Below are 59,344 nucleotides of genomic sequence, written 5' to 3'. Positions count from 1 at the left end.
TTGGGCGCGCTCCAGCGCTTAGCATCTGCTATCTGGCGTATATTGCATTTTTCTCCTCTTTCGAGTCTGAATTTGGTTCCGGTGTCTTCATGAAAGTTGTAGCTATGGATCCTAGCTTTCATTTGCATTTGGTTTGACTCCAATTGGACATCTACAACACCAGATATGGCTGAAATACTCTACATGTGTCATGTTGATTTCTCACCAAAATTCAGCACTGCACCAAAACGCAACGCAATGTAAAATTACGAAAAATTCCTACTTAATCACTAAAATAAAACATAAAACATTTAATTTAACTCAAAGAACAAAAATCAACAAAATATATCAAATAAATCCTTAATTTAACTAATAATTGAGGATAAATAAGACTAAAATAGTGGGAAAATATGCATATGATGAAGAGTCATCAATCGTATTGACTGTCTTGTCAACATATGATCTCCTGAAAGTTGCTTCTTGAGATTGGATCGACCTTCTGTCTTGTTGCATCTTTTCATAGTTTGTAATCCATTCAAGAGGAATCAGCTGTGCTAATTCTTCTCTCGATATTTTTCTAGGGATTTGGACAATAGAGGGTGTTTCTTCTTCTTTATTGGTGACTACCAATAACGAATCTGAATAACATCCTGTGAGCGGTAAATCTATGGAGTGACTTTGGAGGCGGTAGATTATTTGGTGATGAAGAGTTGCAGACAAGGCTTCTGGAACTTGATCAGATCCAGTGATTTGGACTTGAACTTTCAGTATTGTAGAAAGAGTACTTTCATTGAGACTTACATTATAAGTTGGGAAGATGGTGAGGACTACGCTTCCTGCATGCAATGAAGTTAGGACAGTCCCGATCACTACATTTTCATATTGAAAATAGCTAGAGTCTAACAACGTTATCTTACAGAAAACAGGGAGATTTTTCCTTCCACAGAGAGAAAGGATTAATCTAACAGCTCCAAAGTGCAAGACTGTGCATCCTTCATTTTTCTAATGATTTATAAGATTATGTGGAATCTTTAAATCAACATACTGCTCTTGATTTGTCGCTCTGAGGTTGCACTGATCAAGTCGTGAAGATTGTACATATTCTTTCATGTGAGGACGGCTAGTTGTGATCAGGTTTCTGATAGATCTGGTGAAAGATCTTTGTCTTTTAAAGATGTTATAAGGACTTAAAAGAGATGGTATGGTTTCAGCAATTTGTACATCATCAGGAACATAAGTATATTCGATAAGGTTTTCTATTTTATGGGATCGGTCTTTTTACAGGTTTTTGGAAGAGATATTGAAGACGTGATGGTAACAGGTTGCTTAGAATCAGTTGTTTCCATGATTTGGTGGTTTCTTCCTTACCCACTCTCTCTATTATATTCATACCATATGCACTCCCCTCTTCTAGAACAAGGCTCTGATACCACGCTAGCCGAGAGCCTTCCATATCATAAGATTGTAGTTTTAATTGATAATTTGTGCCTTGAGATTTGTAAGCCAATGGATGGCGTTTTGTTATCTCGGTTTGATGATTCAATTAAGACTATATCTCATGATATGGAAGGCTCCCGGCCAGCGGAGTGTTTAGACAAATTTTATAGGTACACGTTATTTATTTTAAATTTTTTAGTGACAATTCTTAATAAATATCCAATATCTTCGATCCAAATCTATCAAAAATTACGAGATCATTTATTTATTTTAGTATAATTTAGTATATATCCAAAATTTATATTCCACAATTGAAGTCCCTATTTAATTTGATGTTAAATAGATAAAGTATTTGTTGTTGTGGACGACGTGAGATTCTAAATTTATTTTAAAAATTCTCTTTAAATTTAAGTCTCATTTTAAATGATTATATATATTTATTAATTTTTAAAAATATATCTGTTATTGATCTTTTGGATTAGTTCTTTAATTTTAGGCAAAAGTATATATATATATATATATATATATATATATATTTTATTAGTTCTTTAAGTTATATTATGTTTGCACTATTTGTAATATGTCATTATATTAATCCTTTAAAAAACACTCAGCAAACCTTATAAACAATCTATATTTTTTTACTATATCTACAGTGATTTAGACACATGTACACCTCTTAAAATTTGGTATTAAAGATATATCTACAAAATCAATGTAATTAACTTTCTTCACTTGCAAAATAGTTTGGACAATGAACTCACTACAATGTTTAAAATAGATTTTAACATTTTATGATGGTAATTCGAGAAAATGATCAAACTTAATGGATCATATGCGTAATTTAATATTGCATTTGTCCCTTTTTATAATTTGGTTTAGTTTGGATTGTTCCTTTAAAAAATGATTTGATCCAATCTAATTAAATGCACATGATCATTGAATACAGTAACATTGAATGGAAATAATGTCGGAAGAGACTCAATAATGCAAAACCACTCAAATACGCTTGGAGAAAGATTGTCAAGAAGTTTGCAAGAATGAAAAAAGACAAGTGTTGGTTCACAAAGTGTAAAGGTTGGCAAAGTTACCAAACCCAAAGTATTTACAAATCTTCATGATATTCAAAGAAGATTAAGGGGCCAAAGTTAATCACTCAATCCAAAAAAAATGAGATTATCTCGAAAAATATAAAATATAGGACACTTGAATCGTTTTACAGGGTATTGGATAACCTACGTTAATAGGGCCCATGTGGCAGACATAAAAGGGAAATGCATTGTTTCAAAGTCACATCATAAACACATGACAGTCCTAAAAGATAATCATGTTAGCGAAATCTTTCAAAATTATTGCATATTGAACTACAACTCTTTGAACACCAACCATTTCAAATAAGGCTCAACATAAACAAACCTTTCGCCCAATTTCAACAAGTATCACGACGACAGAAGCCAAATACTTGGGGGGCAAGGGTTCTAGAGTAGACTTCGACCCAAATCAACTAGACTCAAGCGTTAAATGAACCCCAATCCAATACCTCATAGATCCACTTACTATATAACATGATATACTCGTGAAATTGCATCATAACTGACCATATCCACACGATGAAATCATCGTCGCTGATCATCATCACATGGCTACCTGGGAATCTTGCAAAACCTAACAGACTCGGAGGATAGCTCATCAAAAGGTTATCCATATAAAAGGTCACATACTTTAGGTGATAAGTACACAATTCATTTTTACCTAAAATACCTCACACTTTTCAACTCTCACTAACTTGAGTGTCAAAGTGTTTGCATGTACACCCCATTGAGAGCTACTCTGCATTATTACACCAATGTTAACTATTTATGACTGTCATCGGAGTTCCACTATAGATCATAGGCTTGGGGTTAATTGAGTAGGTTAAGTTAAAATGGTAAATTGTGTGACTACTTGACTAGTAATAAGGAATTATATATTAAGATATAGATTAACAATTAAGGATTAAGTCGATGATTTGAATTGTTAATAAATATTATTGATGATAAATATTAATTTGTTGTAGCAGGCTTAAACGCATATATAGGTTGAATGTTGTTAAACAATGATTGCTAATGATGAATGTTATGACATGTATGTTATGTGTTATATTCATATAGTATGATATGTTTAAAGGTTAAATCGTGATATAATTAAAGCTCGACGATCAAAGTGACCTTGAGGGGGTTAAAAGTATGAAGGTCTTGCGTAAAGGCGAAGCACCACTTGGCCTTGTCATGGATTTGTTAATATTGCTAAGTTTTTTTTACTTAAAAAAATATGATATTTATTCATTCAAATTGGTAGAGTACATCGATACAATAAAAATTCAAAGTCATTAAAATAAAAATGGATAAATATGTGAATAAACTCACAATATTAATGTTAATAGCATAGAACGCCAACGTAACACAAAACGCAAACATGTCTATAAATATGACAAAGATCGCGTGTTCGGAATACATATATCTCCAAATTTGCAACATTGACGATACCAAAGTAATTGATTGAAACTTGTAATGGATCAAAACTACTATGTCGAACCGATGAACATCAAACAAAATGAGAAAGTAAAAGCGCCGCACCAAGACGACGAATAAAAATGTTACACTCAAGTGACGAAAACACAAACAAAATAAAGTAAAAGCTAAAATTGTATGAAAACCACTTATTTAGATAAAACAATGAAGGGAAAATGCTTTGAAGTGGTGATTACAAATCAAAAAAATGATTTTAAACCACTCTTTTGTAATCGATGAAGGAGAATAGACAAGCTACAAATATTTGGAGTGGTGGCTACTAGGTCTGAATAGGTTTTCTGTGTTATGTTAAAATACAATTTATTGCTAAGTGTTATATGCTATGAAAGTTGATGCCTATTTAAACTTCTTACTCCACTTGATTATATCTCTAAGAATGCTGAGAGATATAGAATGGATCAAATTACCTATATATTTTTTTTATTATGTTTATGCTTTAAAATATGAGAAACCAACAAATGTTTTGCATCATTTTTAAATTTTGTATCGGTTAAATATGGTGGCTAGGAAGAGATGGAAAAAAAGAAAGAATTGAATGACAAATGATCATCAAATCAAAGTCCAACAACTTTTTCATGTCTACTCATACTAAGCAAGAGAGGTAGGTATTATCAATGCACATAGAAACAAATGTCATCACAAGACTAGATTTGCAGTTTCCTATATATGAAACTGTCCAATAGTTCTTAAAGTCAATTTTCTAGTCGATCAAATATAAAAAACCACATTTTTTGAAATGGAAAAGTGCATACTAAGATGAAGAAGAGGAAAAAGAAAGAGAAATATATTTTCACTATAGATCCCTTAACTTATTTTTTTTTAGTTTTAATTTGTTTTTACGTTATCACACTAAATGACTTATAAGTTAAAGTTATGGACCGAAAACAAATGAAAATAACTAACATAAGTAAAATTAAGAGACTAAAAAAAAATAGAATAAAAAAAAATTAAGATATCAAATTAAAAATACAATAAATTAAATTAAATTGAATGATGTAACTTAATTACATATACTTTTTTATCAATTGGATCAAATTTCAAATGATTTGCAAGGATTATTCTTTTCTTAATACAATTACAAATTGGCTCCAAATAAATATTCAAAAATACCAATGTAGCACTTTGACTCGCACGGCCACTCATCATCACCCCAAACTCCCAAAGCAAGTGACCAGTGAATGAATGGTCAGAGGCTATCATTTTGAAATTGCCCAAACTTTCCCGCCTTTTGTTACTTCAAACTCTCTCTTCTTCTCAAATTCTCTCTTTTCCATTTGCATCAGTAAAAACTCAACGTTCCAAAAATCACACCAACAAAACGCTACCGTTTAGGGTTTCGACCTCCAAAACCCTTAACACTCTCTCTTCCACATCCATTTCCATAACACCAATTTCACCCACACCATGTACATCAAGGAAATATGCTTGGAAGGTTTCAAATCCTACGCAACACGAACTGTAGTTCCAGGCTTCGATCGTTTCTTCAACGCCATCACTGGCTTAAACGGTTCCGGCAAATCGAACATTCTCGATTCGATTTGCTTCGTTCTCGGGATCACTAACTTGCAGCAGGTTCGTGCTTCGAATCTTCAGGAACTCGTTTACAAGCAAGGACAAGCGGGAATCACTAAGGCTACTGTTTCAATTGTGTTTGATAATTCTGAAAGGAGTCGTAGTCCTCTTGGTTATGAAGACCATTCTGAGATTACTGTCACAAGACAGGTTCCTTTTTTTCCTTCTTATATTAAATTATTTGCTTTTATCTTTTAATTTATAGTTTAATTGTGTTTCTGATGGTTTTGAATTTTACATCATTTTCACTAAGTGTATGGTTCCACTTTTGGAGAAGATAAAATCAATTTTGGTGGTGTAATATTGGTTCTGACTTGTTTGGGTGCTATCGAGTAGAATTAATTTTGCCTCCAAAACTTGACTGCAACATGAAGCTAAGATCTGTAGCTTTTGAGTCCAAGCGTGATTGTTACACTCAAATTTAATATTCAACTCATTTTTACAAGAATACATTCAAAGATAAATTACTTTACATTCAACTCAATTTTATATAGACAATTTAAAATAAGGGTTGGAGTCTCGTGTGGATGAAAATATTGTGGTTGGGAGGGGAGACCCACCAAATGTGGCTAGTTAGGTTCCGTGGCAGAATTTAGTTATCAGCGAAGTTGGTGGATACTTCACACAAATAACATGGTTAATAAAACAGAGATAGCTGAAAATTTTAAAAAATTATGCGAAATGGGTTCTAGGCTTAGCTGGTGCTTGGATTGGTTTACTGTCTCTCTATCTTTTAATTAACTATTGCAATTAAATTCAAAATTGAATTATTTACTACACAGCTATGCAAACTCTCATTCTGTATGTGATTTGATGGGGTGCAATGCAGATTGTGGTTGGAGGGAGGAATAAATATTTGATAAATGGGAAACTTGCACAGCCAAGTCAAGTCCAAAACCTTTTCCATTCCGTGCAACTAAATGTTAACAATCCACATTTTCTTATCATGCAAGGGCGCATCACTAAGGTTTTAAATATGAAACCGCCAGAGATATTGTCTATGCTTGAGGAAGCTGCGGGGACAAGAATGTACGAGACAAAGAAAGAGGCAGCTCTAAAAACTCTTGAAAAGAAGCAGAGTAAGGTTGATGAGATCAACAAGCTTCTTGATCAGGAGATACTTCCGGCTTTGGAGAAATTGAGGAAAGAAAGGACGCAGTACATGCAATGGGCTAATTGTAATGCTGAGTTAGATAGGCTGAGAAGATTTTGTATTGCTTATGAGTATGTTCAAGCAGAGAGTATTAAAGACAAGGCTATGTATGAGGTGGAACAAGTAAAAGCCAAGATAGCTGAGATTGATGACATTTCTAAGACAACTATGGTGGAAGTAAAGGAAATGGAGACAAAAATAGCTCAGTTGACTGCTGAGAAGGAAGCAAGCATGGGTGGGGAAATGGAATCTCTGTCAAAGAAGGTAGATGAACTTTCGCAGGAGCTTGTGAAGGAAACGTCTGTACTAAATAATAAAGAGGACACTCTGAGGAGTGAAGAAGTCAACAAAGGAAAAGTACGTTAGTGGTGTTAGGGATTCATTCTTTGCTCAATTTCAATAATATTACTGTCTTTTTTTTAAACAATTATGCTACTTATGTTTTTAATCTTTTCCATTTTTGTGAACCTGATATTTGGATTTTGAACCTCGATATTTTAAAGATTGTTAAAAATATTGAAGAATTGAAGCAATCTGTAGAAGAGAAGGCCTCTGCCATTAAAAAGGCTGAAGAGGGGGCAGCTGATTTGAAAAATAGAGTTGAGGAGCTCTCAAAGAGCCTGGAGGAGCATGAAAAGGAATACCAGGTAAAAGAAGCATGTGCTGGCTTAATGTTGTCAGGATCTATGATGTCTATGTGTGGGTCTCTGTTATATTGAGGTGTTTTATTTATCCTATTGCTCAAAACTATTGATAGGGTGTTTTAGCTGGAAAGAGCAGTGGTAATGAGGATAAATGCTTAGAGGATCAACTAGGCGATGCAAAGATAGCAGTTGGGAGTGCTGAAACAGAATTGAAACAGCTGAAAACCAAAATTAGCCATTGTGAAAAGGAACTAAAAGAGAAAAAAAATCAATTAAGGTCAAAGCAGGATGAAGCTACTTCGGTGGAAAATGAGTTGAAAGCTAGAAAAAAGGATGTTGAAAATATCAAAACAGGATTGGAGTCTCTTCCTTATAAAGAGGGTGAGATGGAAGCTTTGCAAAAGGTTTGATTGGTTTCTCTTCTGTTAGTTTTTTTCAATTGAATTCTGCTTCTTTTTCTTTTCAATCTAAAGAGGTTCACAAGTCTCATTTAAGTAATTTTTTCTTTAAATGACTTCCAGGAGCGTGAATCTGAGAGGGATTGTGTGCAAAAGTTGAAGGATGAAATACGTGATATTTCAGTATACCTGGCTAATGTTGACTTTACATACCGTGATCCTGTCAAGAACTTTGATAGGTCAAAGGTGAAGGGAGTTGTTGCAAAACTCATCAAAGTGAGAGATAGGTCCACAGTGACTGCCCTAGAGGTAGATAGCGTGATAACATATATATGAATTTATCAATGAATGTTCTAATATTAATGGCTTGAATATGACCATTTTCAGGTTACAGCTGGTGGAAAGTTGTTTAATGTTGTAGTTGACACAGAAAGTACTGGAAAGCAATTATTACAGAATGGCAATCTTAGAAGAAGAGTGACAATTATACCTCTGAACAAAATACAATCCTATATTGTTCCTTCAAGAGTTCAACAAGCTGCTGTTAGATTGGTAGGTGACTGCAATTTTATATCTGTATTTTTTATTTTATTTAATGTTACCTAGTGTCTTGATTACTTAATTAGCTTTACTGAAGACCTTGGTTAATTTCATTGCAGGTGGGCAAGGAGAATGCAGAAATTGCGCTTTCTTTGGTTGGTTATGAAGAAGAATTGAAGGTTTGCTTCTTTGAATTTCAACTTATAAATTATAAATAAATTATATAGTAACATTTACAGCACATATTTCAAAAGTATTAATTTTAAATTTTATTTTATATCTGATGCTTACATGGGCACTGAAAGCATTTTCCTATGCCGTTTAACTTGATTTGATAATCTTGTTCTCCCGTTTTGTTGTGTTTATCTTGTTGGATGTATTGATCAGCTGTCTGGAAAATTTGATTCATTTTGATGTTCGGATTTATTTTTATTTAGTTTAATTTAATTTTCAACTAAAGTTTTTCTAACTAAATATCCTGTTTGTTCTAGAATGCAATGGAGTATGTCTTTGGCTCCACTTTTGTATGCAAAACTATCGATGCTGCAAAGCAGGTAACAAGCTACAACTCTTTTTCATCCTGAGTTATATGTAGGCTTAATAATTTAACATTGAGGTCCATAAAAAAAAATTAACATGGAGGCGTAAACTGTTCATTAAGGGTATCTACATGTTGTACTATAAATGCATTTCTTCACATCATGTATTCATTTATCACTTAATAGCTTGACGGTCATGTTATTGGTCCAACAATAACTGAATAACTTAATTGCAAGATAAGGCCGCCTTATAGACCTATAATGGGTTCACTTTGACTAGCACTTGGTTGCCCTTTTATGTAGAAATGTTTGCTGACTGTTAGGATGTAAGAGTTAAATAAAGTAGTGAGGGATAAGGATTAGTTAGGATAGTTAGTTGAGGAGACTCAAATGCATAATTGAATATATAATAATTGAATATATAAGAAGAAATTGTAGAATGGCATTCAGATTTGTTAGTTTGTAAAAACAGAGTAGCGGCTTTAGTTATAGAAGGAGAAGGAAACTGCTAGGTCCTAGAATAAAGGCGAGTTTGTTAGGATTGAAGCTAAGAAGTTAGTTAGGAGCTAGTTTTGTTGTTAAGTTTGCTAGACTTTATGTTTTATTTGTTCTCAGGAATTAGGGAAATATATTTTATTAAATTAAATATTTTTTTCTTTGTTGGGAGTTATTAAATTAAATATGCTGACAATACAATATACACACACACACACACACACAAGGATTGCAAGATAATTAAGGAAACATAATTAGGACTCTATACAATCAAATCCCTACAATTGAGATATTTTTCAATAATAAAACTAATAATAATAATAATAACAATTTTGGCACTCCCTTCAAGTTGGTGAATAGGTGTTCTCCATTCCCAACTTGGCAACAATCCTTTCAAAGTTGTTGCTATTCATCCCCTTAGTTAAAAGATTTGCAATGTTGCTTTTGGAGGAGACATAAGGAACACAAATTAGGTCATTATTGAGTTTTTTCTTTGATGAATTGTCTATCAAATTCAATATGCTTGGTTCAATCGTGTTGTACTGGATTGTGGTCACTGCTAATAGCAAATTTGTTATCACAACAAAGTCTCATTGGTTCATCCCATTTTATCCTCAAGTCTTCCAAAATGATCTTCAACCATAATAGTTCACATATCCCTTGTGCCATTGCCCTGAATTCTGCTTCAGTGTTGGATTTGAATACCACTTTTTTTTTTACTCTTTCAAGTCACAAGGTTCCCACTTAAGAAAGTGCAATATCTTGTAGTCGATCTCCTATCCACAATAAATCCTGCATCGTCAACACCAGTAGAGGCTTCAAGACCCTCATTTCCATTTCTTCTGATCAAAATTCCTCTTTCTGGTGTTCCTTTCAAATATTGCACGATTCTGAGTGTAGCTTGCAAGTGGATTTCCTTTGGTTTGTGCATGAATTGACTGGCTAGGCTTACAGCGAAGACAACATCATGTCTAGTATGTGAGAGGTATATAAGTCTTCCAACTAATCTTTAACACATTTCCTTGTCAACTGCAATATCTTCTTTTGTATTCCTCAACTTTAAATTTGGATCTATTGGTGTGCTTGCAGGCTTGCACGCTGTTTTACTTGTTTCTTTTAGAAGGTCAGTGATTTATTTTTGTTGGCATATGAAAATCCCTTTATTGGAGTGGGCCACTTCAATTCCCATGAAATATTTCAATTTCCCCAAGGTCTTAATTTCTAATTCCTTGGCTAGATGTCGTCCTAACAGTTGTTGTTCCTTTTCATCGTCACCAGTCACTATAATGTCATCCACATATACCAATATCACTGTTGCTCCCCTGACTTGGAGTGTTTAATAAAGAGGGTGTGGTCTCATAGGCTCTGTTTGAAGCCCAAACCCACCATGACTCTAGTAAATCTTCCAAACCATGTTTGTGACGATTGTTTGAGCCCATATAAAAGGTTTTATATGGGCTCAAACAATCGTCACAAACATATCCAAGGGGGCAAGTCCATATAGATCTCTTCTTCATGATCTCCATGGAGAAAAACATTTTTTACATCAAATTGATGTAAGTTCCAACTATAATTTGCTGCTAGAGATAATATTACCTCGTCTGCTTTCATTTTTGCAACCAGAGCAAATGTCTCCGAGTAATCCACCCCATATGTTTGAGTGTATCCTTTAGCTACCAACCTTGCCTTGTATCTCTCAATAAATCCATCAACCTTGTACTTTACAGTATCCACCCACTTGTACACCTACATGTTTATTTTCATTTGGCAGAGGAACTAAATCCCAAGTATTGTTCTTCTCCAACGCTTCCATTTCAAAGTCCATGGCCCGTTTCCATTTCTTGTCAGACAATACTTCAGATAGAGAGGTAGATATAGTGGTAGTGTTTAGGTTTGTAAGGAAGGTTTTATGGATCGGTGAAAATTGTTCAAAACAAAGGTAGTTGGAAAAGGGTATGTGTCTTGTTGGTACATGTCCTAGTCTCTTTCTTTAGGGCAATTGGAATATGGAGATCATCATAAAGTGATGGTGTGCTGGACTCTGGTTCGTGTGCATGGGAAGGTTTAGAAATTGAATCACTAGAGTTTGAAGAGTTAAGGGAAGTTATCTCATGTAAAGTTGGATTGGACTCTCATGGGAAGTTATCTCATGTAAAGTTGGATTGGACTCTCATGGAAAGTTATCTCGTTTTGTGTTTTCATCATGTCATGTGTTGTATTTTCTTACTGTATATCTACCTAATCTAAAATATAATTGCTTTTAAAATTGTCACATAATGCTCCACTTAAATAGGTGATTGCAAATTCTTTCCACTTTGATACTTCATATTTTTTTTCTCTAATCTGATATATGATCAATTCTCACCGACCAGTATAGATGCTCAATTTCACTTGCATTTTGTTGGATGTCTAATAGGTGGCATTTAGTCGGGAGATTCACACCACTAGTGTCACTCTTGAAGGAGATATATTTCAGCCAAGTGGTCTTTTGACTGGGGGAAGCAGGAAGTATGATTCTATCTTGTTTAAATTGTTAAGTTCTCACTGCAGGATACATATCTTGACTGTGACCAGAGATGAAAGAATATTTTGACAACTTTTAATTGACTTTACAGGAACTATTCTCTACTAAGTGATGCAGTCACTTAGTTATTGAATGCTTGTATCTGATGATATTATGTTGTATATACTTTTTGGTATGTTATGATGGGTTTGATGTAACAGGGGAAGCGGTGATCTACTGAGGCAACTTCATGCTGTGGCTGAAGCTGAGTCAAAACTTTCAGTGCATCAAAGTAGGTTATCAGAGATTGAGGCAAAGGTAGCCCTTGAACACCTGTTTTTTCTAAATGACATGGAAACTTACATTTAGAAAAGCCTGTAAGATATGGAATTTACATTGTTAAACCAAATTGCATATTTCTTTAGTAACTGCTATTGTGAAACAAAGCTGACGTTGTTTTATTTGTCTGGGTTTGCTTTTGCAACTTAACATAAAGGAATGATAAGCCAGTGAGCCTAATTAACATAGGTTAGAGTCAATAGCTTGAAGTCTATTTGTCAAGAGTACGTGTGTCAAATGTTGTGTTGAAAATCACCTCTGTAATATAATTAATGGTGGATGGTTTCCAATATATATTGGTTAGATACATTACTATATAACTTTTTTATGGGAACAATTCAGTAGAGTAGAGAAAGACAAAAGTGTAAGGCAACCATATCCTCCTTGATAAAGAAAATAAGAAAAAACAAGAAATACAGCAATGAAACAAATTGCACTAATTTCTCTGTCATTGGAAACTCCTTCTAAAATTGCTAGTAGTAGTAGGCAAGGACTGCAAAGAAACTACAAAAAGAAAAGTGAATGTTAAGAACGAACCCCTCCACCCCCACCCACCCATATTCTTGCATTCCTCATGCCATGGATATGTTACACTGCCAAAGCGCCCTGCACCATTTTCACCTCTTAAACACTAGAAGAAAGGGTTTTTTTGTATTGAATCATTGGTGTAGTATCTATTAAACCTTGTCTGTAGATTCATTAGTTCAACATATATGCTCTTGAGAGAAGCTAGAGTTGTTTACAGACATTTGTCGTCATAATACATATAAAAAATTACAAAATAAGTAGTGCTTTTTTGTATGAAATTGAACTCGAATTATGATTCAATTCTGCATTAGGAGTTTTTTATTTTTGTTTAGATTTGCTATTTTTACTTTACATAATTTTGTGGAGCCTAGTCATTTTTCTATGTCAATTTCTTCTGTATAAAGCTCATGGTTAAAACTTTTAGCATAATCTCAATTTCTACTGTTTTGTCTCTGTATCTTGGCTAACAGATCAAAGAGCTACTTCCTCTTCAGAAAAAATTTAAAGACCTCAAAGCACAATTAGAACTCAAGTCATATGATCTTTCATTGTTTCAGAGCAGAGCTGAGCAAAACGAGCATCATAAGGTATTAATTCATTTCTTTCACCTTGATTTTGTGTAGTTACAGTATTATTTTTCTCCATGTTATTGCTATTTATCTCTCTTTGCCCTCTCCCTTTTACCCCTATCTCGTTTCTCTTTGTAGCTTGGAGAATTAGTCAAGAAGATTGAGCAAGAACTTGAAGAAGCAAAATCTGCAGTCAAAGAAAAGCAACTTTTATATGAGAAATGTGTTAAGACTGTTTCATCACTTGAGAAATCAATCAAAGAACATGACAATAATCGAGAAAGTAGGCTAAAAGGTTTGGAGAAAAAGATAAAGTCGATTAAATCCCAAATGCAGTCATCTTCGAAAGACCTTAAGGTATACTTGAAATCTTAGTTATAATTTATTTGTTATTATTTTTTGACATACTACAACTCATTTGAACTTATTTATAACATTTGAATAATTGCCAAGGATGTTCAGCAGTTTGGGTAATCCCGACCCAACCCTTAACCTGACATATACCTAAGTATTTGGTCTGAGAATTTTATGTCATATGGTCCAACCCGTCCCCTCGAAACTCTATGTGTACTTTGATTTGGGAAGCGGATTTTGAACCCCAACCCGGTGAACCCGTAACCTGACCTTAACCATTTAACTTTTAACTTTTTTTAAATTTTCTTTCTTCACATATACTTACGACTAAGTTGAGTGAATATAATTATATTTGAGAATTATTCAGCTTATTGTATTATTTAACTTTTTTTCAAAATTTTGGTTGTATAAAATATTTCCATGTTTAGGTTTAATGTGGCAATTTATGTTTTTTTACATGACCCAAATGACCAACCCGTTTCTTTAATGGTTGGTTTGGATTGGATTTAACCCCAAAAAATTATGTAAACCCGATTCAAATCAATCCAGAGACATTATATTGGTTTGGGTAATGGGTTTGGTCAAATCCTACCTTCTGTGACAGTCAAGTGGTTGCACTCATGGCTGTCAAATTCATGAGTTAACTTGTAAGCTTGTCCGAATTTCTGTGTAAACTAGCATATTAAAGATTGCTGATCTTGATTGTGGATTCAATTATCAAGTATTAATATTAAGCAAAAAAGTTCATGGTGTCCTGATCTTAAGTAAAAAAAGTGGGAGATATGGTTTTGAAGTTTTCTTTGAAGAAAAAATGTTGGGATGGAATTTCAAGATTTGAGTGCTTGTAATTAAATAATAATCTAATTTAAAGGAATTAAGGTAAAGAATAAGCAAATAGTCATTGCATTGTGATAATTAATTGGTTACTTGCTGGTTTTAGGGACATGATAATGAAAAGGAGAGGCTTGTAATGGAAATGGAAGCTGTTATCCAGGAGCAAGCATCCCTGGAGAATCAATTAGCAGTAATGGGAACACAGATTAGTAATCTTTCCTCAGAACTAGAAGAACAAAAATCCAAAGTAAGCATAGATAACTCTTTTGATTGATCTCTTTCTCTAAAGCAAGAATTGTGTCCTCAAACCTCCAAGGTGTAGGTTGTTGCTGCAAGGTATACTCTTGATGAAGCTCGGTCAGAGCTGAATGCAGTTCGTCAGAAAATGAAGCAATGTGACAAGGAAATCAGTGGAATTGTTAAAGAACAGAAAAAGCTTGAACATAAATTTAGTGAGAGTAATCTTGAAAGGAAGAGGATGGAAAATGAGGTAATATTTGAACTGTAATTGTCCATACCCGTAGAACTTGTGTGCTAAAGAACAATCTCCTAATTCTATTTTGTTCTAGGTAAAACGAATGGAAATGGAACAGAAAGACTGTTCCGCGAGGGTGGATAAATTGATAGAGAAGCATGCATGGATTGCTTCTGAAAAACAGTTGTTTGGTAAAAGTGGGACTGATTATGATTTTTCTTCTCGTAATCCTGGTAAAGCAAGGGAAGAACTCGAGAAGCTTCAGGCTGAACAATCTGGGTGTGTTGCTTTAAAAATATGATTTCTTTATTCTTATCATTTTGTGTGCAACTATATTTACACATCCTCCTCATTTACTATGGTGACACTTTTGTTTTTATTGTTTTGCACAATCAAGGCTTGAGAAAAGGGTGAACAAAAAAGTAATGGCAATGTTTGAGAAGGCAGAAGACGAGTACAATGACTTGATGTCAAAGAAAAATATAATTGAGGTGATTTTTAATCTGTTTCAACATTTTCTACCTTTCATCCTTAAATGCTCAATCTATTCTTGTTTTGCCTAGAATGACAAGTCTAAAATCAAGAAGGTGATTGAAGAGCTAGATGAGAAAAAGAAAGAGACACTAAATGTTACCTGGATCAAAGTGAATAAGTAAGTTTCTTTTCTCATGTAATTTGGTTTCTTAATATATTTTCTAAGGTATTAAAATCATTCATAAGGTTTCACCTAAAAGTTTAATTTTTTTATAGTTGGATTGGTTGTTAGGGTAGGTTGAGAGCCTTTGTGACTAATTGATCAAGAGGTCGATTATCGAATCCAACCTACCCTTTTTAATAAAAAAAAATGGAATTTCTGTATAAGGTATGGCAAACCGTGTGAAATGTCTGCGCTTTCAGCCTAAAGGATTCTTGCATTAAGGGACACGTCCTATTATGTTAGATATAAAACCATACATTCACCAGCCACCATCTCACAATTTAAGCTTTTGGTGAATTGGTTCTTAACAATGCCATCCATTGATTATTCTATTTTTCTTTTTAACTAAACAATGATTGTGTATCATGATTTTGTTCTGTTAATTTAGTGACTTCGGATCCATATTTTCTACACTATTACCGGGCACAATGGCTAAGTTAGAACCTCCAGAAGGATGCAGCTTTCTTGATGGTCTTGAGGTTCGCGTTGCATTTGGAAGTGTATGGAAACAGTCATTGTCTGAACTGAGTGGAGGTCAACGATCGTTGCTCGCACTTTCTCTGATTCTGGCACTGCTTCTTTTTAAACCTGCTCCACTATACATCTTGGACGAGGTAAGTTTTACGTGATTTTACTTGTAAATTTTTTATACAATCTTAATTGTACTGGAAAATGGTATTATGATTCATTTGTCCTTTCTGGTAAGAATTATATATTGCAGAAAATTTGGCTGGCATTGTTTTCGTTGTTTTGTTTTAAAATATTCATAAGTTCAGTAAACTATTTATTACTTTATATACATGACAGATACATAACTAATTGAAAATTTATTCGAGTAACTTTTGATAGGCTGGAGTGGGGTTATAGATAAAATTTTGGAGATGAAGAATAATACTCGCTCTAGTTCCCATATACAAGAAAAGTTTGTATTTTTTGTCCTAATTATAGAAAAAAAAGTCACAAAGATGTGTTTTGTAGGGATCAACCATTGGTTCTCCATCCACAAATGAGTCACTCCTTTTGGATTTGTGTATACAATTAATAGTGTGCATGAACAATTTTTGTCAATATAGTTAATTTCTTATTGTTGGCTCACATGACATTATAATTATAATTTCATGTCATTTGATTTATGTAGCTGATCCCATTTAGAGGTAAATGATTATTTTTACATGTATTTTATACTTTGGAAGCAACAATTATCGGTTCAGCCAAATGTTAACTGTTATTTGTTGCAGGTTGATGCAGCTCTTGATTTGAGTCACACACAAAACATAGGGAAGATGATAAAAAATCACTTTCCACACTCCCAGGTAGGATAGTTTATGGTACTGTGGCGTGATTTTCTTTATTTCATGCAATCTTATTATTTTTCAATTCCAAAAAATAATAACCATCAGATTGTAGTTGTATGATATCAACAAGATACATAAAGTTGCCTTGTTTAACACATTTCGAGCATGTAGATTCAGTAATGACTTTCTTTTTGTTTTACAACTTATTAAATCAATTTTCTTTTACAATTCAAATTTCGTGCATGTCACCCACACACCCAACAAGTTGAATAACCTCATTTCTTTTGATTTGCAGTTTATTGTGGTGTCACTGAAGGAAGGCATGTTCAATAATGCAAATGTTCTTTTCCGGACAAAATTTGTAGATGGTGTTTCAACTGTTCAGCGAACTGTAGCCAAGCAAAACAAGTGATATATTGGAATTATTCCTGCATCTGCTATACGTCTTAGAAACATGTTCATCTTGGACAATAGATATGAAGATGGTGCCTGCAATTGAATGCTTATGTAGTTTGAACATCAGTGTGGGTCGATATGTCATTGTATTTTGTTTATTTATAGCAGTATAAGTCATTCCTACCAATGTAACTAAATAGGCTAGAACCCGGAAATGCACATGAAAATAACTCTTGCATGTAAGTCTTGTGTTCGTATTTACTGTTGTGAAAGGGTGGTATATATTTGCACGGATTATATGTATGTTCTTTTAAAATAAGAATTTTTAAAATTTTAGTAGTTTTTTAATAAAAAATTTATAATTAAGGGTCAAAGGCACTTTTTTGACAATTGGTTGATTTTCATTTTTCATCATAATTTTTAAACATTAAGGAAAATAGTTTTCACCTCCCTTGAGTTTTCTTTAAATATACTCACACCTCCATCTAATTTTTAAGTATACAGTCACCTCTCCTATTTATGTTTGCAAATGACAGAAACCCTTTGATGTATTGCTTGGTAGGAATAGGCACAAAAAAAAAAAACTAGACTGAAGTGGTTTAGAGAACCTAACCAAACCAAACTATTTTAAAACTAAATCAGTTCAAAAAAATTAAAAATCAAACTTTATTTTAAAATTAATTTTTTTAATTGAACTGGTTTTAAAAAATACAGTAAACTGGATTGGTTTTAAATTTTAATTCTAACAAAATTCCAAAACCCTAAAATCAAAATCAATTTTCATATGTTTCAGAATTCTAAAATTAAAATAAACTGAAATGAAGTCATGGTCCATGGCCGTCACCACAAATAGAAAAGCCATCTCTTCTCTCTTCGTGTACCTGAACCCTCTCGTTTTCTGCCGTTTCCTCTTAGGCATTCATCCACCTCCGTTTTCTCTATTTCACCTTTGTCACCCTCCGCCTTCTGCCGTATCCTCTCAGATATTCATTCACCTCCGTTTTCACCATTTCACTATTTCACCATTTTAGTTCATCTTCATTATTTTGCTTGTCTGATATCCTTTTGAGTCGAGTTCATGCTTTTACCATCCCAAACTTTTGAAATGAAAACTAGTTATGTGTTGAAAATTCGAGTTCATGCATTTTATTCCAATCATAATTGGTACTCTTTGATTGTTTTGTTGTATTTTTTTGAAATTGTTTAATTTGGCCTTGTTTATCTTTGTATTTTTAAAGTTATAAATTAATAATTGCTTAAACTTTGTATTCATTGTTGAGTTTTTTTTCTCTGTATTTGTATTCATGCTTACTGTTTTTTAATTTAGAAAACATATCATGCCTTGTGTGCTCTGACTTCTGATTGATGTTTAAATAATTTGGGGTTATTTAGAAAATTATTTTATTTAATTCTAGAGATGTTTGGAGAACATTGCAATTTTATTTGTTCTATGAAGTTTTCTTTTTTATTATTATGGTCTTGCTTTTCTGACTCATGTATTTCTTTAAGACAACCAATATTTTGAAATTGTAATTTTGTCATATAATAAAAGTGATAAAAAAAATTGTAATTTTGTCCTCATGTGTTGAATAAGGAGGTCTTTAATAATTTGGAAAAGGTCATAAAGGGACATATTCTCTATCATTCAGCTTTATGAGAATTGACAACAAACTATTCTTCATGACATTCTAAAATGAAAGTTTCTTTATACCATTGACTTTATTACTGAATCATAACTAATATGAATAATCTTTGTTAACATTATGTTTGATTTGACCTTAAATATTCTTCTCTAACTCTACAAACAGTAACTTGGATAACAACATGTTAAAAATACACATTATGCAGAAAAATCATTTCTGTACACAACCACAAACAACAATCAGTCAATCACGAACTTGCTTATCCAACTTCAGATCAACAGTTTTTTGTTCCAAGATCACAAATGATCCTCCTAGCTCAATTACCTTGGTGGTAGCATATATATATTGCGTTTCTAACATGATCACATTGTTATTCTTGTTTTCAATTCTCATTCATTTGTAATAGAGCTAACAATTCTAATATTAATTTGGAAAGCATCTTAAATAGATTTTTCAAAAATATATTACTATAACAAACTAGCTCTTTTAGTAACAAACTACGCATTTGAATTGTGTATTTAACTTGACCTGTCTTGCTTAATTAGTTTAGATATTATACATTATTCTTTTAGAAGAAATTAGGATAATTAGGTAAAATTTGACTTATTGGAAAAGAAAAAAAAGTTAAAACTGTAAGATTTATGGGTCACATATGTAATTAATTAGTAAAGTGTGTTAGGGTCATTATATAATTAGCCAATAAACTAGGGGTCAAATAAAATATAATAGTTTATGGCTAAAGAGCATAATGGTTATGAAAATTAATAGTGTAGATACCAGACAGTTTCTAATTTAATGAGGGGCTGAATTGGAAATACTGCAATTTGGGATATAACTAATAATAGTTATATATAGGGGTAATGGTCCCCAAGGCAAACACAATAAGACTATTCAGTTTCAAAACCCTAAAGGAGAAAACTCTCTGGTTCTCTCTATCCCCATCAAGAGAGCAAGGTCTTCATGGTGTTTTGCTTAGGAAGATCACTCAACCCATTGGCTCTATCATCATTATCCCAGGATTTCATTAATGGCAATTCCCACAGGTACGCTTCCGCCTTTGGCTATTCATCATGTAATTGACATGGATAATTAACAAGTGGTATCAGAGCCTACCATGTTTAATTCATGATGAAATTCGGTTATTGTCTTTGTTTTAAGATGGAATTTGGGAATTTTGATATATATATTATGGAATCCATATTTTTAACGTGTTTGAAAAATTAGGGTTTGTAATTTGGGAATTTGGGAATTTTGATATATACATTATGGAATCCATAATTTTAACGTGTTTGAAAAATTAGGGTTTGTAATTTGGGAATTTTGATATATATATTTGAGTACTAACATTGCAAAATGTTTTGAAAAATTAGGGTTTGTAATTTGGGAATTTGGGAATTTTGATATATATATTATGGAATCCATATTTTTAACGTGTTTGAAAAATTAGGGTTTGTAATTTGGGAATTTGGGAATTTTGATATATATATTATGGAATCCATATTTTTAACGTGTTTGAAAAATTAGGGTTTGTAATTTGGGAATTTGGGAATTTTGATATATATATTATGGAATCCATATTTTTAACGTGTTTGAAAAATTAGGGTTTGTAATTTGGGAATTTGGGAATTTTGATATATATATTATGGAATCCATATTTTTAACGTGTTTGAAAAATTAGGGTTTGTAATTTGGGAATTTGGGAATTTTGATATATATATTATGGAATCCATATTTTTAACGTGTTTGAAAAATTAGGGTTTGTAATTTGGGAATTTGGGAATTTTGATATATATATTATGGAATCCATATTTTTAACGTGTTTGAAAAATTAGGGTTTGTAATTTGGGAATTTGGGAATTTTGATATATATATTATGGAATCCATATTTTTAACGTGTTTGAAAAATTAGGGTTTGTAATTTGGGAATTTGGGAATTTTGATATATATATTATGGAATCCATATTTTTAACGTGTTTGAAAAATTAGGGTTTGTAATTTGGGAATTTGGGAATTTTGATATATATATTATGGAATCCATATTTTTAACGTGTTTGAAAAATTAGGGTTTGTAATTTGGGAATTTGGGAATTTTGATATATATATTATGGAATCCATATTTTTAACGTGTTTGAAAAATTAGGGTTTGTAATTTGGGAATTTGGGAATTTTGATATATATATTATGGAATCCATATTTTTAACGTGTTTGAAAAATTAGGGTTTGTAATTTGGGAATTTGGGAATTTTGATATATATATTATGGAATCCATATTTTTAACGTGTTTGAAAAATTAGGGTTTGTAATTTGGGAATTTGGGAATTTTGATATATATATTATGGAATCCATATTTTTAACGTGTTTGAAAAATTAGGGTTTGTAATTTGGGAATTTGGGAATTTTGATATATATATTATGGAATCCATATTTTTAACGTGTTTGAAAAATTAGGGTTTGTAATTTGGGAATTTGGGAATTTTGATATATATATTATGGAATCCATATTTTTAACGTGTTTGAAAAATTAGGGTTTGTAATTTGGGAATTTGGGAATTTTGATATATATATTATGGAATCCATATTTTTAACGTGTTTGAAAAATTAGGGTTTGTAATTTGGGAATTTGGGAATTTTGATATATATATTATGGAATCCATATTTTTAACGTGTTTGAAAAATTAGGGTTTGTAATTTGGGAATTTGGGAATTTTGATATATATATTATGGAATCCATATTTTTAACGTGTTTGAAAAATTAGGGTTTGTAATTTGGGAATTTGGGAATTTTGATATATATATTATGGAATCCATATTTTTAACGTGTTTGAAAAATTAGGGTTTGTAATTTGGGAATTTGGGAATTTTGATATATATATTATGGAATCCATATTTTTAACGTGTTTGAAAAATTAGGGTTTGTAATTTGGGAATTTGGGAATTTTGATATATATATTATGGAATCCATATTTTTAACGTGTTTGAAAAATTAGGGTTTGTAATTTGGGAATTTGGGAATTTTGATATATATATTATGGAATCCATATTTTTAACGTGTTTGAAAAATTAGGGTTTGTAATTTGGGAATTTGGGAATTTTGATATATATATTATGGAATCCATATTTTTAACGTGTTTGAAAAATTAGGGTTTGTAATTTGGGAATTTGGGAATTTTGATATATATATTATGGAATCCATATTTTTAACGTGTTTGAAAAATTAGGGTTTGTAATTTGGGAATTTGGGAATTTTGATATATATATTATGGAATCCATATTTTTAACGTGTTTGAAAAATTAGGGTTTGTAATTTGGGAATTTGGGAATTTTGATATATATATTATGGAATCCATATTTTTAACGTGTTTGAAAAATTAGGGTTTGTAATTTGGGAATTTGGGAATTTTGATATATATATTATGGAATCCATATTTTTAACGTGTTTGAAAAATTAGGGTTTGTAATTTGGGAATTTGGGAATTTTGATATATATATTATGGAATCCATATTTTTAACGTGTTTGAAAAATTAGGGTTTGTAATTTGGGAATTTGGGAATTTTGATATATATATTATGGAATCCATATTTTTAACGTGTTTGAAAAATTAGGGTTTGTAATTTGGGAATTTGGGAATTTTGATATATATATTATGGAATCCATATTTTTAACGTGTTTGAAAAATTAGGGTTTGTAATTTGGGAATTTGGGAATTTTGATATATATATTATGGAATCCATATTTTTAACGTGTTTGAAAAATTAGGGTTTGTAATTTGGGAATTTGGGAATTTTGATATATATATTATGGAATCCATATTTTTAACGTGTTTGAAAAATTAGGGTTTGTAATTTGGGAATTTGGGAATTTTGATATATATATTATGGAATCCATATTTTTAACGTGTTTGAAAAATTAGGGTTTGTAATTTGGGAATTTGGGAATTTTGATATATATATTATGGAATCCATATTTTTAACGTGTTTGAAAAATTAGGGTTTGTAATTTGGGAATTTGGGAATTTTGATATATATATTATGGAATCCATATTTTTAACGTGTTTGAAAAATTAGGGTTTGTAATTTGGGAATTTGGGAATTTTGATATATATATTATGGAATCCATATTTTTAACGTGTTTGAAAAATTAGGGTTTGTAATTTGGGAATTTGGGAATTTTGATATATATATTATGGAATCCATATTTTTAACGTGTTTGAAAAATTAGGGTTTGTAATTTGGGAATTTGGGAATTTTGATATATATATTATGGAATCCATATTTTTAACGTGTTTGAAAAATTAGGGTTTGTAATTTGGGAATTTGGGAATTTTGATATATATATTATGGAATCCATATTTTTAACGTGTTTGAAAAATTAGGGTTTGTAATTTGGGAATTTGGGAATTTTGATATATATATTATGGAATCCATATTTTTAACGTGTTTGAAAAATTAGGGTTTGTAATTTGGGAATTTGGGAATTTTGATATATATATTATGGAATCCATATTTTTAACGTGTTTGAAAAATTAGGGTTTGTAATTTGGGAATTTGGGAATTTTGATATATATATTATGGAATCCATATTTTTAACGTGTTTGAAAAATTAGGGTTTGTAATTTGGGAATTTGGGAATTTTGATATATATATTATGGAATCCATATTTTTAACGTGTTTGAAAAATTAGGGTTTGTAATTTGGGAATTTGGGAATTTTGATATATATATTATGGAATCCATATTTTTAACGTGTTTGAAAAATTAGGGTTTGTAATTTGGGAATTTGGGAATTTTGATATATATATTATGGAATCCATATTTTTAACGTGTTTGAAAAATTAGGGTTTGTAATTTGGGAATTTGGGAATTTTGATATATATATTATGGAATCCATATTTTTAACGTGTTTGAAAAATTAGGGTTTGTAATTTGGGAATTTGGGAATTTTGATATATATATTATGGAATCCATATTTTTAACGTGTTTGAAAAATTAGGGTTTGTAATTTGGGAATTTGGGAATTTTGATATATATATTATGGAATCCATATTTTTAACGTGTTTGAAAAATTAGGGTTTGTAATTTGGGAATTTGGGAATTTTGATATATATATTATGGAATCCATATTTTTAACGTGTTTGAAAAATTAGGGTTTGTAATTTGGGAATTTGGGAATTTTGATATATATATTATGGAATCCATATTTTTAACGTGTTTGAAAAATTAGGGTTTGTAATTTGGGAATTTGGGAATTTTGATATATATATTATGGAATCCATATTTTTAACGTGTTTGAAAAATTAGGGTTTGTAATTTGGGAATTTGGGAATTTTGATATATATATTATGGAATCCATATTTTTAACGTGTTTGAAAAATTAGGGTTTGTAATTTGGGAATTTGGGAATTTTGATATATATATTATGGAATCCATATTTTTAACGTGTTTGAAAAATTAGGGTTTGTAATTTGGGAATTTGGGAATTTTGATATATATATTATGGAATCCATATTTTTAACGTGTTTGAAAAATTAGGGTTTGTAATTTGGGAATTTGGGAATTTTGATATATATATTATGGAATCCATATTTTTAACGTGTTTGAAAAATTAGGGTTTGTAATTTGGGAATTTGGGAATTTTGATATATATATTATGGAATCCATATTTTTAACGTGTTTGAAAAATTAGGGTTTGTAATTTGGGAATTTGGGAATTTTGATATATATATTATGGAATCCATATTTTTAACGTGTTTGAAAAATTAGGGTTTGTAATTTGGGAATTTGGGAATTTTGATATATATATTATGGAATCCATATTTTTAACGTGTTTGAAAAATTAGGGTTTGTAATTTGGGAATTTGGGAATTTTGATATATATATTATGGAATCCATATTTTTAACGTGTTTGAAAAATTAGGGTTTGTAATTTGGGAATTTGGGAATTTTGATATATATATTATGGAATCCATATTTTTAACGTGTTTGAAAAATTAGGGTTTGTAATTTGGGAATTTGGGAATTTTGATATATATATTATGGAATCCATATTTTTAACGTGTTTGAAAAATTAGGGTTTGTAATTTGGGAATTTGGGAATTTTGATATATATATTATGGAATCCATATTTTTAACGTGTTTGAAAAATTAGGGTTTGTAATTTGGGAATTTGGGAATTTTGATATATATATTATGGAATCCATATTTTTAACGTGTTTGAAAAATTAGGGTTTGTAATTTGGGAATTTGGGAATTTTGATATATATATTATGGAATCCATATTTTTAACGTGTTTGAAAAATTAGGGTTTGTAATTTGGGAATTTGGGAATTTTGATATATATATTATGGAATCCATATTTTTAACGTGTTTGAAAAATTAGGGTTTGTAATTTGGGAATTTGGGAATTTTGATATATATATTATGGAATCCATATTTTTAACGTGTAGTACGGGTGATCATTGATGGGTTTAGTTATGCTTATTATGACGAAAGCCTCTTTGGTTCCATGTGCTGATATGATTAATGGACGGGACAATTTGGATTATACTCAAGGTAATTATAATGACATTTTTGACGTCATAAAGTCTAACACACTCCTAAGGATACATGTGTGACCAGTGGGAGATTGTAAGATTTATGGGTCACATATGTAATTAATTAGTAAAGTGTGTTAGGGTCATTATATAATTAGCCAATAAACTAGGGGTCAAATAAAATATAATAGTTTATGGCTAAAGAGCATAATGGTTATGAAAATTAATAGTGTAGATACCAGGCAGTTTCTAATTTAATGAGGGGCTGAATTGGAAATACTGCAATTTGGGATATAACTAATAATAGTTATATATAGGGGTAATGGTCCCCAAGGCAAACACAATAAGACTATTCAGTTTCAAAACCCTAAAGGAGAAAACTCTCTGGTTCTCTCTATCCCCATCAAGAGAGCAAGGTCTTCAGGGTGTTTTGCTTAGGAAGATCACTCAACCCATTGGCTCTATCATCATTATCCTAAGATTTCATTAATGGCAATTCCCACAGGTACGCTTCCGCCTTTGGCTATTCATCATGTAATTGACATGGATAATTAACAAAAACTAGTTCGGTTCGATTCAGAAAATAAATCGGTGCACCAATTTATAAAACTGGTTCAATTCGAATTTTTGAACTAAAAACCAATTCAATTCGATTTTTTTTTGAACTGAAAATTGGTTCGTTTCAGTTTTCAAATAGTTTTAGTTCAGAACTAAACTTTGCCACCCCTCTTAGATAGTGAATCGTCTCATGTCGTTTCCTTCATCTTCTACCTTAATTGTTAAACTTTTCATTTAACATTTATATTTTTAAATTTTTTTCTTCTGTAATTTAAACTATTCTGTAACTATTTGCAATTTTAAATTTGATGAGATTTGATAAGGATGTGATTATAGTATGAAATTCAAGTCTCTTGGTAAAGAATGACAACATCATCATAGCTTAAAGAAATTTGAATCTGCTATTTAAAAAAGTTAAAACTATTGTAGGAAAAGGTCAAATGGCACGAAAACAATCTACTAGATGCCTTTTTTTTTTGGATTGAGCAGGGATCATGTTACTAAGAAAGAGTTGATTATCATCATTTTGTTTGATCTGATTATTTAGTTTTTTTTTCTTCTTTTTCTAGAGATACTAGTTTAAAAATATATTTGTAATGTTCTATTGTGGAGAATTTTGATGGTCTTTATTCTATTATAGAGAAAGATTGAAGAAGCTAATCAAAGTTTAGAGAATGGATTCTAGAGGTACCAGTAAAGGAAGCTGGAAAGCATGTTGATAGTAACTAACAGAGTGAGGAGCATGAGCGGAGTTGAGTGTTTTTTTTCAAATTAGAGAGGTGTAAGTGTCTTTTAATAAAAGTTTAGGGGAGGTAAATGCAAATTATTAAAACCTAGAAAAAATGCATTTTACTCCCTAATTTAATATTTTTTATTGCAAATTCTATATTTATTATGACCTAATTTGGTAGAATATGAATAAGTTATTTACCAGAAAAGAAGGTTTAAGTAGAATGCAAGTGTAACAGTGGCAGAGGGGTGTACCACGACACTTTGAAAGATGTTTCTCCAAAATTTAAATTTTTTGAAATTTTCAAGTTAGAGGAAAATGAAGTCAAACAAATTAAAATTTATAGTTTATATACATCTTTATAAGATCACATAGTAAATTTTTATTTTCAATGAGTTATATAATGTTTGATATGAAAGAAAATACTCAAAGTAACTCTTAATTGGAGGAGGGGAAAAGAAAGAGCCAAAGAGGTACACAGGAATTTTAGAAAACTAATAAGAAATATGAAAATGAATTTCAAAAGTTGACTTCCCGTAAAAGTAGTTTGGGTAAAAAGCTGAAGGGTGTGTATTTGAAAAAAGAGGGTGCCAATAGCAACCCTCTGAACAAAAGTCAATCAGACAACCATACTACCAAGGCCTATAAACTTCACAAAAGTACATCTCCTAGTATCATTTTATTTTTCGAGAAAAAAAAAGTGCCATTTCCTTTTAAGTTTTAGTTTAATTAGTATTTTAAGTGTAAATTAATTTTACATTAAATATAAATTATTTATATTTACATTATAATTAACTGATAAAATATTAATATTATTATATTAAATATCTCTTAATTTAAAATAAAAAATTTACACTTATATATAAATTTTTGTGGTGTATTCATTATCTCATCTTTAATAAAAAAAGTATAAATTATTTATTTATTTATGTTATATCCATAAATATAATTAAAATGATAATTATATAGACATTTAATATGTTAAAAATCTAAATTTAAGTATGAGATACTTTGCCTGAATTTCATCACTGATTTTTCAATATAAAAAAAATTAAAATGAAGTGAAGTTATAAAAAAAAAAAAAAGTGGAATGAAGTCAGGTGAAGTAACAAGATACATGAATCTAATCTGAGATCCCCTTTTCTATTTTGTTTTTCTGTTCCTTTTTAATTAGTTAATTAATCAACAAAATAAAGAAAGAAAGTAAAAATCAAAAGTTCGCAATTTCCTTTTTTTGTAAATATTATAATATTATTTTTTCCCCAATTTCTGCACCGATCACCGTTGGGTAAATATAAGTTCGAGCTCTCTTTCATTTATGCCACTCATACCTTCACGAATCAACCGTCGCCAAGTTCGCCGGAGATTCGGCCCGGCCACCGCTCTCCGATGAACGCATCATAAAACAACACCATGGCGGAGCACGGGACCGCCACCATAAACGACGGCGAACCAGAGCCGCAACAGAACGAACACCAAAACAACAACAACGACAAGAAGAAAGATAAGAATTCAGATCCAGAGCTATTCTGCTGTCTGCTTCAGCCTCTCACCGCCGACGCTGATCCTCAGTACATCGGCATTCGCCGCCTCCTTCTTCATCGGAAAGCCGAGGCTGGAGTCCTCCGCCGTAGGGTAAGCTCCGTAACAAACATTCGCAGTTATCACTATCTTCAGGAACTTTGTCATTCGAATCTGAAAATTGAGATCGTTGTCATGCTCCTTGCTCTATTCTCTTTTGTGATCTCGTTCTTCTCTGTCTTATTAGCATTTTTTTCGTATATTTTTTTTCGAGATCAATTGTGCTAGCTTTTAATTATTTTTCCCTATTGATATCGTGATTCGTGTCCTTTAGCTATGTTATTACATTTCGAATTTTGGATCATAAGCTTATTGATTCTATGGTGTCTTTTTCAGATCAATCAATCATATTAAACAATATCTATTATTATCTTATTTAATTTAATTACGTCGAGTGATGGAATTTTTAAATTTTTAAAATATATATTATTTTATAGTAATTTAGTTACCTTAGGTTTTGTGTACTGTGTGTTGTTGCTTTTTGACTTATGGAGTGAGGTTTTAAGTTTTTTTGACGTTCCCATGATTGTGTTGAAGGATTGGAGATGCAATGGGAAAACTTACGTGGCATACCGGAATTACATATGCAGGCCTAGGAACTGGGAAAGTTTACGAGCACCAAGCCTTCAAAGTACTCCAGGAAACAGGTTGCTGAATTTTTTACTTGAAGTGATGACCAAATATATATTAAATTTTGCATCAATTGATTTCAGAATGCTCACTCACTCTTATCATAAGGTTTAGAATGAAGAATTAAAGGAATCTCTGGTTGGACTTGGAAATTTGTAGTGACTTGGATGTGTTGTTAGACTTTAAACTAAATTTTCATCTGCAGGAAACTTTTGGTAGACAGATGTTCACATATGAATTTAAATGCACTTTGTTTTTTTTAATTTATGTAACATCATAATGACTTTTCTGTCTCAAGCAAACTTACAAGTTGATTATTATTATTATTATTATTTATTGGTGCAAAGATGATTGTTATTTAACTTTGAATGTAAGTTCTTTTACTGTTTTGCTCAGACATCAGGAAGTTCTTTTGAGCAGATGTTTTAGGTTAAGGGGGATATTGTATTCTCCAACATTTCTACTGTGTTACCTTCCAATAAAAATTTATTGTAATCGAAATGACTTTAGTTTCTACATATTTTTACCACTTAAAAAAATATATATATCTGAATTTCATGTACTTCATTGGGGTTAGGTCTTTGATTTCAGCAATTGTTTGTAACTATAACCACATTTTATGCTGATGCAGCTTTCTCATTTTTGGTCCTAGTTTAAATTTATGTTTCCATACAATTCTGACATCAGGATAATTTACTGGTTGATGCATCAGTGGCCGATGGATTCTATCTTCAAGTCCACTCTCCCGTTGGTCAGAGGTGGACAGTTGGAGTTCTGGGAGGGTAAGTAATTCCTTGTAGATAGTGTTGTAATATTTTCCTAATTTTAATTCGTCTTTGCAGTTAATCTTAAATGAGTTGTAATTGTGGTATAAGAAGATGTTGTATTCATTAAACATATTGACAGATTCTATTAGTGGGATTTATACCTTTTAAATCGAAGAATTTGGAAATATGCTGCTGTTTCTTTCCTAATAATTGACTGTCAGCTAAACCTGTATTTGCTATGTAGATTTTGATATAACAAAGTTTCATTCAGTGCTCATTTTTCTGAAATTGCAATTGCAAAAGTTTAAGTTTTAGTTAGAATAATACACCCTAACATACTTCGGGTGTTTTACTGCTAAGGAATCTGGTTATGCCATGATAGTTTGAAGTTTTGTCCAATTACTTTTTCAAATTGGGGAGGTTTGTTAACACATTTATGTGGGAATACTTTTTCTATGTTCCGTTAGTATTAGCTAGTTCAGTTATAGATGGCTCATGCTTACAAGTTCCCTAAGGGCACTTCTTAAGGAATTAAAAAAGGAAATAAAAGTGATGTTTCGTGTGGAAAAGATCAAATTTTAAAATTTCAACGAGTTGAGCGCACCCATTATATAATTTAATTTCTTGGTCATTTACTTTTTTTTGTATCATATGTCAAAATTATGTTTTTATTTTCATGATAGGATGTCCAAATTGCAAACTCAGTATCCAATCATAGAACAAGTTTTAGCTCAAATGCAAGTGATTCTGATCGTCCACGGCATCGCGTGGTTGAGCCTGCCTATTCCTTTGTAGGAATGCATTGCATCTTTGACCAGTGCAAAGCCTCTGGTAGTATCTAGACTCCAACTAGATTTGTCTTACCATTATCTTGGTAACTAATCTCTGGTATGCTTGGTTTTCTTAGTCAACTAATTCCGAAAAGCTTGATGTGTAGTTACGGTGTTAAAGTTCGGGCACATGAGTTCTGACCTACTTGCTTATGGGGCATCAGATGGAACCTTGACTGTGTGCAGTGTTTCGGAGAAACCTTCAGTCCTCAAACAATTAAATGGCCATTCCAAAGATGTCACAGGTTGGATATACTGGCATTATTGCCTTGGTCTTTATCTGATCTTGCACAACATTCATGGTGACATATGCTGATTTATTTTCAGATTTTGATTTTACAACAAACAATCAGTACATTGCATCCTCTTCTTTGGATAAAACTGTGAGAGTATGGGAGATAACAAAAGGCGTTTGCATACGGGTGATATATGGAGTTTCTTCACAACTGTGTATCCGTTTCCATCCTGTGAGTACAAGATACGATACTTGTGTGTGTATAACCTTCTGACCTCTATTTGGAGGATAGCATTATCTTCATTAGTAGTTGGAAAATACTCTCTTCTTAGATTTGAATACTTTTTTTTGTATTCTGGTAAAAAAATTTATAGATTTCATTTTATTTTTTATTGTTACTATTAGAACAAAAACAACATTCTCTGAGTTGTGTTTCAGTTTACCAGATTCCCACTCTCATTTGTCTACCTTCTTAAATGCAAAAAGTCATCATTCTCTACACTAGATTGAGTTTCCTAAATTCAAGATGGCTAGATTATATAAGGGGAGAGAAATTCATCGGGGTCTACTTGAAGTATTTTCTTTTCTTCTTCTTTTTCTTCTTTCACTTTTGCAGTTGGAATGAATAAACTTGTTTTTCAAAAGGAGACATTGATACATGTTGGGTTTAATTTGGATTCCATGTGATTGAAGCTTTAATAATTGATGATATGCTTGTGCAAAATATGATCTAGTGAGGGGGAAGGGGGATGGGAATCTAGTGTGTGGTTTGTGTCCTTCTCCATCACATCTGGTGAAACTTGACTATTCTTCTCTATAAGAGAGAGGCAGGAGCATGAGAGAGGGAAACTTGTCAATTTCAAATGATAGGAAACCGAGAGCAATTTGCAGAATATTTCTTCTCCATCACACTTGGTGATATTCCTCTTTTACTTTTTTTATTTTTCCCAGTGTATGTAATATTCTTATTGGGTTTCGTACTTTATATACAATTTACTCTCTTTTGCATTTGCCTTTGGTTGCTACTGAAGCATGTATTTTATGTATTTGGTGCAGGTAAATAACAACTTCCTTTCTGTTGGCAATGCAAACAAAGAAATAAATGTAAATGTTACCTGTTTCTATCTTTTCATTGAGAATGGCTCCCTCGGTGAAACTTTTTTTTTTAATGTTTTATTTTTGGGCATGCGCATCGTTAATCAGTAAGAGCTGAAATATTGACATGGCATCTATAAAACCTGAAATGTCATTGTGTATTTTCTTTCTTATGTATAGAAAACAATTTATTGTTTGTGGTTTGCCACTAAGGTTATGTTTCCAAGTTTGGAGAGAATGAGATGGAATTGAAAGGGGTGGAAAAAAATGGATGGAATGGAAAACACCACCTCCCATGTTTGGATTATTAATGAGGGAAGAAACGGGAAGGTAATGTGGGCCCTAAGTGTTGTACTTTCAAATTTCAATAGTACCCTTTTTAACACAATTTATGTGTTTAAAATAGCAAATGACTAGTTTTTTATAAAAGTAACCCTCGCTATCCCGAAGTTACAGGGAACAAAAAATTCTAGTTTGAGGGAGATACTTTTCTCACCCCTTCTCTCCACAAATTTCAAATTCCTAAATACGGACAATAATTCCCTTCCCATCCTTTTCCTTCCTTCCATCTGCCTCATCCAGACATACTCTTATAGCAACTTTCTGGGCTGATAATTAGGTAAACCTACAAATACTTGACATGGGGTCGTGTTTGTTTTTTGGACATTGGAGAAAGAGCAAGACAGTGCCACTCAGCTGAATTCATTATATATGATATGCAAAATCTCCCTAGCTTTAACTATTAGTAGCTCAGTGTCTGTGCTACTACCTCTATTCTTTTCCCCTATAAAACCCTATGTTCTTATGTTTTACCATCTCTTGTCGTGATAACATCTTATTTGAATTTATTTTTCTTCTTTTTTCACAACGTACTAGGTGTTCAATTTCAGCACTGGAAGGATAATTAACAAGACAGTATTTGACGCGGAAGTTACCTCTATGGACCATGATCATACAGGTCATCTCATCTTTTGTGGAGATGCACAGGTGTGCTGCTTTATACATGCTCATGTATATCCGAATCATTAGGTTTATCTCACTCTCTTTACTTACTAGATTGAATTTGCAGGGATGTATATACTCTGTAAATATAAACTCCCACACAGGTATGTTATCCCGCTCTCATCGTCATCGAAGTAGCAGCAAGCACAAATCTCCGGTCACAACAGTGCAGTATAGGAGCTTCTCTCTGCTGGCTCGAGGACCTGTGTTGTTGACCTGTACTCAGGATGGAAGTCTGTCTTTCTTCAGGTTCAAAAACAATTTGCCATTACACCCATGTGCATTATGTTGTGCTAATTGACCTCTTCTGATTTTTCTTTGGAGCACTAAAGTTAGCATGTTACAGTGTGGCTTTGGAGATAAAAGGTTATTTAACTCTTCGTTGCTCGCTCAAATTAATTCCTCGGATACACAAAATTCAAGCTTCATTCTGCCCCCTTCTTTCACTTGAAAAAGGAGAATTCATTGGTATGTTGGTATCATTGGTGTTCATTACATTTATTTTTTCCTTCTCTACTCTGTCTCTTGAAGGACTTATAAATTTTAATAATGATGATATAAATTAGACTAAAACTCTTGCTCTGTCAAACCAGAAAATAATCTTTTGGTGTAAGAATTCTATGTTATCTGCTTTTGTCAATTAGAAGTGCTTGTTTGTCGATGTAGAATTCTTATATTGAAACTTGAAAGCCATGGAGACAGATTTGCTGCTAACTTTTCGGAATTTTTTTACTACATGGACATTACAGTTGTTGTCTTTCTAACTTTTTTCTGTTATATGCAGTTGCTGGAAGTGAGGACTCAAATGTCTATTTCTATGATCTAACAAAGCCAAAGCATACATGTGTAAACAAGCTACAGGTTTGTCTTGCATCCATTGAAGGTACTGATGTTACAATCAAAACACAAAATAACAAGAATTTTTATGATGCAGGGTCATCGGTTTCCTGTGATGGGGATTGCTTGGAACCATGGAGAAAACTTTTTGGCTTCATCCGATTTTTACGGCATAGTAATTGTTTGGAAAAGAGAAAGAACAAATCAGAACCAGAATACATAGCAATAGAAGTTTAAAAGCATATATAGTTGAGATGAGGGTCTGTGAAGATAGCTTCGTTTACATTGCTTCTCTCTTTTTTTCGCTGGCACTGTTGTCCTTTTATATCTTTTGTGCTATCATTTCTTATTTTTTTATTTTTGCTACCAACGGTCCCCTTTTGTACCCTGTATGTATTTTGAGGAAGAAAGTTTATTCTTAGTGAGTCATGGTTAGGGATTCTGTATATGAATTCTGCGGGATATATTTTGTTTTTACAATTGCTCACATTGTAATTTTATATCATCAAAGAATAAGGCTTGTGTCTGAATTAACACTCTATTGGTTGATTTAATGTACAAAATATTCATGTAAGTCCCTTATAGTCTGATATATTCATTTTAGTGCAAGCTGAATTTCGGAATTTGTTTCTCAGAAACAGGAAGTCGTCACCATCGTACATGGCTAGTTTTATAATGCAAGTTCATTTTGATTTTTTAAATTTGGCAATGTTTATTTTAGGAGAAAACTACTCAAAATTGCAGCTTTATTGTCTTGGATTTCTTCCTCTACCATATCGATCTATAACTCTTAAAACGATGCACGAGAATCTGGTAGGAAAAATTTTCATGTCATATAATGTAATCCTTCTGATGTGTTGGGTGGTTTTACAGGAAACGGGATGGGAAAGTCTAAGCAAAACGACATCTACAAGTAGTGTCTCACCAAACATGCAACATTACTAACCGTTCCTTTCATTTAGCCACCAACATGGGGCAGGAACGATAGAAGGAGATGGGATCTATTTACATCCCATGAATAGTTTTAAAGAAGCGGGGGCTAAGACTCGGTTGGTATTTTGACTAGCCAATGTCTGCAAAGTGCTGAGGGAGGGTTGTTGGACACTGGAAGAAAGGGTTTTGAGAGAAAACAAGATGAGAGTAGAGGATGAACTTTGATCCAGTCCAAGAGACTTTCTGGTGGGGAGGCATCGATTCTGGGTTGTCTGGAGGACGTGGCTCACCAACCTCATGGGTTGTATAGTATTCATGGTGGTAGATGGATCTTCCTGTATTGTCAAGTATACTAGGTCTAGTTTCAGTGTCAAGAGAAAACTAGAACGGAGATAATATGTGGAGGAACGAAGTACGTGGAAGGACATAATACAGTGATTTGTTGGTTGACCATGAAACAAATGATTCAGTTAAATTTTGATTTATTTTTTATAAACTTTAACTCAATCAAAATAATCCAACACAAATGGTTCCAATATTTGGCACAATTGCATTGGTATCCGTGCCAAACTCAGGCATAACATGCTACGACAAAAATGTTAAATATTTTACATTATAAATAAAATACAGACCAAAAAATTTAGAACTAGTCAAAGGTTCAAGAGAAGTTGGGTAAAGAACCATGTGTCAAAACTCATTTTCAGAACAAATAGATAAACTATGATTGGAACCATTTTCTAAGCTGTTTAGATTTCCTCTCACCTTCATTTCCTTGGGAACCTTTGTTGTTTGAGAACTTGGATCTATATTGTTCTATAAGCATGTCAAGCTTATCTACTGTTTCCTTTCCTACTGAATCTTTATTCTTCTTAGTTCTTTTCCTAGAAACCTTTTCCCCTGCTTGTTCCTGGTTTTGCATCTTCCTCTTTCCATTTACCACATCATCTTTCTTCCCTGATTTTTTCCTATTATTACTGTCAATGACGGTATTTCTACCTTCATGTAATTTAGCACTGTGATTCTGGCCATCTTGGTTATTCTTTACCTTCCTGACCAAAGCTTTTGGACTTTCTTTCAAGGATAACACTCCAGTATTTGGTTTCTGTCTTTTGGATTTGCCTCCTTGAGGAGATTTTCCGTTTGACACCTTACCACCTTGTTCACTATAAGAATTTTGCGTCGAATCCTTTGCCGGTTTGTCATGTTCTTGAGATTTTCGCTTTCTATCCTTTACATGTGTGTGAACTTCTGCATTGTCAGGTTTGTCATTTTCGTTGCCATTGTTGTCATCATAAGGAGCCTGCTGCTGAGACTGTAGCCTTGCATTCCGAAGTTTCAATGTTTGAACATTATCCAGAGCAAACTCCACTATCGGCCGATGTTCAGGACCAAAAGTTTCTGTGATCAATGATAGACAATATTATATTACAAGAAAATCTCAGCATACCACAGCCAGTCTCATCTTGTAAGGTGGGACTTGGGACACCTCGCAATAAAAAAAGAAATGCTACCAATACACTGTTTTGAAAACATTTCTCAATACACACTACATGATTGATTCATTTTTAAAAAAAATGATCAATTTACGAGGCGAGTTGACTACTTTAAGAATAAACTAATTACAAGGCTAGTATGTCCCTATTGAGAATTGAATGTTATTTTTACCAGGATTATTGTTAAGAACTCTCAAAGCAACAAGGGCATGCTGATGTTCTGAAAATTCAAGAAAGGCGACTCCACGGGAATATTGTTCTTGAGTAACCTTTCCTTTCCTTCCATCTTTCAAAAGCTTTAACTGCAAAGTACAGATTTGTAGCATTAAAAACAGATTGGCATTCCTAAATCCATACAAAAGCAATAATTGACAACTCCAGTAACCTATTTAACCAACCTGTCGAATTATAGGTTTTTGCTTGGTAGCTCTAGAGATGACTGCATTAATGCAAAGCTTCTTTAGTTCTTTTTCAGTCATTGACTTCGGTAAATTGTAGATAACAAGTCTAGTTCTTGAAACATGAAAATTTGGAGATTGAAGCTTTGTCTTCTTTTTCCTTTCCAAACTACGAATTTTCCACAAATAATGTCAGATCGAGAAATCAGTAACAGGAATTACATTCAAAGCAGGAAAATAACAATCTTTACCACCCAAATATGAAGATCAAATGCAACATATAATAATAAGATCAGAAAAGTGAACTGAAGGTAGCAATGATACATACACAAAAAGTATATTGCAGGTCAAAATACAGTCACTCAAGAGCATCCACAATAATTAAAATCAATGTGACAGCTGTGAGTTAAAATTATAAATGGCATTAACCCTCAAAACCATATAATACTCACTCTTTGCGTTTTAACATATCACTGGCTGAAACCCCTTCAGCAGCTGGAGTCCCGTCAAGAATAAGCCCCTCCTATTACGATTTAATAGAACACAAATGTTACTCTTGTTGCATATAAGCTACCACAGCCTGCCACATAAGAGGTACATATGAAAAGACAAACCTTTGCCAAGTAAAGATTGCGGTGGTCATGAACCTCACTTTTTGCATTCTCCAGTTCTTTGTCATGAGCTGATTTCCTGTCCAGAGCCTTTAAAACTTTAAGTGGTCTACCTTTTACTAAAATACCCATCCCAGAAGCAGTACCGGCAGTCGAGACTGCAGTATCAGCTGCTTCTGCAGTTTTAAACTTAAGAAAACCAGTTCCTCGTGGTCGCCTGCATTGAGTAAAAGGGGAGTATGAATAAAAATCAGTGAAACACGGACACACAGAAAACTATGTTCCAGGACATACTTGGTCACTTGGTGGAGAACGGGAACAAAATATTCTACTTCTCCAAATCCAGAAAACCGTTGCTTCACTTCTTCAGCATCACACTCAAAGGGAAGATTACTTATAAAAACCGTTCTTTGCAAATCCTCTTCTGTTTCCTTAGGATTTGATAAATTGGTTCTGCTGGAAGTTTCAGGCTTAGAAACACCTGAAACCTTGTCAGACTCCTTAGATGCTTTACTATTTGCATCCTTAACAGTTTCTTTGGATTTTGGCTCCTTGTTCGCATCAGAACACGTAGAATCATTATTTACAGATGTGTCTTTGGCAGAGGATGTAATCAAGTTGTTCAGAACCTTTCTTGCAATGTCTGCTTCCTTGTCAAAATCATCTTCAGAAGGAACATCTTCCACCACAACACCATCAGTATCACTATCATCTCCATGATCAGATTGTTTGTCAACATGCTCGACATCATCCTCAGTAGTACTACCATCTTCATCTGTTATTTTTGGTTCTCCTATAGAAATCACAAAGGATGTCTTATATTTAGATCGTTTGAAATAGAGTTAAGAGTATTTGGCATTAAATAGGTCAAAGACGGAGAAAGAGTTATGTAAATCCACAACAGTGAAATTGCAGTGTTGAAAATAATGAAAATCCTATCAACAAATAACATGTTTAGTATGTTTTAACAAACTCTACTAGTTAAAAAATCGATAAATAAACCTTTCTAACAAATAGTCTATTTCCAGATAATAATACTAATCATTCATGAAACGAATAATAAGAAATAATTGGTCGTAAACGATAGCTTTAGCAGTGAGTTTGTTTCTTTCTACTTTCAAAAGGCAAAAGCAGTTTAAAGCACTTCATTCCTTTCAATTGATTATGCAGACTACCTCAATACATTAAGAAATGTAGGGCAAGCACTCGACTTTTAAACTGTTTGATTTTATTTTACCAACTCAATTTTTTTTATTAAAATGAATCTAGACTAAAAACATCCAAACCTACATAACTTTTCCCAAATCCCATGTCACATACAGATAAGAACAGCTGGTGGCAGTATCACTTCCACTTAAGATACAAATTACCTTTCTCTGAAGCAAGATCATCATTGGTATCATTATTAAATATCTTTTTTGGAACAGCCCAGTCAACAGCTATGAGACGAGTCCCAAACTTTGATCCATTGAGTTTCCGAATAGCCTGAAACAAAAACAGGAAACTTAGATACAAGTGATTTTAGAATACAAAGAGAATGTAAAGTAAAACCTTCAAAATAGTACATACACTTTCAGCATCTTGCTTGCTGGTGAATTTTACAAATGCAAAACCCTTTGAAAGACTGCACATAGGAAATGAGGAGAAAAAACAGCTTAAGAAGTCATAATGTATAATACTGCATCGAAATACTATGTCAGGAAAAGAAAAAGAATATACCCTGTGTCGGACTTGTGTGGAATGAATGCATCCCATACGGGCCCCACAGATGAAAACACATCTCTTATTTCATTTTCTTTGGCCTGTATCCATATTTAGTCAATTAATTAGGAATCAAGGCCTCCAAAAAAATAATTATTATTTAATGTTTTGTAATTCTACAGATCAAACCTTGAAAGGAAGGTTTCTGACAATAAGCTTCCATTTCTGAGTCTTGGCGCCCTGGCCCACATACAATAACAAAAATGTTAACAAACTAAGATTTCACACATTATCATAGCATATTGTTAGGATCTCAAACGAGAATTGAGACCCAAATAGACAATTGGCTAAGCAGTTGCACAAGCCCATAAAGTGTAGGGTGATGCTATCAAAATATACAAAAAGAGAGGAAATAATATGATGTGGCACGGAGTGAGGGTGCGCAAATTGTGTGACCAATTATGTTATAAGAGGAAGAACGTGAGAAAGGGAGGGGCATTGACTATTCTTGCGGTTAGTAACCACTTGGGCTTGGGCAGAGAGAGTTTTATCTCTTCTCTTAGGAGCATTAGCTCTGGGATTCTAGGGGTTTATCTCCTGTTATATTTATTATTTACTTTTTTAATCAATGGTACAATTTCATTTTCTCTCTTAATTTGGGTTCCTGACACATATTCATTATATGGGAGAAGTTAACTTCACCTATGACAATTAAAAATCAATACAAAAAAGAAGGCAACAAAGCATGAACAAATGAAGTCAATTGTTACGTGTTAGAAACTGTTAAAGAAATTCAAATTATAGGAAAAACATAGTTGGACATGGCAGATAAAGTGATAAACACTTACACAACTTCTAGTTAAAAGAACTGATTGTCACATGTCAGAATCAGACAAAAGGAAATGAAACAAAAACATTATAAATAATACCTTTCTCTACAAACATGAGAAATTGGGACTGCACTGAAAAGAAAAATCTTTGAAGGCTCTAGAGACATCACATATTACAAAGTCACACGATGTCACTTCCAAGTTTTTAAGACAATGCATGCATTGATGCCATATTTTCATGATCGTTAGCAGAAAGAAACCTATAGCTATTAATTGATTTATTAAGAGAGGAAGATGAAGAAAATAGGTCTTTTAAATTTGGATTTTAGGCGAAAACTAACACATTTGATATAATAGCATGAATTCAAATTAAAACTAAAATATTTTGTTATCATACGAAGCAAAAATATACATTTAACTAATACAGATCAATAAAGCCTCTCCTAATAGGCTAGTAGTTATCCCTCTATATAAAAAGACATTATCTGGTGCATGATGATATCATCCTCTTATGGGTTCTATGATGAGCACTTTACCTCTCCACCAAGTTGGCGTGCCCAAACAGTCCCCCCACCTATCTCTTTTTTATGCAATGTTGCAACAGAAGCACGAGCGGATTTTACACTCGTATAAAGTACGGCTGAAGCATCCAATGTACAGCCATCTTGCAGCAGACCTGAGAAAAATTTCATAATGACCTCAACTATCCTAAGCAGTAAAGAATCTTTATAAACATAATTCATGATTCAATCTTGTTGATCTACATCCCCACTGGAAAACCGTCACTTTAGAAATTTGAACAAAATAACGAACTCCAATGTCCTTAACTCCTTATCTAATACACCAATCTTATCACTGTACTCAATATGATCATATGGGTACAATTTATCTAAATGTATAATTATAAAAAAGAGAATAATTTTGGTGCACTATTAGTGTAAACTTTTCACACTGTCAACCAATCACAGATCATCATTTATGAGTTTTAAGTTAGATATAATGAAAGTCAAACTTTTTAAATGATCAAACGGTTATGATTGACAAACAGTTTAAAAAATCTTTACACTATCAGTGTATATAAATTAAATCCTTATAAAATTAAAGGGTTTAGCATTAAAAATTTAAAACAATAAAATTGACAACTTTGAAAGCACTTAGAAGAACAACACAAGACAGGAGCAAATTTACATTAGAACCTGCTTTGTACATTATTTTGAAGATGGCTTAACACCAAGTGCAAAACAATGGGAAAATATGAACTGAAAAAAACAGGCTATTATAATTATTATACAAATAAAAATAATACATTTTATATATTTTCTAATATAACATTGTCATATCACACACTAAATAAACATAAAACCTAATTGTCTGTAATTTGAAAAGATAAAATCAGCAGTTACCATGTTGCTGAAGATCATTCCTTGAAAGGGGATACTTTACAGAACACACAGTGCCAATATCTCTGGCTTGGCGGTGTACATCATCAGCCATATCAGAATTGATCAGACCACCAAATATAACAGTTCTAGCAACCCTGCCAACAGAAAGAAAGAAAAAAAAAGGAACAACATTTTAGAAATGAGATATACATTCACGATCAAGAAAAGAAACATCCAGTGTCAAGATAAGATCATCTCATTTCCTTTTAATCTCAACCATAAATAAAAATCAGTTTTCATGGCTGAAGTACAATTAAAAATAGGGAGAAGAATAAATACTTCTGCTTTTCTGAGCCACCCCCCTCATCTGCTACATCATTACAAAGAGCTGCTTTTTTTATTTCCGTAGGCTTCCTTGAAATTTTTTGTATATTCAAAACTTTCACTTCTAAAAGAGATGAAATACAATATCAAGAAATTAATATTCATCTATGAGCAACTAATAAAGATAATCAAATGCACATGAAGTGAGGAGCACAATCACAACCTTCTTCTTTTGAATCTGAAACAGGCTTCTCGGCTCCAGATAATTCGCTGTCTTTATCTTCATTCTTTGACTCTGTGAGATCATCTGCCTTGCCCTCTATTGCATCATAAAAGAAAGTAAAACATAAGGTATATATAACATCAAAATATCACAGCATGCTCTATCTGAAACAGAATTAGAGGGTAACATGAATAAACCTTGATCTGGTTTTGACCTTCGGTCTTCACGAGGAGGACGAGGCATTGCATGCTTCACTGTAACTTTTCGGCCACCAACCGATGAGTTGTTCTTCAGCTCAATGGCACGGTTAGCATCAGCCTCAACAGCACTGAAATAACAGCAGTTAATACCGTACCAGAAAAAGTCACATTACAAGTGCTACAAAGAGTCAATTGACAAATTGTGATTACAGATTAGTTTACCATCAATTACCACAAAAAACATAGTTAAACAGTAGAGACAACAACAGAAAAAAACTAGTCTCATATTATTGAGGGACTATAAAGCAGTATTGTGAACCAGGGGGATTTTAGAAAATAGAGGTTTGTTCAAATTCACTAGTGATATGCAACTGCTATAACTGCTATTTGACAACACTATGTACTAAATCGAGTATTGCAAAACAATTGCAACTTTGAAAATTCCTCTACTTGACAACACTGCTATAAATCTGATAAACTAATAACAAAGTTAGAAACTGTCTCCATCCTCATCAATATTCTCTTTTGTTAGAGTAGTTGGTTCAACGGGAGCGGAGCGGAGGGGAGAGGAGAGAATTTAAAATCTTGGGTTTGGTTCAACGATAAGAGAGGGAAAGTGTAAATTTACAATTGTCACCATTGTAATATTTAAGATCACAATAAATAAAAGAGTACTTGAGTCCAAATATGAAGTAAAAATTCTCTCACCCCTAAATCCCCCCACTTTTGGAGGGGAATTGAAATTGGCTTAGGAGGGATTTTGCTCCGCTCCCCTCCAAATAATTGAACTCAAATTCAAAATAGTGCCCTCTCCACCCCCTTCCCTTCTAACCAAACACACCCTTAAGTAACTTTTGTGAAGCGACAGTAGAATGTTGGGAGATATTATTGCTATTTATCAAAATCCAGAAAATACAATGAGATTGCATTTTCCAAAAAGGGCTAACTTTTTCTTGGTTACTGAGATGGTATTCTTTTGAACATTATACTACTAATTCATATAAACATACTTAGCTTCCCTTCATTAATCCATAGCCATAGGCAAAGCATAAGGAACAAACAATACTAAATAATAACAAGACAACATAAACTAAAGATGGAAATTGAATGAGTGCAATCAAGTAACAATAATAAAGTAATAACACTGTAAGAAAATATAAACTTACAATTGAACATAACCGAAACCACGATGTTGAGCAGACCCTGAGGATCATTAAACATAGATGTTATCAAAAAAATCTTTTTAATTTATTTATTTAGCTTAAATGATTAATACTAAGTTAGTTAGCTACCCTTCTGTGTGACCATGAAGCAACGCCTAACAGGTCCAACTTCACTGAAAGTTTCTTCAAGCTGAAAAATTTAACAAAGGAATTAGAATAAAGGAAAACACAATCATCATAGTAATTAAAATAAAATAAAAAGAGTAGTACCTGAGAGTTGGAAAAGGAATAGGGCAAATTGGAGACAAAAAGAGTTAAAGAACTCTGTTTTACAGTTCCGCCGTCGCCGCCATTTTCCTTCGCCGTTTTGTTTTTCTTCCCCATCTCTTCGACGGAAGCAGTAGCTACCTGAGAAAGTGAGAGAGTGAGGAATTATGCAGAAAAAAACGGTGGTTGATTATTTTTGTCGTGATGGTGTTATGCTACGGTTTAGGGTTGTAGTGGAATTGAATTGAATTAAATTTTTAGGAGCGAGAGACAAGATGCAATGGGGTTCGTATGTGGGGTTGTTGGGCTTGCTTACAATTGCTACCTACACCCACCCTTATTTCCTCAAAACCTAATTTTTTTTTTCACACTCACAAAACCTAATCTTATAGCCCCAATAATTTTGATTCTCACTCTACTTATCTCATTATCTCAATTTTACTTTATAAGATCTTGGAGATTTTGATTCTAGGAGTTTAGGTTCGAATGCAAACAAAATTTACTTCTCCACGTTTAATTTAGGTGAGTTTAACTATTATATTATAATTATTGGGTGGGTGTAGGTAGCAATTGGAAGCAAGCCCAACAACCCCACATACGAACCCCATTGCATCTTGTTTTTATGGTAGATATCGTAATTTTAAATTTGGGATTCACTTTTTTTAATCGTCAACAAACAAATACATGGGTATTTGTTTCGGTTTGGTTTGGTTTTGCGACAAATATTTCACGTAATAAAAAATTAAAATATTTAAATTGTGCTTCAAAAAATTACTTATAATGCTAATATGTTTTGCTTTTTTTTCTTTTGAACCATTTTGAATCTATATCATGTACTAAGATTTTCTCTATGAATGAAAATCATTATTGTTTTGGTTCAAAAACACCTTTTATATATATAAATGCTCAATTTAAATTAATCAATGATGAAATTTAAGGGGAGTTCAATGTTAACCTTATTAAAGTCCTTTATATGATTATATCAAAATCTTAAATCCTAAATCGAAAAATTTATTATCATCAAAATTGAGGAGATTGTTGAGACAACATCTCTTATTATTGTTTTAAAGATAATAAACTTTTATAATTGACGATAAAAAAGAACTTTATTAACATTATTATCTAATTTGTATTTTTGAGTGATTCACAAACTAGATTATAATGAGTAAAGCAAGTGCTAATCAAGAAGAAAAACTATTATTCCTCTCTCTTTGAGATCAAATTCATCATCAATACATTCACAACAAATGAAATCTTACATTTAAAGTATCACCAAATATTTTCTCAATCAAATGATAAAAAATAATGGTTTTAAATGTAAAAGGAATAAAATCCCATGAAAGGGTCAAACTAAGTTATTAAGAAAAAAAAATGTATCTCAATCATTTCCTACTATTTAACAACTAAAGGTAAACTTTAAAAGACCAAACAATTTCATTCATGAAGTTATAAAGGATTTTAGAAGATTAGAATGTTCACACTAAAAGACAAAACTGACAAATATTTTTACAAAGTACCAAGTGAAGTGATTGCTACGATTAAAAAACACTTTCAGCTGCCAAATCCATCTCAAGAAACGTGCACAACACTTTGACTAAATTGTGTTGAACTATGAGCAGTCAATTAGAACGTTTTGATGTCAGTGAGTTGTAACTAAAACTTTTTGCTTAGGAAGAATAACAATTGTCATACACAAAACAAAGTGTCCAACGAACATATTACCTATGATATCAACAACTTTGAAGATATTCCTGCTGTTATATATAGAGGAGACGTCAGAACCTAAATGATCAAGAGTTTTTCATTGGATAGTATTCCACTTAATTAAGTGTTAATCAATTTAAAAACTCTTCAAACAACAAACACTTTCAAGCTCATTATTAGATTTGATGACAAATCTTTCTACGTGTGTTTTCAAACAAATCTTATTCATTCAAAGGTTTGAAACCATGTCCCAAAAATCTTCCTAAACTTGTAAACATTCTCATTTCAACCTACAAATGTAGAAGTAGCATGTGAATGAAATTGTTGTATAGTCAGTTGTGACTTAGACATAGAGAAATCATGTTGAGGTAAGGAGATAATAGCTTGTAAAAAGTCCAAAGAGACATAAGTGTAAGGTGCAAAAGTTGAGATATTCTCTGAAGCATTCTTAGTTAAAAATCTCACAAAGTGTGAGGACTGACGTAGTCCAAGTTGGATGAACCAAGATTCGTGAATGTGATTTTCTCCCTTAATTTTTTACCTTATATGCTTTAAATTTATATTACACATAGATATTGCATTAATTTTATGCATTAACACTTCAGAATATTATGAACTCAATTTGCTCTAAGTTTTCAACTTGAGAATTATTTATGTTTAGTGCAGATTAAATTTTTAAAAATGTCAGAACTCACAAACACTTCAGAACATTTTGAACTCAATCTGCTCCAAATTTTATACTTGATAATTATCTATCGTGAGTACATATTAAATTAAAAAAAATCAGAATTCAAACTTATTTCTTATGAATATTATTTCCACTTCAAAACTTAGTTCTACAAGTAGAGATGGTCCAAGAGTTATGTTGGATCTTTTGTTGGAGGTATATTTCAAATCTTGAACAAGAAGAAAATGAAACTAATGATGATAAAGGTTGCACAAACAAATTTCAAAATGTGTATAACGCACTAAGTTGTAGGTTTAATTCGTCCCCGCTTATCTATATATATTAGATGCAAACAAGTTAACCGACGAATCCCCTTCAAGATACTTTGGAATCCTTGAAGTAAATTGCACTTTCACATCAACTATATCGATCAATGATAGTTTACAGAATAAAGTTCCTTCATTTACTCTCGTGCACTAGAGAAAAGAAGAAATAACTCATAAATATTTTTGACATAAATTTTACTCATGTAGCATAGATGTTGTATTTTTTTATGCTTATAAAATATATCTATTTATAGAGAAACTCATACCAATTGGTGAAAGAAAACAACTCTTAAAAAGATTATAACATTTGACAACTTAACAGATGCATTAAACTCAAACATTGCAACCACTTGACCAAGTGATACATTAAATTATTTAATTTTGCTACATATATATAGCTATTAGAGAATTCTAAATATATTTTGGAAATTCTCCTCACAATCCTCCACAATTTACAAAATATATTTAAATATGTTATTCCGAAAATCTTATAGTTTTAGATAAAGGTATCTTATGATTTGAACCATTACTTAGTAAATTATGTTTTCACTCATCTCCGAATAGATTGGTAGACAAGCGTTGAACCAACCATTCATTAGAACAAGTATGCATAACTCACACATGAAATTTTGATACCATTGATCGAATTATAAAGATGACACATTTGATAAGGCATTGTGTCTTATATTATTTTCATGAGAATTTAAGAGTCAAGCCCTTAAACTCTATGAAGCGGTCCACTTCATTCTCATATAGGTGGACTATATAAAAAATGCATCTACAATTATACATTCAAGCAAATATATGTTATATGTCCATTAAAAGGAGACATCATCCTGCAACTTTTATTTTATGGTCTAAGTACTTTTACCATTTGGGATGTATCTATTGTCAAGTATTTATTGTTGGTTGGTACGACCTCGTAATAATCGGAATATATCAGAATGTATCAGTTCTTTATGAAATTAAATCAATTTCATACACACAGCGGAAATTAAATTGTGGCATACAAGATTAGCAAGGTCTGTTAGATTGATATGAGATTAACCAAGATGCATACAAGTCAAATTATCAGATTAAACAATATTACTTATCACAGAATATGTTTAACATGCATCTAATATTAATCACATATACAAATATATCAAGATAGAAAATTAAAGGAGTTAAGGGTTAGAGAAGATTGCACCAAGAATTTATACTGGTTCAGTTGTCAACTTGACAACCTACATCCAGTCCTGAAAATCCAAACGGATTTCAGATTTTCTTCTCCAATAGAAAGAATCAATTACAGATTGTCCAGTTTCCTCCCCGAAACCTATCTATCTTAATGATCTCTTTCCTATTGATCACCCTCTGATCCTTGTAGATACTCAGCAATCTAACACAGAATCAAAGTCCGACTCTTTCTTGTTGAGCACTCTCACCCAAGAAAGTAGCCACCAGTTTCTAGCTGACTTTTCTCGCTTTCGTTTTTGTTTCAAAGAATTATTACAAACAGAATTAAGGAAGAACAAAAAAAATAGTCTTCAATCTTGGTCAATGTGCTTCTCACAATTATGGATATTCAAAGATTGTTTATGAGAACCCTTGTCTTTCAAGATCACTTTTCCAGCTATCTTTTTGATTGTTGATAATCTTCTTTTTCTTTGATCTGAAAAAGTAATCTCAGTGTATTAACCAAGTGTTATTGTATATCAAGAATATTCAAAGTATATTTCAGATTGTTATCATTATTATTATCATTATCATTATTGAAAGAAAGATTGAAGACAGTTTATATAGTTTCTGAAAAACATATTAATCAATCGATTTACCAATCGATTTCGTAAAGTGATAAACCAGTCTAATCGATTTGCCAATCGATTATCGTGTGTCTTGTTTTTCTTGAATCTTGAAACTATATAAGCCAATCGATTTACCAATCGATTCTTTAAACAACATTTCTCAGTGATTATGTTAAGACTGATATGAATCGATTTCGTAATCGATTGCAGATGTTATGTTCAAACTGAAACACATATCAATCGATTCCATAATCGATTTATCAAATCTTCATAATCGATTAACAAATACTTAAAATCGATTTGATCACACGCTCAGAGTTCACTGGGTTTTCAAAAGGTTCTGTCAATCGATTTGCCAATCGATTGTGTTTAAGTCAGTGACTCAGCTATTTTGATACTAATCGACGTGCCAATCGATTTGTATGTATTTGTCTGAAAACGTTCTTACCTGGGATTTAGTTCAATCGATTTCCCAATCAATTGCAACCAAATTTAACTTGATTGAAATTTTACAACATAGATTGTCCAATCGATTTGTATGTCACAGGAAAAGTTATTTTGCAAGTGATATTTAAGCAATCGATTTGCCAATCGATTACCATTAAAACTGGGGTACCACTGTGACTTGTCCAATCGATTTCCCAATCGATGTATTTCAATCAGGTTTACTTTGTGAGATGTATAATCGATTTGTCAATCGATTACCCTCAAAACTGGGGTGCTACTGACTTGTGCAATTTTCATTTCTAATTCAGTCAGTCGATTGCCCAATCGATTATACCAACACAAACAGTTGTGTTTCCTTACACCCTTGTTATGAAATCGATTTCCCAATCGATTTGCTTCAGTCAAAAGTCAACTTTTGTTGATTTCTTGTGTTCCAAGCAACCTGTTCCAAGTGTGTAGGATTTGATTGTTGTTCCTGAAATCTTGCTCAATTCAAATATTAGATTTATCATGTATTGTATGAACATTGTTGAATTGTTAATTATGTCAAAATTAGGAATCAAAGGATCAAAATCCAACATTTATATCACTCTAATAGTGTATTTTCATCATTGAACTCGAGACTTGATGTTACTCGAGCGTGATTTGATCGTTTCCGCCATTGGCGATTATTTAGATATGAGCTAGATTAAACTATAGTTAATTGTTCCTTTCAAATATTTTAATAATTTATTAATAGCATACCAATGTTCTTTACTTGGGATTGCTTGTATACCGACTTAATCTTCCAATAGCATATGTTACATCAGGTCTGGTACAAGTCATGATTTACATCAAGCATTCGATTATCTTTTATATTCTTGGTTGTGTTGACCAACTATCACCAAACCATGACACTTTTTCTATTTAATCTCTTTATATTGTAACACATACAATTAATAAACATTTCAATTATCACATACACAAACTTTTATGTCATTCTATCTTTTTTTTTATATTTAATAAGCATCTCAATTTAAAATTCTAATTTTCTTTTCAATATATCCAAGTCTAAGATATAATATATTAAGTGCATTAAATATATATTGTCACAAGCTAACAAAGCATAATCAAAAAAATTTCTCATAATCAAAAATCATAAGGTGGGTCCAAACATGTAAATCATATACTCCTTAAGAAATAAGAATTCATTTCATTTATATATAAGAAACAATTTTTTCATAATCATATTATAACTAATACATGCATCATGAATTCTATTTGTTAATTCAAGTTTCATATTTAAATATGTTTTATGGTAAATTCAAATAAGTATCACAATAGAAAATATACAATGAATAAAATTATTAAGATTTTCTATTAGTTTATTCCATGAACATTTGTTAGAATTTTTAAAAACTTATATATTTATATTCGTTAAAAGTAATATGTTACAATTAAATTTTGAATGATCTATTACTTTGGCATCTGAACTATTACTCTTTCTCCAGATTGGTTCTTAAACTACTAAAATATATTAAAGGTTCATAAATTATTACTAAACCCAGCTATTTAGTTCTTTTGTCGATTTTTCATATTTAGATGTTTGTCAATTTGGCCACTTTTTATAATTTAGTGATTAAACTATAAAAATACATGAATACAGCCTCTAAAGTATCATAAAAAAACAATAATTCAACTCTTTAACCAAACAAATAAATAGATTAGTACATGCAAATTAGGAAATCATTTAAACCAGTACACTGTCAACTATTCTTTCATATTCATGATTAACTCTACAGTAGGAGCATAAACATAATTAAACAAATAAACCGATTAAAACTTGCTAAAACTAGTAAACCAATATGGAAAATAAAAAACCAATAATCAGCGTGTGTTATGTAAACAAATAGAAAGGTGAGATATGAAGATGAATGTTGACTCAACAAAAATACCACAAAAAATAGTTGATGTACTGGTTTAATTGGTATGATTTATGAGTTTTATTGATGAACTAAATTATTTATTATGAGTTTACTATGATACTAAATTGTTTATTATAATACGTTATGAGTTTTATTGATTTATTTTTATACACGCCTACAATAAGAGTGCTTTCATTCGTGACTTACAACCGCAATTTAAAACCATAATTTAAACACTAAAAAAAAAATATCCATAAGAGAATATTGATGGAGGGACTAACAATTGAATTTAAGAATAATTTAGAAATCTATAGTAGAATTTTAATAGTTGATAGACTAATTTAAAGAGAGTGGTAGTTTAAAGGCCAAAACGATGGTTTATTCATTAAATTTTATAGCTATTTGTGGTTAGAATTGATGAGATAAAATTTCGATCTGTATAAAATCTAAAATAAACAAAATTATGACTTATTCATTTAAAATATTTTAGCATTTGCATAATTTAATTTTAAAAAACAGAAAAGAAAAGTTAACTTAATCTATAGGATTATCAACTATATAAAGCAACCGTTGAGGTAGACGCGTCACGGCTTTAAGCAATGATGTTAGGGACATAAAATTTTATACATTATTTTTAACTTTCTAGTAGTAGATAAATCAATAAAGGCGAAAGACCGTCATTTCTTGTTTTGGAAGTTTTTTTTTTAATAAAAACTGAATTCTGTGTTTATAAGAATTGACTTTTGATGTCGAAGGAGTTTTTTATTTCCAGCTTCCAACATTTTGAACCATTTAATCATAAGTTATTCCATTTGGATTTCATGTTGTTATATATTTCCGAATAAAGCAACCATTGTAATAACAACTAACATCTAAACCAAACAACCAGAATGGATCACATGTATATGTGAATGGTAAAGAAAATTTCATGAGTTATACATCTCTATCCCACCACAAAGGAAGATGAATCACATGTATCTATGTGAATTGCAAAGACAACTAATTCAATTCGTCAACTCTCTACATTTGTCTGAATATTAATACAATGCTAAAACTGTTCTTGATAAAAGAGCAAAAAGTTTATACCCACCCATGTATCTACCTGAAAAATGCGAATAAATCAAGAATTAGGACAAAATAAATGGCTTATTTCGTATGATATGTAAAGAGGTAAGAGTGGTCTCACCTTTTATACAGAGCTTTTACATCTTCGCCTAACAATGGACTTTCAAGAAATAGATCACCGCATTCTTTAACATCGAGTGTCTCAACTTCGAAAGCACTTTCGCCACAATATTCATTCCATTCAAACCACATTTTTGAAATTAATTCCTTCTTGAAACAAGTATTGTGATCTTCCTCTTCCGGAGAATCAGCAGCTATCAATCGATACACAAACACTTTCTTTGTCTGTCCTGGCCGAAAAGCACGGCCAATAGCTTGACGAGTAACTGAGGGGTTCAGATGAACATCCAAGATGATGACGCGAGATGCGCCAACCAAGGATATACCCTCACCACATGCTTTGATTGACCCAAAAAATATTCTTGCATCAGGTGAATTGTTAAACTTTTCCATGGACAACTCTCTGTCTTCAGATGATGTTTCTCCTGAAATTACAAAGATTTCTTTTCCGAGACTCCAACCCTTCCATTTCATAGTTATCCTTTCCATATATTTTAAAGGTAAGAGATATTGACTGAACACAAGGAGCTTCTCTCCAGCTGATTCGCATAGGTTCAGCATGTTGCGAAAGAATTTTGATTTCACCCCATCTCTTACATCTATATTCTCTATTAGATCATCCATTACATGATCTGATATAGACTTTTCATCACATTTTTCTGCAACAGGTTTCAATTTTGGGTGCAGATATACTGCAGTACCTACAGAAGACATCTTGAACTTTCTAGATATCCTCTTAACTTTCTCAACTTCATGCTTTTGTCGAGGAGTGAGTTTGAGAATCACAGTAAAATCTACGAGGCCGGGAAGCTCATCAAGAAAATCTCCTTTGTAATAGTGAAGTACCTTGCTGGTCATCTCACGCAAATCATGTATAACAGCTACTTTCCTTTTAAAATCTGGATCCTTCTGCAATGTATTTTCGACCAACTCGGAGAAGGCTTTCACACCTTGTATATAGATCCTACTCTTAATGCGTCGGACAATAGGCTTGGACGTTTCCATCTGTAAAAACTTTGGTCGGACAAGATTGAGAACGTTAAATACCTCCTTGACATGATTTTGATATAGGGTTCCAGACAGTACAACTTTTCTTGGTGTTTGTACTTTTGCAAGGGACTGTACCATATCAGTATTTTCATTCCGAGGAGTGTGTCCCTCATCTAAAATGAGAATTGAAGGAACCTTAAGCAATATCTCTTGACAAGATATCGATGCGTTGTTGTTAGAATTATCACAGACAATGGAAGAAAACTGTTTGTATCCTAAGAAAAGGATACTCTTGTTAGCCACCCACTGTTTCAAAACTTCCAATTGCTGATATCTGTTGTCAGCCTTCACGGTGTAAAAGTCATAAAGTGGTATATCTTCAACTTGCCATGTTTGAAACTCTTTTTTCCATGTTGATAGTATTCCCTTAGGAAGCACAACCAAAGGTCGGGCACTGGGATACTTTCCTAAAAAACTTTGCATGAAACTGATAATCATGAATGTCTTTCCAGATCCTGGAGCATGAGCCAGGATACATCCCCCAGGATTGTCCCCCGCCAGATTTCTTACAAGAAAATTGAATCCTTCTATTTGGTGTGGTTTCATTTGATTTGCATGCCGAGGATGTGCTGATATTTCGGTTACTATGAGATCATCGTCAGCAATCTTAACACCAAATACATCAACTTTTTCTTTGCCATTTGAAGAATCAGACACATAAGTTCTTGTGCTCCTTTTAACCTTCAATAAAATTGAAATGAAAAGAATAACAATAATACCAAATCAATTTTAACACTTGCTATCCCAACTATAGGTAATCTCAACTCTTTGTCCAGCACATATATAATAGCAATTAGGAAGAAAGCATTGTTTTACGAAAAAATTAAACCCAAGTCATAAAATGTCCTAAGGTGCTATTATATCATTTTGGTTCGGTACAGACATTCCTGGATGTTTGACAATTGAATCAAATAATTATTTTCCAACAAAATAGGTGACAGAAACCTTAAATTACAAGAGATTCTGTAACACATCACGTTTCTCAAATTCTAACTGTTTCACTCTTCATATTATTATGCCTTGTGGAAACAACCAACCTATACATCTATTTTTTTAAGACACGTACTTTAAAACTCAATTCATGCATTGCAATGTTCTTATGACCAAAACAGTATTGATGCAGAGACAAGTGTCAAACCTTGTATTGGAACTCAAATATAGTTTCAATTCCTCTGTCAATAACCCCACAAACGCGACAAACATAACCAAGATCGTCTTTTAAAACAAAAGAATGATCACAGTCAGCATCTTCTTCCTCTTCTTCTTCAGGAGGAGGATCGTCAGAAACGTCCTAGCAGGAGTGCAATTAATTAATCCAAAAGGAACTCTAACAGATACTAATGAGTAAAATTCAGTTATAAAAAATATGAAGGGTGTATTGGGAATAATGGCATTAAATGAGTCAAAAGTTGTTAACTTTTGCTTATAATAGTGACCAAAATTTAGGTCTTTTTTTTTTTTTTTTGCTTATAATCCTGACTAGAGGGAGTATATGATATAGTATCCCCTCTCAACAATGCTAGAAAGAAAAGTACAACCTATGCAAATGCAACAATCTCAGGTTTTAGTAACAGAAACAACATTACTGATGCTCTTAAAGCTAACTTGCCATGATATGTGTACATATAATTCTTTTGAACAGAGAAAAAACATATTTACAAAGTAAATGTGACAAAAGCTTTAAATGTAACATGCATATCATATAAGGGTATACCAGTGAGAGAGAGAGAGAGAGAAAGACTGAAAGAGCAAAATAGTTAAATATCATGTTTCCGAAAAGTTTAGCACATAAAATTAAATGTAACATGCATTACGTGAATAACAGTACGATCACCAGCATATACGCAAATACTCTAATACTAAATACAGTTTTTTGGATGAACCATAGTACCTACCACGTGGAACTGTAGAGACAAATCCCCCTGAAGGTAACTAAGATTTATTTAATAGGTTGAACCCGTGGCCAAATGGTTAAGGGACCCAAGTACCTACCACTTGTACCACACCAAGTTGATCTATACTAAATAAAGCTGATATAATGGACATCCCATTTTTAGTGAACAACAACATATTCAATTAATATTCCACATAAATCGACGAATATTCATGTCATAATTCTGTAATCTTTATATATCAATTCATTCCCAAAACAATAGTCCATTCTGCCATAATTTCCCCTTATTTTCATATGGAAAATGCTTTATCCCAGAATCCTTAACAGATAGATATTAGGGAAACAATACCAACAAAATGACAAGAAAAAAAGGTCACAATTGAGTAGGGGGAAAATCTACTTGACAAAGATAGTTTCTTATTGAAAATAAAAATAATGTAACCATACTTTAGAAGTTTCTATGGCCATCGACATCTCCCTCCAGATATCATCTAGCCCATCGTCTACAGCATCAACCTCGTGATCTTCTTCCTCATGTACACCAACATAGACACCTTTATCTTTCTTGGTGTCATCTTTACAAGGCAGACTTGTTTCAAATTTTAGATCTCCACTTTCATGGGAAGCATTGGAAGCATGATACCCCTATAAAGCAATGTTGCACAGAGTATAGTGTAGTAAAGAATGTCAGTGAAACAATGACAATAACATTCCTTTTCCCACTATGGAGTTGGCTTAATAGAGAAAAAAACTCTTCATGATACTCTGTGTCGATGAAACAACTTGCATTGTTAAAGAAAGACGTGTATCTTATCAAGAATTTTCAATCCTAATACACAAAATCTTACAAAGGATTCTACTTTTATGAGCATCAAACAACCCCTGTGTAGAAAGTTCATACAAAATATGCAAAAAAGTGAAATATATAAATTACATAATTAACTTTTTAAAACATGTCTTCCAAATATTTGTTAGACTAAATTATATCTTTAGCCTCTTCATCTCCAGAAGAATAAGCTTTATACGTATAAAAAAATAAGGCAATACATTCTTGGAAGAAAAAAAAGCAGAATTAAGGAAAAGATAATAATTCAAAAAGAGTTAATTATACATTTACAAGAATCTTCTGCCACAAATGATAAAATGAAATACTAAGTTCAGTCAAATCAGCCCAAGAGAGATACAACCCAAATAAAAGGCATATTTAAAGGATTATAGAAGCAGGGAAAAGCTTACAATCCTTTTTAATGCAGGAGACTGAACTGGTTTTGGCAATAAAACTTCATAAAACGGAACAAAAGACTTTTGATCCCTATCATCTTCCTCATCTGAATCAATTATTACAACAGGAAATGGTGTCGCAGGAACATCCTTTTCAATGTGCCCCCCATCCAAATCTATGACATTATGATGTGGCAAAACAGTAACTTTTTTATTTTCTGATTTTTCAGTTACTTCGTCGTGATTCATCACCACTTTCAATAACTGATTAACAAGTCTAGGATATTTTGCAAAGTAAGGGCCCAATATTTGCATTTTCCGGGTTATAAGGGCCTCTATATCCTTTGTCACACTTCCAAATTTTCCACTTTCTAAACGATTTACAACATCTGAGATTGCATAAGGATTTTTGTAATCTATCGCATTACCATTTGCTGCATATGGTAAGCTATCACTTGATAATTTATGTTTTTTGTGCCCCCCTTCTGGAGAAATTCCTGGTTTAAGCAAATGAAGTTTATTAAAATTAATCTGATACAGATATCCATTAATGCATTTTTTGCTTCAAATGAACAAAATATTGAACAATTTGAAATACATGAATAAATGCAAAATGTTATTAATGGAAGAAACGACATAAACTATACTCAGAAACTAAAGATATTCCTTTCAAGTGCCATATATTGAATATGAATACTGTGCAATTCCACACGATCCAACAAGTTGATGCATCCTAAGGAAGTATAATACAAGTACCAATAGCAAGAACAAAAATTATATTATAAAGGCTTATATAATTCAATTGGACTAAAATTTAAAAATGATCCTACACAGACCAACACAGTTTCAACTCCATTCAGCAGCTCATCGAATTGAATAAATTTTTAAATAAAAGAAAGGGTTTGAACCCGCCATTTTTTGAGTTTTAAGCAGGAAGGTCGTGCATGATATGTGAGCAATGAGATCCCCATAGATCCAATCCCTAGTAATATACAACCAAACAAAAGCATCATTTTCATACTACAGGATTCTCAGCCCCTGCCCACTGATTCAAGCACAGGAGGGTTTTGAAAGAAAGGAGAAGAGAAGTTTGTAGAAAGAGATATACAAATATGTCATTTTTTTTCCTTTTATTCTAGATTTTTCTAAATTAGTGAATACATTTTTTGTTTATAATAAACTGTTACCCTCTCATTCATTTACCCTCTAAAACCCTCCATCCAAACAAGTGGAATACTTCATGCATGTTCACTTCTCAGTAAAGTATAAGTTTGGTGTCATAGTGGGTTAGCCAGAATCGTAGTGAGCCACCGCCGTGATTCTGGCAAATCCACTGCCATACCAAACATGCACAAAATGACTCAAGCCAGTCCCAGAGTGAGGGGTTAGGCAGAGAAAGGAACATGCACGAAGTATTCCACTTGTTTGGATAGAGGGCTTTAGAGGGGAAAGGGGAAATGACTGAATAACCCAATGCTCTTCAATGTCAGCACTTTCAGAGCACCTCGCTGCCTTGTACTGAGGGGTGGACTGAAAGGCCATGCAGTAACGAAAAGGGTTCCGAACATATTTCCATAAAAATAAGGTTACAAATACAGTTGGCAAAAGTTACATCATATAAGCATTTTTTTACCAAAACATAGACCTCATAATATAAGGTATAATAATATAAACTACATATTAAATCACATAAATAAATAATATTGATCCATGAACACCGGCGATTTAACTTAAACCTAAATTAAATCTACAGAGAAAAAAAATTAACAAAATGATCTCCACGAACTAAACAGGTCAAATGGCCCCAAACTTATTCACTTTGCAGCATGCAAATAATCCACACAAAAAATTCACAAAATAGACGAAAAGGAAAAAGCAAAAAACGAAAATGCAGCAGAAAACACAGCGAGAAAATCACCGGTACACCTTCCGATCATAAAAAATGTTCCATTTTCAAGAAGAAAAAAAAAAAGAAAGAAAATAACAACCAAAAAATTGAGAAGGTAATGAATAGTGTTTATACCAGTTGGAGCGGTGCGTTTAGCTGGTAAATCAACAGATGACTCCATTGGTAACTACGCAAAAACTGAAAATCGAAGGAAAACAAGTATTAGACAAATTAAAAAAAAAATTATTTAATATTACATGTTTTGGTTTTAGGTTTAAAAGAAAGAGAATGAAGGTTACCAAAGGTGAGGAAGAAGAAGAGTGAAAATAGGGTTTTGAGAATTGAGAGAAGGATTTTGGAGAATATGGAAGGTGGGTGAATGGAAGAGTGAGTGTGAGTGTTGGTGCGACTTTTGGTTTTTCTTCATTTATGTTAGTAGGGGTACTATAAGTTATTATAACTGTACACAAAGTGAGGGAAAAGTTAAAATAAACTATTTTTTGATTCAATAATCAAAATTAAAAAATAAAAGGGAAAACGATGACATTGTATAAAAAAATAAAAGGGTATACGGTGATGTTAAATTTTTATTATTATTCCATTTTTTGGAAAAAAATAAATGACATAAAGAAAAACTTTTGAGAAATGTTAAGGTCACACTTCAAACACACGGATTAATAAGTTGCCATATTATTATTTTGATTAATATGAATAACACAACTTGTTCGAAGTTTTTATATTTTTATCTCTTTTAAATTATTTTTCATTTCATTCATAACGATGTTTAATACAACTATTAAACCACAATCTAATCTAACGATCATTTGTAATTGTAATCTTTACTCTCTCGAATAAATAATTTATATTACAATTGGACTTAAAGTGGAAATAGTTAGTTAAAAATGTATATATTCTATTAAATCAAATATTCAATTAGACTCAAGGTGAAAATAATTCTTATGTATCATTTTTTATCGATATTTTCAAGAAGAACAACAAATTTGTGATATACCAAAATATCGTCAAAATCTCGTACGTGTGAGACAAAAACATTAATAATGTAGTACTAAATGTCACATTTAATATTAATTTTATTGTATTTGTAAAATTTATATTATTATTTTTATGAATAAATTTTAGTGAATTATATTATATTATATTATAGAGGAATGATATTGGAACACACTATTAAACACAAATACAAACACAACTCCTTGTAGCCCTACATAATCTCTCTCTTCATTAAATTTCTCCACTTTTTTTACTTTCCCCCCTTTTTTTTTTACTTTCCCCCCTTTTTTTACTTTCTCTTTTTTGTCTCTCTTTTTTCAGATTTTTTTTGTCTTCCTCTCCAAAAATAAACACATTCATCTTCCTTTTCTTCCATTTCCTCCTTTTTCCTTTTATTTACAGATTTTAATCAAAATTTTTATGAAGTAACTTGAGCAACTTCATCTCCTCACTTGCAAGGTAACTTGGTACATTGTTTTGCTTAGATAAGATTTTTTATTTTATTTTTATTATACACGTTTTCTGGGTTCATACCTGGTTTTTCTGCTTCTGGTTAATAATATAAGCATTATTGGTTAATGAAGTACCATAAGTGGTTAATGACTTATTTTTGTCTAAAAATTAGAGTTGTGAACTATTAATCAATCATATTAATTATTTTTGTCTAAATATTAAGTTTCATCACTTTTAATCAATGATGTTAATCAGATTTGAAATGTTAAGTTTCATATTATGTGATTAGTAGTGTTTACATTTTGGGTCTTTCTGATTTTTTGTTTCTGGTTAATAGTGTAAGCATTATTGGTTAATGAAGTACCCTAGGTGGTTAATGACTTATTTTTGTCTAAAAATTAGAGTTGTGAACTATTAATCAATCATATTAATTATTTTTGTCTAAATATTAAGTTTCATCACTTTTAATCAATGATGTTTATCAGATTTGAAATGTTAAGTTTCATATTATGTGATTAGTAGTGTTTA

At 32.1% G+C, this 59,344-nt stretch overlaps 4 protein-coding genes across 4 annotated transcripts; 2 read left to right on the top strand and 2 right to left on the bottom strand.

Moving 5' to 3' along the window:
• The first annotated feature begins 5,101 nt into the window (after nt 1-5,101).
• On the top strand, nt 5,102-17,614 carry LOC101501239 (structural maintenance of chromosomes protein 2-1-like). The gene is made up of 20 exons (XM_004510935.4): nt 5,102-5,708; nt 6,388-7,068; nt 7,215-7,358; nt 7,469-7,759; nt 7,877-8,062; nt 8,141-8,305; nt 8,413-8,472; nt 8,785-8,847; nt 11,744-11,835; nt 12,052-12,148; nt 13,168-13,284; nt 13,405-13,623; nt 14,561-14,701; nt 14,777-14,944; nt 15,024-15,208; nt 15,327-15,420; nt 15,493-15,581; nt 16,015-16,240; nt 16,865-16,939; nt 17,217-17,614. Exons 1-20 carry the CDS (start codon nt 5,391-5,393, stop codon nt 17,331-17,333), a joined length of 3,528 nt encoding a protein of 1,175 aa, XP_004510992.1. The 5' UTR covers nt 5,102-5,390; the 3' UTR covers nt 17,334-17,614.
• A 10,360-nt stretch (nt 17,615-27,974) lies between these two features.
• LOC101501551 (uncharacterized) lies at nt 27,975-34,328 on the top strand. The gene is made up of 12 exons (XM_004510936.4): nt 27,975-28,412; nt 28,896-29,005; nt 29,701-29,770; nt 30,439-30,586; nt 30,693-30,830; nt 30,913-31,052; nt 31,877-31,924; nt 32,792-32,902; nt 32,985-33,166; nt 33,264-33,385; nt 33,702-33,778; nt 33,852-34,328. Exons 1-12 carry the CDS (start codon nt 28,191-28,193, stop codon nt 33,975-33,977), a joined length of 1,494 nt encoding a protein of 497 aa, XP_004510993.1. The 5' UTR covers nt 27,975-28,190; the 3' UTR covers nt 33,978-34,328.
• Nucleotides 34,329-35,152: 824 nt separating this feature from the next.
• On the bottom strand, nt 35,153-43,535 carry LOC101501868 (uncharacterized). The gene is made up of 18 exons (XM_004510937.4): nt 43,283-43,535; nt 43,142-43,202; nt 43,016-43,052; nt 41,847-41,977; nt 41,650-41,745; nt 41,442-41,550; nt 41,124-41,257; nt 40,257-40,396; nt 39,080-39,130; nt 38,909-38,991; nt 38,759-38,813; nt 38,560-38,674; nt 37,484-37,982; nt 37,193-37,406; nt 37,031-37,101; nt 36,579-36,747; nt 36,353-36,482; nt 35,153-36,085 (listed from the first exon to the last, which is right to left on the bottom strand). The coding sequence occupies exons 1-18, from the start codon at nt 43,394-43,396 to the stop codon at nt 35,406-35,408; spliced, it is 2,889 nt and encodes a 962-aa protein (XP_004510994.1). The 5' UTR covers nt 43,397-43,535; the 3' UTR covers nt 35,153-35,405.
• Nucleotides 43,536-50,987: 7,452 nt separating this feature from the next.
• LOC101502194 (protein CHROMATIN REMODELING 35-like) lies at nt 50,988-57,798 on the bottom strand. Its single transcript, XM_004510938.4, has 7 exons — nt 57,652-57,798; nt 57,488-57,550; nt 55,480-55,961; nt 54,691-54,888; nt 53,488-53,640; nt 51,301-53,030; nt 50,988-51,216 (listed from the first exon to the last, which is right to left on the bottom strand). Exons 2-7 carry the CDS (start codon nt 57,531-57,533, stop codon nt 51,213-51,215), a joined length of 2,613 nt encoding a protein of 870 aa, XP_004510995.1. The 5' UTR covers nt 57,534-57,550; nt 57,652-57,798; the 3' UTR covers nt 50,988-51,212.
• Nucleotides 57,799-59,344: the final 1,546 nt, after the last annotated feature.

The sequence above is a fragment of the Cicer arietinum genome, chromosome 7, assembly GCF_000331145.2.
Source record: "Cicer arietinum cultivar CDC Frontier isolate Library 1 chromosome 7, Cicar.CDCFrontier_v2.0, whole genome shotgun sequence".
NCBI lineage: Eukaryota > Viridiplantae > Streptophyta > Magnoliopsida > Fabales > Fabaceae > Cicer > Cicer arietinum.
The sequence above is the reverse complement of the archived record's forward strand: the minus strand, read 5'-3'. Positions and strand labels throughout refer to the sequence as shown.

Excerpts from the sequence above, each read along its gene's own strand:
- LOC101501239 (XM_004510935.4), top strand. The coding sequence starts at position 5,391 with ATGTACATCAAGGAAATATGCTTGGAAGGTTTCAAATCCTACGCAACA. Across the intron at positions 8,306-8,412 it reads AACAAGCTGCTGTTAGATTG|GTGGGCAAGGAGAATGCAGA; the intron begins GTAGGTGACTGC and ends ATTTCATTGCAG. Across the intron at positions 13,285-13,404 it reads AGCAAAACGAGCATCATAAG|CTTGGAGAATTAGTCAAGAA; the intron begins GTATTAATTCAT and ends TTCTCTTTGTAG.
- LOC101501551 (XM_004510936.4), top strand. The coding sequence starts at position 28,191 with ATGGCGGAGCACGGGACCGCCACCATAAACGACGGCGAACCAGAGCCG. Across the intron at positions 30,587-30,692 it reads TGACCAGTGCAAAGCCTCTG|TTACGGTGTTAAAGTTCGGG; the intron begins GTAGTATCTAGA and ends CTTGATGTGTAG. Across the intron at positions 30,831-30,912 it reads CCATTCCAAAGATGTCACAG|ATTTTGATTTTACAACAAAC; the intron begins GTTGGATATACT and ends ATTTATTTTCAG.
- LOC101501868 (XM_004510937.4), bottom strand. The coding sequence starts at position 43,396 with ATGGGGAAGAAAAACAAAACGGCGAAGGAAAATGGCGGCGACGGCGGA. Across the intron at positions 43,053-43,141 it reads CTTCATGGTCACACAGAAGG|GGTCTGCTCAACATCGTGGT; the intron begins GTAGCTAACTAA and ends AATGATCCTCAG. Across the intron at positions 36,483-36,578 it reads AAAAACCTATAATTCGACAG|TTAAAGCTTTTGAAAGATGG; the intron begins GTTGGTTAAATA and ends TGTACTTTGCAG.
- LOC101502194 (XM_004510938.4), bottom strand. The coding sequence starts at position 57,533 with ATGGAGTCATCTGTTGATTTACCAGCTAAACGCACCGCTCCAACTG. Across the intron at positions 54,889-55,479 it reads CTCCTGCATTAAAAAGGATT|GGGTATCATGCTTCCAATGC; the intron begins GTAAGCTTTTCC and ends ATTGCTTTATAG. Across the intron at positions 53,031-53,487 it reads TATTTGAGTTCCAATACAAG|GTTAAAAGGAGCACAAGAAC; the intron begins GTTTGACACTTG and ends ATTTTATTGAAG.